The 72,089-nt window shown below is 39.0% G+C and overlaps 1 long non-coding RNA gene across 2 annotated transcripts; it reads right to left on the bottom strand.

The window, feature by feature from the left end:
* Window positions 1-14,074: 14,074 nt before the first annotated feature.
* On the bottom strand, window positions 14,075-54,835 carry LOC143661407 (uncharacterized). Of its 2 annotated transcripts, none has more exons than XR_013164561.1 (3): window positions 54,510-54,835; window positions 42,151-42,233; window positions 14,075-14,131 (listed from the first exon to the last, which is right to left on the bottom strand). It is a non-coding gene; the product is annotated as an uncharacterized LOC143661407 (long non-coding RNA). The 2 variants fall into 2 exon arrangements; XR_013164565.1 differs by lacking the exon at window positions 14,075-14,131 and adding an exon at window positions 34,405-34,464.
* Window positions 54,836-72,089: the final 17,254 nt, after the last annotated feature.

The raw sequence follows: 72,089 nt of genomic DNA, 5'->3' as shown, positions 1-72,089 counted from the left end.
CTCATTTTCTTCATTGTACATAGTGCTATTTGACCACATGTAAAATAAAAGCAGAGAGAAAAATTAATTTCATTTTTCCATCAATCACTTTACCACTTCTTATGCTGCAGACATGTATGGGTTCCAAGATTCCCTATCTGTCTGGGGGTCTAGAGGCATGCTTCCCTATCATCCTGGAAGAAAAACAAAGGAAATAACCTATCTCTTTAAACACTCATTCAGATGCCTTTCTCGAGGTGATGGGCTTCCTACAACTGCTACATAAAGTACCAATTGAAATCAGGCCTGTCATAGAGACTTCTACAAAATATGAACAGTGCTAAATACCATAAAGTGAATCGATTTCCACTGAAAGTGTTTTAACCTCCATTTAGGTCAAGAAATAGCAATTTTCCCAGCTTCACTGTAACCTGAGAATTAATCCTAAGAGGCGAGTGTACACTGCATACCTCATTTGCTCCATGAAATTTATTGAAAATGCTTTCATACCGGACTTTCTTTGCAACCCTTTTCCCTCCTTTCAGGTATGGCTCTTGAGCGATTGAGTGATTACTTTTCCAAGTTGTGCTTTTGTGTAAAAATTATTAATTGGTCACTTACTTTAAAAAGAAAATTAGGTTAGACTCCAAGGCAACATAAAATTTGAGACTGTCTGAAATTGCTAAGGACAAAATGGGCATTGGGTGAAGTTTACAGAGGAGCCAAACAAGTCTCTGAGAGATGAAGACCTTGAGCGAAGATCCACAGCAGAGATTATGATGGTGCTGGTCCCGGGCACCGAGCCTAATCATCAAATAGAGCAGAGAGTGCTCAGAAAAGCATAAAGCGATACATAAATCTGCTGGACAATGGTGATTACTCCCAACTGCCTTTGCTCTATAGGAACGATATTGGGGGAATGGAGGCATATAAGGTACAGTAATCACAGTGGTGATAACAATTAGTGTGTTCTTATAATACATCAGAAATAACTTCGATTACAGATGCTTTATTAACTTATTCAATCTTTCCAATTTTCCTGTGAATTATTATTAATATCCTCACTTTACTGACAAAGAAACCCAGAGAACATAAGCAAATTACCCAGGATCACACTTGAAGTAACAGAGTTCAACACAAACAGCAGCGGAGCACCAGAGCTTGTATGCTTAAACACTGCACTCTGTTATATCCATATCCTAACTAACCACATATAGACCTTCCTACACATTGTCTTCAATGGAGAGGTATCTATCTCCAAATACAGACAGTATAAAACACTCCTCTCTCCACTTAGCCACTTGGAAGTTTGCTTTCTTGTTCATAGTCAATGGTCTTCCTATGCCTAGTTAAGAGTACATGGTTCACAATTCAATAGGCTGAACCCTCAGTCTTGGAGCTCATGTCTATGAAGCTTATTCCTACAAAGGAGAGGCTGAGCCTACTGATAATTATGCCTAAGAGCTGCCCCAGGAGAGCCTCTTTTGTTGCTCAGATGTGGCCTCTCTCTCTAAGCCATCTCAGCAGGTGAACTTACTGCCCACCCCACCCACCCTCATAGATGGGACATGACTCTCAAGGGTGTAAATCTCCCTGGCAACATTAAGGACAACATCTGGCTGAATCTTGGCACTAACAGAAAGATGCATACTAGGCAATGGCAATATTTGATGGAACATACTGAATTCCCCACCCTGAGTTCTTAAAGAAAAACAGCACGGCAACTAAGTGTGCAGTCTCAGGTTCAGAATGCTTAGGTTCAACTTTTGGTCCCACATTGCTTTAGTCTAACCTTGGAAAAATTTGTTTTACCATATTGTTCCTGAGTTTCTCATCTCTAAAATGGTATAACAACAGCTGTTTCACAGGGTTACTGTGATACATGAAAAACTCTTAGAATAGCTAGAACTTACTAAATAATCACATAACAAATGCTAGCAATTTATATAATTATTAGGTAATATTGAGTATTGGTGATTTGGAGAATTTCTAAAAACATATGGTTCAGATGCTGTTGGAAATAGAGCATATTAGGTAATCTTATTAAATTAAGGAAAGGATCTTCAAATTTAAGGTCCCTCACCCCACCCCCATCCTGAGAATAGATTATAATACTTTGACCAGACCATCTGAAACCTGGAATGGAACATCCAGTGGAGTTTCAGAAGAGTAACTGAGTCCAGATATTATAACAAAGTCATTCCCCTCAATGCAATCTGTCCAGATCTAAAATTTACTTTGTAATACCTATCATATTTAATTAACAACCATGTTTTATATTGTGGATTTATTTCTCCAACAAATAAAAGATGAATAACATTGCAGAGGCCTCCTTCAAAATTGCCCTTATGTTATCCTAGAAGGAGAGCCTTCAAAGAAAAGAAAGTTGCTTTAACTTTAGGAAGACTTACTTAATCCAGTTAGTCTTTGAAAGAAAAACAACACATAACAATTGCTCAAGATGGCTTGTGCTTTCTAGTAAATATAAAGTCACATCAATTAGACAGATAACTAACTCTACCTCTATTTCATGGCTGTTTATGTTTAATAACTTCATTTTGTTGAATATAAGCAGTCCCTAGAAAATTCACATATAGGGCTTTAACCTGACACTTGGAAATTGAAGTCTGGAGCAGAATACTTTTCACTCCACCCTTTTGAACATTGTTTCCATCCAAATAACAAAAAGCAATGGCAATCATTTTATCTGTGTTTTATGCTCAGTTGGTGCACACTATAACATATCCATCTGCATATATTGCCCTATAAAGATGTCCTACAGTTCCATGTGCATGGTTCAAAGACAAGGACTTAATCTTCTTTTTCTATTTTCTGTTGGAAATATGGAAGTGGTACACAATGGATCAAAGTTGAAATATCTTAAATCACCAAAGAAACAGTATGTTTCCCAGACTGGAGCCAGTCTTGATTTTAGGTTACTAAAGAACGTGTCATTCAGCATGGGAACGAGTCAGCATTGAGAGGTCCATAAAAGAAGACATAATTAGGTTCTGTGGTTGGAGGTCTCATCAAGGGCCTTGGAGTCTTGACAAACGAACTTTAAGAATTATCATCCTGGGGGCAAGACCACACACAAGAAGAAGTAGCTTCAGATATAGCGTTATAATAGGACACTTTGCAGAATCATGTACAGTCCCTTGTTCTAATTCCAAACTCAGCCAACATATATAGAGTAGGTTAGTCCATGAGAAAGTCAGACTGGTGAATTACACAAATGAAAGCAACTTAGACACCTGCCAACTGGTTGCCTTTAGCAACATCCCACCCTCTCTGAGCACCTCTCCTCTGAGCAGGTCCGACATACCCTGTCTCACCCTAAAAGTCCTTCAGCACAGAGTACAGTAGTCTGCTCTCAGGTATTCAATAAACACAGTTGTCTTCCAGAAGGACCTTACAACCCATGAAAAGTAGAATGCTCAGGGAACTTAGTCATGTCAGTGATGTCAATTCAGGATCAGTTGGCTTTAGACTGTTCAGTGCTCAGTAGGGAAAGAACTGGGACTGTGTTCATTTTTAGTACTCAAACCAGTAGGGCAGGGGAATTCTGCGACTGAAAATGATTGATTCTGTTCTAAACAAAGTTAAGCATGTTCATGGACTCCACAAAATGACTGAGCATCAGATGTGATGCTCCAAGGAAAGGCTACCATATACCAGAGTTATCATTCCTAATTCATCAGGAACTCCTCCTTTTTTCTCTCCTACTCAAGCGCCTCCTGAGTTTAAAGAACCACTGAGGAAGGACCACAAATGCTTCATTCCATTTCTACACTTCCAAGGATCAAGGTAGAAGTATGAACTAAATGGGACATCTGTTTGATGTTCATGTAATTCCACAAGCTGCGAGTAATTTGAACTAACAACAAACACAACACAGAGGATTAAAAAGCCATAGGCCATTCATGACTTAGAGTGGAAATATCAGCTCCATTTTCCTTTTTTATATCTAAGAGAAGATCCTGAATCTGTGGGAAGAGGAATTATAATGGGTTAACAAGAAACTTTAGAAGTTGAGAATAAGGAAGAAAAATTGGAACTTCTGAAAACTTCATGTGTTATTTTTGTTCTAATTGTTGTGCCTGTTTACGGCTTCAAAGCTGGATGGGGACTGACAAGGAACTATCATGAATTCTCCCTGATTCTTGCATACTTGTGATAGGGTAGAGAATGACGTTTGATGAGATAAGTAGGAGAGTACATTTAAGTTCAAGGTACTTGGGGAAGATGCAGGGTCAGGGGGTCGGGCATGAAGTGAGTAATCTGAGGAGTTGATGGCAATATGAGGCTCTGCACTCCAGGAGGTAAGCAGAGGCATAACACTGAAACTGGAATTCAGTTCCTGTCAGCCTTGAAACTCTCACCTCACATGCTCACTTCAGAGCTGCAGAGAATCTTATTGTTCAGAGAAGATTAAAGACAAAGATGGACCAGACATTTACTTGTGGGGAACTTTATTTTAAGCCTTGAACTACAACAATTTAGCAAGAAATTCAGAAGAGATCCTGACAACTCCAATCTATTTCTTCATCAACTTTGATATTGGCTTGTGTCCCTTAGGCATTAAGGGATGCTGTCTTTGTTCTCTGCTAGCATTTGCTTTGCCAAAAGCCAAGAGGAGAGATGAAAGACAGACTTCAGCAGAAACAGTGAGTCCTGAAGCAATGTTTGTGCTTTCAATCACTCTTGCCCTGATTTCTGGCATCAAGCCTGGCTTTCCTGGCCCATCACAGGTCTTTCTTCACCACAGTCAAGTTGTGGATGACAAGTCGGGAGGTGAAGATGAGTTGCAGCTCTGAAAATAAGAATCTGTTGCTTCAAATTCATTTTCCCCTGCTCTTCAGGGAAGATGTCAGTTCTTGTCCTCACCATCCCCAGTGCAAGCATCCTTACAATGCCTCCAGCCCTTTCACCGTCTGTCATTCTACACCTGTGCCCCCTCCAAGACCCAGGTAAACTCGGGTCTCTTTTCTACGTTGGAGGCTGTACCCAGTAACTGCTCCAAAGCTGGATGGGGGCTGGCTTTTCAGATTTTGTGTTCAGATTTTGGCTTCATATCTTCGTAGCTGTGAAGCTTTGGGCAACTTACTCAATCTGTTTGAGACCATTGTAAGATGAGACCAATTGTAAGCAGACCATTAGGCTGCTGTAAAGGTCCAGTGAGAACATGTGTGTATTGTGTCTTGGAGGTACCCACTCAACCTTTACTTCATCCTAATGTGTGTGATTCCCTGATTATCCCAGGTAAGTGGTCATCCATTGTTAAAGATGAAACCTACAGTTCAGCAAGGATTTTAGATCTCCAAATTATTTAAGAGGTGGCAGCTTTGTATAAAGCTAGAATATGTTTCTTTTCATTAGTAGTACGTAATTATTAAAATAAGAACATGATGCGGTAGACCCGGGTTGAATTCCCGGACCATGCACTGCCCCCCCCCCAAAAAAGAACATAAACTGCTATTTAATGGACACATATTATCCCACTTAATATTTTCAGCAGTTTTGTGGTAGGTGTTTTGCTTATTTGTTGAAATTACCCCCAAATTTAGTAGTTTAAAATAGCAATCAATATAACGTACCTTAGGATTTTGCGGGCAAGGAATTCAAACAGGGCTCAGCATGGCAATTCTGCTCCATGTGGCATTGGGACTGATGTTACCTGGCATATTTGGCTGGTGGGTAGGCTTATTTGGAGGGTCCAAGATGACTGTGTTCACATCACTGGGGTCTTGTCAGGGTTCACCAGAAGACTGAGCTTTAGTGGGAGGGTCAATTGAATGCCTACACATGGCCTTTTTAGCTTGGTAGTTTTAGCATAGTCAGACTCCTTACATAGCATCTCAGGATTCTTAGTAAGACAGGGAGTAGAAGCTGCTAGTCCCTTATGGGCTGCACTCAGAAATTTATTTTATTGCTCAAAACACTCACAGAGTCTCCTTAGATTAGGGGATGTAAACTCCATAGGAGGAGTTTTAATGAATTTGCAGCCATCTTTAATCCACCAAGCAGGTATTATTACTATTATTATCATCCTTTTACAGGTAAACTCCAAGTTTCATAGTAGCTGAATGACTTGCCCAAGATCACACAACTACTGGTGAAAGAGTGATTAAGAAATGTCTAGCCCTCCATTCCTCCTCTCGAGGTTTAGCCAGTCACTCTCTCTCGTTCACTTGCCCTCTTTCTGTCTCACCCGCATATACATACACCTGCATGCTTGTGCAAGCACGTCTGTATGCATGCACACAAACACTCAACCACATACACACCCAAGCAGAGCAGGAAATGAGCGCTCATTCCAGCAGCTCTATTGTCTTCATGGAGAAGTGCCATGGGAATTGTAATGGCCATCAGTTCTCCCACTGCAACTGGGAAGTTGGTTCATGTATTGGCACTAACACAGCACCTCTTCCCATCACAGAAGAATTGGCTGTTACTGTTCTAGTTGGATTACGGCCACCTCTCCCTCCTTTGCAAAATTTAAGTTTGTGATGTTCTCATCAAGGGAAACGATGATGGAATTATGGCAGGCTGGTGATTAAATTTGCTCTGCAACAACCCATAAATAACATGCACATTCCATTTGTTGACTTTGATTTGGTCCCTGACTTTTACAAAGTCTGACTTCTAGGTATTGCAATGGAAAACGAGATGGGATGTGGGCAGGGGCCATGGTGGCAGGGGGAGGTGAGGGAAACCCTATATGGGAGCTGGACTGGTCTCTGGAACTTCAAATGAGAAGTGATAAGCAGAAAGGCGTCTTAGGAGATTTCAGTGGGGGAAACATTAACCACTTGGCCTCTTTCTTGCCCTTTTCAACTGTCCACTGCAAATATGTTCCATCTTCTGCCCATGTACCACCCGTGGCTGGTCACCTGGGACAGTTCCCCTCTGTTTTGTTGGAGTCTGATTGTGGAATCCTGCCTCAGCTGTCCCTCATTGCTGATGATTTCAGTGGAGATGGGAGAAGATGGGAGCCACTGCTATTTCTGGATAATAAGGTTCCATGAAACTTATAAAAGTTCTTCTTAATTCTTGTTCTATGCACAGGGGCCCCAAACCCTATTCAAACTTATATACAAAAATACATTTGCATGTTTATACCAAGGAAGCAGGCCTCTCCCAATGCATTTTAGATAGTACAAATTCTCTTTTCTTAGCCTAGCTCTCTTTTTAGTGTTCTCTTTCTTTCTCTCTCTCTCTCTCTCTCACACACACACACATATCACCAGAGAACCCTAATGAATGAAAAGCGGTGGGCAATCATTGGGAAATTGACTGGAAAAAGCAGATAAAGCCAATCAGCAATAATGGAGATAGGAAGAGTTCATTTTTGAGCAGACTATTGGAAAGACATTTCAAATTTCATCAGCTGGATTCGCTTTCATAGGATAGAAACAAAAGCTCAATTTTAGTGAAAGTGCCACAAGAAAACTACTGGTTGACTCATCAGTTTTGTTACCAGAAATTCTTATCTACGTAAAAAATATTTCTGATGTTTACTGTCAACTTAGGGTGACTATCTCTCTGGTTACCTGGAGCTGAGAGGTTGCTTCGAAATGTGGGACTTTCAGTGCTAAAACCAGGACAGACCCAGGCAACCTGGAGTGGTTTAGCCTCCCTATTTGTCGCTAAACATAGAGCTGTTTAAGAAAGCATATAAAAATTTTGGTAGAAAAGTCTATTTCTGGGAGTCAGGATAATTGAGGGTGAGTTTCTTTTTTCACTCTCCTAGAAATTGGCTCTAATTTAAGGAGTGGCTTGGCTTTTCTGACCTTAGTTTCCTAAGGAATATAGAATAGAAACTCTCAAAGATCTTTTCCAGCTCTGATATTCTATAATTCCTCAGATAGGTATGCTTTTTTTTTTCTGATCCATGATCCAAACCTAGTAGAGGAAAACAAAAGATTATTACCTAGAGGAATATGGCATTTAAATTGATAAAATTTGCCACTATTGGCATCTTAAAGACATTAATTAATAAATTGTGCATTCCACTTCAGGATTATTTCTACCGCTCATAACTCTGTAAGAGTCAATAACACTGTATTATTAAAATATCAAATACAAACCTTTTCCTGATTCTGGAATTTCTTGAAGAACCCAAATTCTAATGATAAGAGGCTGAAGTTTTTTCATGGATTCAAAAGAGACTGTGGCTCTAATTTCAGAACTTAGCAGAGTACTTTATCCAAGTACCTAGCACACTGTAGGAGCCTAACAAATATTAGTTGAATTCCAATGAATAAAAGAATCTTTGATTTTTTTAAAGTAAATATGCTGTGAATAACTGGAAAGTTTTCTTCTCTGTTTTCCCACATCCTCATTTCTAAAATGTATTATTCGTAGAGTAATAACTGACATTGGCTCGGTAAGCATTAAATAGGAGAATGTATGCAAAATATTTTACAAATGGTAATGCACCACACAAATGTTCCATCATTAATGATCCTACTAGAAAAGGGAAAGACACTGAGTTTATAGACACTGGACTATGGTCATTGTAAACTCAGTAACTTATAAGGACACTCCATGGAACTCTGAGTTTCCATTCTGAGAACAGTATCAGTTTTTAGAGCTCAAATAAAACTCTGATTGTTTGAATTTATGTATGTGTAAAACTAAGATTAGAAACATAAAATATTGATGTGGCTTAATTATATTTAAACTCAGAAGTAGAAGGTATGAAAAGCAATTAATTCAAAACAAAGGCAACCCTAGCTAAAAACAATAAGCAAACACAAACACTGCACATCTACCACCCTCCACACCCACCCAACCAAATAACTGGTTAGAGAGGAATTGCACCCAACATTTAAAAAAATGACCGATATGATTGGTTCCCTACATTTTAAGGCAAATGGCACTTACTATCTAACCCAGGGTTTCTCAATCTCTGCACTGTTGACATATGGGGCCAGATAGTTCTCTGTGGTAGGGGTCTGTACTGTGCATTTAGGGGTGTCTAGTAGCATCTCTGGTCTGTACCCACTAGATACCAGTAACACTCCTTCCTCAGTTGTGACATCTAGAAACATCTCCAAATATTGGCAAAATCACCCTCATTGGGCACCACCGATCTAACCCAAGGGCATATACACTAGCTGGAAGAAATAGATCAAATAGTACATTGAAGTACTTACTTAAAAATTTCATCACCACTGTTCATAATAGTTTACATGCCTATCTACAATTATTACCTATCATAAAATAATGTCATTTTTGTTCTTGAACAAAATTGAGGCTTTTTTCCCACTCTTCCCTAATATCTAGAAACAATTTTGTATCATTGACCCTTGCTCTTTCTTGTTCAAATGCAGCTTTGTTTACCAGAGCCACATTGGAAGAGGCATCCATCTGTAACAAACAGTCAGGTCTTTTGGTAATGCTTGCTGTTTCAAAAGGGTTATCTTGTCAAATCTTAAAAACTCCCAACTTCTCCATTATTGGAATTTCTCATTATTGTGTATTAGTTTCATTAACTCCAATGAGGCTTCCAATGCACCACTTGTTCCTTCCAATAAATGAATATAGATATTCATTTATATATGTATGTTTCAGTGTATAATACTTCATAAGAAACTGAGGCAAGGCAGTTTCATCAAGATCATCTCCAAAGGAATGAGAATTAATGGAAGCAAATCTTTCCTGAAACACCATATAGGCTTGTGACTAGTTCTCCTTTCTGCGCACAACTGATTGACTGCCACTTGTCAGAGGGGCACTATGGAATTACCAATCAAAAATTATTAAATATGTACAATAAGTATTATATAGGTTCATGTTCACAGGGCCAGCTACCTCCTAAGACAGCTTTTCTTGAAAATCTGTCTCTAAAACTCAACCTAGCCAAAGCTGCCCTGATTATCTGTCCAACCCCCAAACTTGTCTCTTTTCTAAATTACTCATCTCCGTGAAACACACCCCTTATTTATTCTCACCCAAGCTGGAAATTTCAGAATTACACAAACTCAATGTATTTCTCATATATCCATCTTCTTTCCATCATTGCCATGACCTTTGTCCAGGCCATCTATTTACTTCCTATAATATTGGAAAAAATTAATAGTTTCCTAACTGCTTTCTTTGGCTCTAGCTTGCATCCCTCTAGTTTACTTCCCACACCACAGTAATAGTGGGGTTTTGTTTTCTGAGTATCCTCACCTAGTTAGGATACTCTCAAGCTTAAAACCCTGAAAAGACTCCAGAGTTTCTGGAACCAGAATGTCAAATAAGTTTCATCTGGATGCCAATTTCAATATATTGGTGGTTGTGCCAAAAGCTCCATGTTCAGTAGGATTCAGGGACCACAGTTGGAGTTGACAAGAGAGAATGCAATAGTAATTGATATGCGGGCAATGGACATGGATGGAGGATGTGATTGTATGTATGCCTCAACTGCCATCTCAGATAAGAGGGTAAAATACCCCTGTAGTTTGGCACACCAATAACTCCACCATCTGGGCTTGCCCAACCTCTAACACTCTTCTCAAGTTATCAGCTCTTGTATATCACATTCTAACCATCTTCATGGGACTCTGGAGATGTTACCTGATTCTATGACTCATGCTTGTGCTTTTGCTTCATTTACTGCTGAGAATACCCTCTCCATATTGTTCACCTTTTGGATATCTACTTCTATTTCAAGTCCAACTCATGTCATTTATTTTATACAAAATTTTAACCTCCCCCAATATAGAAAACCATTTTCATTTTGTGCCTCATTGTAATTCATTTATCTCAGCACTGAAGGCATTCTAGATGGTGAGCCCCTTAAAAGCAGAGGTCATGTTTTATTCAGCTCTATGCTTGCTTGTGCTCTCTTCAGATGTTTGATATAAATAGAATGAGTGAAAGAATGCATTAGTAAAGAAACTTACAGATTTTGGCTGACAGATAGGAGTATTACTGGTAATCACCTATAGAAAATTATTGTGATGCCAAATGAGGTTTTTTGCCTTGTAAAGTACATTAAGTAAGTTTACTTCATTGTTAGGATAAGGGAAATCTCAAAATTAGGAATGCCATCCCTTGGGCCAGATACACTCAGACATATGTTCATTCATAGTGTTAATTTCAGAACTTCAAGAGAAAGTGATCAAGCAAAATGTTTTTTACTTGCCCTTCACTATAGCTTTCAATCTATGGAGTATTCCTTCTAACATCCATAACAACCAGGAAACTCAGGCTGACTCTGCTTACTCGGCTTTGGATGTGAACAAGGAAGGGGTTTGTTTCAAGACAAGATTGCTAGGAATAAGAGGAAGGCTGTTTCACAGGTAATAGGGTATTCTAAACCTTTTTATTACCTCCCCTTGGGCAGGAACTGTAATATCTCTCCATGATATTATTACTCATTTGGGACTCTGGCAAAAAAAAAATTTGCAAAATAGGAATTTTCATAGAAATTTCATAAATATGATGTTCTTTTCTCTTGTTGCATTATGTATAATTTATCTTCTTGGAAAGAGGCCCACAGATTTTAGTGAACTTGCTTAATAATTGTTTATTTTCATCTTCTTCAGAAAAATGAAAAGAGAGATTAATACACAATGATATTACAAGATCTCCTAGAAAAGCAAATCCTCTAGCTTCTTAAATTCCACCTCTTATATACACACTGCATGCAGCTACATATGATAGCAGGCACAACTCTTTGATATTAAACTGTGTAGTAGCAATGGTAGCTTTGCATTGACATTGTCCTCTGAGGAAGAACAAATAACCCCCAGCACCGAAGTCAGTTAAATTTCTGAACATATTTCTTAAAACCTAGCAGAAAAGTCAGAATAGTACATAGTTTAGATAGGCAAGAGCTGGGCTTTACTGAAATAAATGGAGGCGGGGGTGTGGTCAAGGAGGGTAGTGGTGGCTTCTCAGAATTTTCAAAGTTGGTTTTAAATATCAATAACGAAGCTTAGAAGACTGAGCAGAGTTAACATTAAAAGCCATAGAGTTGAGAGGAATGCACAGTGAATCACTCTCTCCCTCCACCCCTAAAGGAGATGAGCGATCAACCAGCAGGTGGGAAAGATGAACCAGATATGGGGAGACTGAAATAAAGAGATCGGGGCTTGTCTGAAGAGACATCAAGCAACAACATGGCCCAACTCTTCTTGGAGAAACAAAGGATGGCGGAGTGAGAGAGACATGCGGTGCAGGGCTGAGGACTTCCAAGAGTTTATCCCAAGAAGGCTTCTTGCCTCTTAGAAAACCCCTGAGATGTGAACAGGCTGGGCAGGATCTCCTGCTCAGGTAGTGATTTGGTGACAATGGAGGGGAAGTGTTTCAGTAGATTATCTTGAAGGGAAGTCCCACAATGTTCCTCACACCCAGAATGGCACAGGACAGCAGCCTAGAATCCCCAGGCCTCCAAATGGTTGACCAGGGACTATGAGGACCATAAAACTATGAAGGTCCTCTATTTGGAGAAAAAGATACAGAGTCCATGGTAGAAACTATGGCCAGAGATTAGCCTTGAAAGCTATTGGCGTCAGAAGGCAGTTCAAGAACCGACCAGACACTATTTCAATGTCTTGGGAGAGGGGACGCTGCAGTGGAGGGGAAAATTTTCAATTTAACAGAATATTTACATAGAAGAGACAGGACTTTAAACTTGAAAGGTCTGTGTTTTCTTGAAGGGGACAGAGGGCTTTCCAACATGGTGGACACGATGACTTGAGAGCAAATATAGAACAGTAAAGAAAATGATCTTTTGCACAACTGGCTGTACCTATAAAATGAAACTATAAAATTATTCCGCAATTAAAAACTATTCTATTCTAATGCAAAAATCTGTTTACCTGTGGACGAAGAGGGGAAGATTTGACCGTCTAAAACAATTTTTGCCAGACATGTCTTAACAGACAGGCAGTCTCTGAGTTTTGCGTGTATCCCCAACAAAGTCCACTGAAGGGACGCACAGTAGTTAGCCATAGTGTTTCTTTCTCTCAGGATCGGACTTCCTGACTCAATTTATGTTAAGGACTAACTGCATTCTACCAGATACCACATTTTTTGTTTCCATTATCCCTCTGATGGTAAATCCAGCTATTATTAGGGCTGAATTAATCTAAGAACCTAATGGGATGCCTTCTTTGTGCTCAGTTCTCTGAATGCTGAGATAAACAAGAAAACAATGCCATCCTCAAGGAGCTCCGAAATTATTAACAGCCACCCACCCAGGTGAATGACTAAAATAACAGAGAAGGAAAAACCAAGGGTGATGAGAATGTAAAGCAACTGGAGCCCTCATTCACTGCCTGTAGGGTTGAAAACAGGTGCAACCACTCTGGATATCTCTTTGGCAATACTTAGTCAAGATGAACTTATACACACCCTAAGACCCAGCAATTCCACTCGTAAGTATATACCCAGGTGTAGGTATAAATGTTTCTTCAAAAGATCTGCACGAGAATGCTCATAATAGCGCTATTCCTAATGGCCCCAAACAGCCTAAGCACCCATCAAGATTAGATATACTGCATAATCACATAATTCAAAAATATACCACCATGAGGTGAATGAATTAAAATGAAATGCAGTAATTACGGATGCATTTTACAAGCCTAACATTGGGTAAAGGATGCCAGGCGTAAGAGAGTACAACACAGTGTCATTTCATTTTACCAAGTACAAGGAAAGCAAAATCTATGCTCTTGGAAGTCAGGAGAGTGGTTAACTTTGGTGGAGAGTAGAAGCTGGAAAGGGACATGAGGCAAGCTGATTTCTGGGCTATTTTTTTTTTATTTTAAGGCATTTACACAGGAGCATGTTCAGTTTCTGAAAATTCAATGAGTTTTTCAATTGCACACAACTTATGACATGCATACTTTTCTGTTTATATTATAACACACTGCACTATATTAATGCTTTATTAATATTCATATTATTAATACATATAGCAATGTATTAACATCATTTCTATAGTACATGAACAGACAGTAAGTGATTTTAATAAGTTAATGAAAATAAAATTACAACAACGAAATATAAATTAGTGGGAGACCCCAAATCTAGTTCCATCATTTATTAATGCAGAATCAGTTTGCTTTTTCCTGGGATTTCCGCAGCTTCCAACGAAAACTGTCAAAGTCCTCTATAGCCAACGACAGACATGAATATACAAAGGTTCCTGGAAGCAAAAATAGGTAGGAAATGTCAGAATCCTATTGCACTTCTTGCCTTCCCTTTTAAAGAACCTTGAGGACCCCAAACTGAAATTTCTCCCTTTCTATCTTACATGCTCTAAAATCACAGTCTCAAAATGCATCGTTTCAGAGAGAGATGAGGAGCACCAGCAGGGGCCATTTCTAATTCCTCACGGCGACTGTCTGTGCAGGATGCCAAGGGATAAAAGCAGTGATGAGAGCATTCTTTCCACAATTTCATATTCATGGAATTTGTTGTTACTTAACTTTTCACAAATCATTAGGCTGAAGTACCTCTCCATTCCCTGCCCCCCCCCCCCCCAAACAGTGTCATTTGACCTGGTATCCAGCTTAATATACAGCCTCTGCTTTTGAATAGATTTCCTCACAAGTGGCAAGCTCTAATAGGGTCGTGTCGAGAGGCAACCCTACTGCATGCTACCTATTGCACGTTAACGCGATGAGGGTAATTTCAGATGGCAGTCAATCAAAAAATCTTCAAGTTTTATTGGTGAGGTTGGGAGCTTTCTCATGTTCTGATGAGGTTTACTGCCGCTCGACTTAGAGACTTTAAACTACGATTTCAGAGGATGGAATGTTTTTTAAACTGTGCACGTACTCAATGGCTCAGGTTGCCTTACAGATGAGATAGCTCCTTGTGTTTTTAGAATATTGAATTCAAATTCATGTTCTTCATCCCAACAAGGAGAATAGACCACTTGCTATTTAATCACCAACGTGCGTGATCTCTAAATGTTTGAGAGAATTTAATGTTAAATCACGAAGATCAAAATATGCCTCTTGGTGGTAAACAGCAGACTCCTGGATTGTTGTTTAAGATATGCTCCCTTGATTAGTTGCTGCATACTCTCATTTTTCAAGGTAGAGCTGCTTCGGTAAGAAATGAGTCCCAGAATTTTGGGGGCTGGGATGAAATTGCTTGCTATTTCCAATCTATCGGAAGTTAGTTCAAAAGGATTCTGGGTAAAGCCCAGGGATAATGGGAAAAGATGCTGAAATAAAGTAAACCATGATGCCACGGTTAAGAGAGGGGGGATAATGGCACATATTTGCCCTCTCTGAGATAATTATAAAGCCCAACCAAGCACCAGTTATTGTGTTTCAAGAAATTCATGACCCTGAGTGGTATAGAAAAAAGCAAAAAGTTAAACAGCTGGGACGAGGTCATTATTATGTTACCATGCATTTTAGAGATTGGAACCCTCTGAGAACTATGTGTCCTTTGGATCAAAGTAGAGTGAGACAATTAGGGTATTAGATTTAGTCTCATCATATCTTTATCTCTTGAGTGTATCCAACACTGAGCCAGGATGAGAATCACTGTTAAAATCCAGATTTCCAATGGTCTTGCTTCTACAATGTCAATCTCTCTTGAGAAAGAAAGAAAAAAAAAGTGGTGGCATCACACAACCCCCAGAACCATTTCAATCTCTATTGGATTCCTAGTAGAGTTTTTATGTTTCCTGAATATTCTGCCAGCTTTACATTCCCTGCCTGTCAGCAAATCCATAAATAGTTAAGACGTGGCTCATCTTTACTTTCAACATTATTCTTCAGACATCCTAAAAATATTTATTTTTCTGATTTTTTATTGTAAAATATTTCTAATTCAATTGTTAAAAGCTGAGTATACAGGGAGAGGAGGTTTGGCATTTCCCTTATTTCCAACAAACAACATACTTATCATTTTGGTACTTGCCTTTCCAGTCTTCTTTTGTATGCACATATAATTTTATATGACAATAATTACATAAATTACATAAAATTGTATCCAATATTCAGAAATATATTTAAGGACATTTTTAGACTGTGCAATAATCTGGAAGCTTAAAAATACTGAAATCCCAAAAATGCTCTCTCAATGTTTAGGCTTGGTATTATAATATACAGAAATGCTTGGTCGTCACTGAGCCTGTGGTCACTGGCTAACATGTCTTGGCACAAAACAACTCCATGGACCTTTCCCTGTCTTTGAAATTCAGGAGGCACTTGGATACTAGAACTAAGAAGTTCTAAAAAGCAAAGTCAAATAAATGCAAGACAGCCTTGCCCTCTATTCATCTGACTCACTTCCCTCTTTTCTACAACAGGAAAAATAACACCAGACCAGTAATATCCCATTTTTCTTTCATGGGGATTTTATTCATTCCTGAGTTCTGATCATATACTGTTCTGGAATGTCCAATTTGCCTTTCCTCTGACCTTGATCTACTCCAGTTCCTTTCTTTTTTCTAACTTGCCTATACTTCCCCCAGAAAGCCCTAAATCACCCAGAATAAAAGATGGCAAGAGCACAAGAAAGGAGAGATAAAGGAAAAACAAGGCAGGAGAAATTATCAGTATTGAGAGATTCCAACCCAGAATTTTTTGAATCCTGGGAAAACCTTTATGTTCAAGAATAAAAATACACCCATTTATTTAATGAAGTCTGGTGTAAATGGAAAGGGAATCTATATCCTCAAAAAACTGGACTGAGCCAGCAGCTCATTTTCTCACTTGTGCTTTTTAATTGAAAATTATTATTAGTGTCACTTGATTTACTTTTACTGTTCATCACCAACATCATGAAAAAGCTCAGATTTGAGCAGTTAATGGACATAATTGGAGAATAGTTTCAGTCTTCTTTTAATGTTGCTTGTACTCTATTAAGCAAGTAGTGGTATTGTGAAATATTGGAGTCATTCACCGCTGTTTGTTTAATAGACCATGCCTCCATTTTGTTTAACTGTTTATGCAGAACATTTTGACTCTCAGAGAGAAGAGATTTTCACAAATGCTATTAAAAATGCTTTATGAGGAGCGGTTATGTGGAGCTGTCAAACCAAAGTTTGGCTTGGAGAGGCAGTTAAGGATTCCTTGAAGAGACTGAAATACATTGTTGCCATCACCCAAAACATGGTAATAGTCTCTGGATGGAAATCCCTTAATGAGATGAATTTTTACATAATTAAGCCTATTTGTCTAATGGAAATAAAGAAAATTTGCTCAAGGTGAAGAAAATAGGAGTTTTTCAAAAGGATACGTGATGAGTTAAATAAAGCCCAAACCTTAATTGAACATATTCCTCAGGCTAAGAATGTTTCCCCAGAAGAAAGGGACTCAAGTTCTGAGACCTGTGATGTTCAATGCTTTGTAAAATATCCTGGCCCTGGGATGAACAGAGAGCATGTAATATGTACAGTATCACTGAGAAGGAAAGATTATGATGCACTCTGGGTAAAGGTCATCAATCTATCCTTGGACATTAAGCACCCATTACTGTGATACTCAAACACATGGCATAACAAAGTTCAAATACATTCTTCCTCAGATTGCTTCTCTTCAAAGCACAATTCACATTTATAATTACCCATTCATTATTTGCAGGTATTTTACACACTGTATGTTTCAGTGTAAAAACTACATGAAAGCTCAAAGTACCTAGAAGCTTCCTCAATCTGAGTCTCCACATCTTCTTCTGCAAAGCCAGGAAGTAGATATCATGACCAACATGATGAACTCTTGAGGTCAGTGGATTAGTCCCAGATCTCATAGTGAGCCCGTGACAGAATGGAGTTTGCCTCAAATGTCACTTTTCTCCTGTCAAACTTTGTACAAGTAGGAACCTGCAGTGATAGCTTTGGTGAAATGGTGGATTGCATTTCTCTTGGCATGGATCTCCTACATACTGCAAGACAGTGATTCCCCTCCCTCCTTTCCCCATTGTGCATATGATAAAAGAGAACTGTATTATCTTATTATCTTCCTATAATGCATTACATATTTTCTCATATTTTTACCTCACTTAATCTTCTAAACATCCCTATGAGGTAGAAACTATGATCTCCATTGTGATGGTCAATTTTATGTATCAAGGTAGCTAGGTTATATTGTCTACTTGCTTAATAAAATATTCTCTTAGTTGTTGCTGTGGAGATATTTTGTAGACACAATCAGCATCCTCAATCAACTGACCTTAAGTAAAGGAGGTCCTCCATAATGTGGGTGGGCCTCACCCAATCAGTTGTAGTCTTTTATCAGTGAGAACTGAGGGTTCCAAAGGTGAAGAGAATTTCTGCCATCAACACCTACCAGAATTCCCAGCCTGCCAACTTCCCCTAAGGAATTTAGACTCAAGACTTCAACATCGTCTATATTGGAATTTCTAGCCTACAACCTGTCCTGTGGAATTCAGACTTACCAGGCCCCACAATTATGTAAGCCACTTATTTATAGTAAATCTCTTAATAGACATATTATATATGTACATGCACATATATCCTATTGGTTGTGTTTCTCTGGAAAAGCCTGACTGATATACCTACCTGATAAGTGAACTAACTGAGGCTAAAGTTTAGAACCATCTAATTCGATAAAAATTACTGGGTAAGAATTGAAATACAGATTTGCCTAATGCCAAAACCTGTGCTTTTTCACCAGACTATGGAAAGATATTTGATATCTTCCCTTTCCCAAAGAAGATATTATAATACTCTCAGAATTACTCATGGTGGATATCACACTGTATGGAAAGTTCCTAGGAGGTGGTTTGCACACTAGATGTTAAGCCTTAGGACACATTCATTCTTCCTAGGATGAAAACTTCTCTGTTAGTTTGTGTCAGGATTTGAGGGTTCTACTTATAAAAATCATATTCCCCCTCTTCTAAATGTTCTAACCAATGACTGAAGATTAAAATATAGCATCAGCTTTATTATCCTGTTGTGGACTTTGCAGGTTGCCTATCCATCATCCATTCTTCTCTTCCTTCTTTCTAACAGAACTCCAGTCTGTCCTGTTTGTACTGCCTCCGAGGGAGAACTGGACCCACTCCACTCGAGGGGTGGGTCTAAGTGGTCTGTTTTTCCATCCCTTGCCCATGATCGGTTAAGGAATGTTCATGTAATATGATGAAGGTCATTGAGATCCCACTATTAAAAGGATTATTTTCTACTTTATAAGCAAAGGCAGGAGAACAGGTCAGACACACTTGATCTCCCTGCTCCATGCTTCATCAGGACATTGACAGTAAATACTGGGCACTGGGCACACTCAATCTATATAGCTAACTATAAGCACATGATGGGGGTGGGGGGAGAGAAAGAGTTTAGATTTATCAACAAGACTCAGTCACTCTCTAAGTGCTTTTCTTCCAAAGACAATGCCTTTGAATTGGTGACTATTGCCTCCATGATATGCTCTGAATAGGAATTAGACCCCCCTGAAAAATTTAAATCCCTTTCCTTCACAAACGATGGGCCTTTTACTGAGATCCATAGTCTCCACATCAACTGGTCTTATGGTCCTCCATTAAGCCTTCCATAGTATGCAATTATTGAAACTGAAACCAGTTTCCCACCTTGTGGTTCTGGAATAGATGCTATTGGTGCCCTACTCAAGTTCACCCTATCTGGCCAGTACACACATTGTATTAGCTAGGGTTCTCTAGAGAAGCAGAATCAGCAGAAGATATCTGTAAATATAAAATTTATGAAAGTGTCTCAGGTAACCATGGGGATGTAGAGTCCAAGATCTTTAGGGCAGGCCACAAGCTGGCAGCTTCAATGAAGATCCTCACTGAATTCTCAGGAGAGCCTGGTTGGGCAACTGTGGGGATGTAAGAATCCAAGATCTGTAGGGAGGGCTATGAGCTGGCAACTGCAATGAAGGTCCTCAAGAGTGATTGTTTCTTCTGAATCTTCCTTAAAAGCCTTCCAATGATTAGATTAAGTGTCATTCGTTACAGAAGACACTTCCTTAACTGATTGCAAATGCAATCAGCTATGGATGCCGCCCACATGATCATGATTTAAGTCCATGAAACATCCTCATAGCAACATACATGCCAGTTTTTGCCCAACCAGACAACCAAGCATGACCACCTGGCCAAGTTGACACATGAACCTGACCATGACACCCATTCTCCCTGCTGTTGTGAATGTTAGCTGAAACAACTCACAAACTTGGTCTTAGAATTGGCCTCCACCAAAAGGAGCTACTCCCCACCAGAACATGCCTGATATGTTTCACCCTCTCCAAGGAAAGACTGTCTCTGGGGTACATATAACTGCCCCATTCTTCAAGAAGAGATCACTCTGGTTTTGTAGTCCTCAGCTCCCTGTGGGAGACTGAGGCAAGACATCAACTCAAACCACTTCTCTGCCATGATTCTTCCCTTTCCTTGCTGCTTGGCTCACTCCTTTACAGGTTTCTCCCGAGAACAGGCCCTCATAAGCCATTTGCAAAGGTAATTCTGTCTCAGGCTCTGCTTCAAGGAAACCTAACCTAAAGTGAGAATGGGCTCTGCCTTCCAGATAGCTGGGGTTATTATATCCCACTATTTATTAACTGTGGGACTTCGGGAAAATTAACTGCTCTAAACTTCAATTTCCCCATTTTTAAATACAGGTAATACTGGGAACTACCTTATAGAATTACTGAAAGGCTAGTAATAACTTTGGTACTATTTTGAACTGTGGTACCCAATGGAAAGAGCTTCTGTCAGTGCCTGACAAATAGTAAGGACTTTATATATTTGCTGGTACTTGTTTTATTACCATCATCATTATAATAATTCCAACAGGATAAAAAGCATGCACTAGTCTTCTGGAGATACAATTTTGTCAGCCCTACTCAGCCAGGCTGCTGGTTGTAGAGAGAAAACACATTTAGGAGAGCAGGCTATACAGTGATGGCAGCTGAGGGACTGCAATAAAATGGGAATAAACAGAATTACGTATCTTGAGAAACTTCTAGAAATCCTAATTCCACTCATTCAAATCAATTTAACAGACATTTATGAAATGCTATGTGCTAGGAATTGTGGTAGCTTCTGGACATCCAAGAAGCATTACCAACATCTCTCTTTGTCAAGTGGACATTAAAGGGTAGGGGCAGAGTTTTCATTTTGATGAAACAATAAAGCAATTCCCTCAAGTGTTGGATGCATACACGTAGAAATGCTGGTTGTTAAGTCATTGTACATTTAAAAGTCTCAGATAATTGTCTAGGAGGTGAAGTAAACAGGCTTGAAGGTAAATCTACTTGTAATATAATTGTTAGTTATATAAGCTTTTAATGGATTTCTATAAGCACTAATACTTATAAAAATTTTGCTTTTAGCAAATTAGGTATCATTTGAACACACTGGCTGATGATGCTTAATAAGGATTAGAATTACATTTTGCTTGTTATATAAGTAAATATCTTGTTACATGCCTGTTTAATGTTTGCAAAAACCATTCCAAACAATCTCTTTAGAAAAAGACTCTAATTACGCATTTATCATTAAAATTACAGTGAGCTAATTGCCTTGGAGATATCTTTATCTCTCTTACAGCTTGCTTAATCCTAATGCATGTTTTCAATAATCATTTGTTATTTAATTAGCTAATTAACAAACAATACCTGTCCAATGGAAAACCGTAAATTAAACACTTGAGGCTGTTTAATTGAATGCTCGATAACCCAATATAGTCCTTAATACTAGAACTTTTAAATGTCGCAGATATTCTATTGAATTGCATATTAGTTTGCTCCTGTTATCTTTGGGGTTTAATTGGTAGGAAAAGGGCAGCTGATAATATACAAGGAGTAGCCAGCACAGCAGGCCCTGATGGAACAAAATATATATTAATAGCTGCTAAGCAACAGCCAAATTTGTCCACCCATACTGGCCAGCAACAAAGGCAGGGCTATTCATTTAGAATACAAATGCCCTCCACCCATGAAATAAAAAAACACAGTTTGGAAGATAAGCCCAAATAGGTCAGAAAATCAATAGTCTCTGATGCACAGCTGTAAAGTAGATGCTTTGATATTCTATGTCCCTCATGCAAGGTGTTGCACTGAATGCCTGCCTGGAAGGAAGAGTTTTCTTCTATGGGTGTTATATTTGGAAATTTTGGAGAATATTCCTCTGTGCCATTTTGCCTCATATTAGTTTCCAATTTTCCGATCTGGCCCACTATTTAACTAACGCTTACTAGAAAGAACTTTCTAAAATGCAGATCTAACTATTGACTTCCCTTTAATGGTTTCCTATCATGGTCTCAGGTTCACTGCTTTCTAACTTTTGCATTTGCAATCCAAATTCTAATCCTTGCTTTCCCACTGATTTTTCGACATCTCCAGCCAGCTCTTCCTGCACTTTATGCTCCATTAATACTTAACTACATTTCATTACCTGAGGTTTTCATGCTTATCTACTTCGTACATGATTCACCCCTCTCTCTGGATGTCCTATTCCTCCTTTGAGGTTACATCCTTCAAAGAATTACCTTACTGTAGTCAGACTTAAACCATATTTTTCCATGCTTCTTAATATTGACTTTATTACATAGTGCCTATCGAATTGTATTGTAACTGTTTGCATGTCTGTCTCCCAAGTTAGACCACAGACATTAGAATTGAATGGCTAAAAACACAGACCACAGGGTTTAGCAAATATAGGTTCAAATTCCTGCTTCACCACTAACAGGCACGTAAACTTAGAGGCAAAATATTTAATTTCTCCTTAGCTTCAGCTTTTGCATCTATAAAATGGGAAGAATAATTGTACTTCCCTCATAGTGTGAGAATTATATGGCATAATGAATGAAAAGTATCAAGAACAATGCCTGACATATGATAAATGCTAAATCATTGAGTCCATTTTAATGTTGGTGTGTACATTTAATATTGTATTTCTTGTGCCTAATAAGATTTATGGCACATCGCATGCACTCAATAAATATTGCTAAATAACTGATATGTGAGTAACTGCATGAATTAATAAATGGATTGATACTTGGAGCTCAGAAATACTTAGGAATAGTATAGAAGTTTATATATACATATATGTGTTGTGAAGGGATCAGAATTTTTCCATGTGAACACATAACAAGATCCAAGTCTAACATAAAGTAAATCAATAGAGAGGGAGAGGTGGACTCAACATTTTAAAATAGTATATGTTTAAAATCAAACGTTCTTCCCAAGTTTATTTTTAATTCACGTGTTTAAGTAGATACTGAACAATAAAATTGTTTGGGTTCTATGGGGTTTTAGGGCTGAATTTAATGACACCAAGTGTCCCTTACAGTCTTATGTTTTTATGAATTGTGAGTCCATTTTAAGTTCCATGTCTCACAATACTGCATGTGGTACTCTTCCATTGGATGTGATATCATTCATTCATCCCCCTACTATTCAGTGTCCAAATGTCTTAAAACTTTACTAAAGTTCCAAGAAAATTCTTTTTTAAGTTTCCTTAGTGCCTCATTTCAATGAGTAGCAATCACAGTGACATGAAAGTTATACTTCCCTTGCATTGTCCACAGATAAAAAACCCTTGGGGTGAATTTAGCTTTCTCGACTTAATAGAAACAATCACCAAAAATGGTGCATACCAAGATATTTACTTTGGATTCACCTCTTTGCTGCAAAATATTTTCAATGTCTGTTTTCACATTTTTATATTGTTGGTTTGTTTTTGTTTTTGTTTTGCATTATTGGGCTTTTTCCACCCCTCACCTCACAATAAATGAAATTCATCATCTCCCAAGTTTGAAACAACAATAATTCGATGTAGCTGCTCCTGGTTATGCAGAAGCATTGACCAGTGGCTCAGAAAAATGTATCTTTTGAAAATGTTGCAGTTGTACAGTGCTATACAAAGTAAGTGAAGATCATCCACCCATCTAGTAAGTTTTAGGGCAGATGGGACTCTGAGAACCATAAAGGATTCCTTTAGGAAGGGATCCTGCCAAGAAACACTTCCCTAATCTGACCCTCACTACTCTTTAGTTAACTATAACCACGTATAAGATAAATGCTAAAGTCATCAACTTTCAAGAAGGAAGAAGTTGTAGTTTCTCTCCCTCCCTATAGCTCAACACTCCTGTATAAAAGTAAAAGCCGCATAGTCTGACCTTATTTCAAATTAACATTAAAGCTCCAAAGTTTTGCTACAAATATTTGTAATTTACCTGCCAGAAATTGTGAAAGACATCATTATGATTCCAATCAAAGAATTTTCTTTTGCTTGTGTTTAGAATGGTTTTTCCAAGTTTCAGTAATGCTTTTGTTAAATCACATGGGGTGAGAAATAATAATAGGATATCGTTTAACTGCATGTGTCATAGTGACAGGAGTTACAATACTCCATTTAAAACACAACAGTTTCTCACCGGCTACCAAGTTGGGTTGATTGCCCTCATTATGTCCACAGTCTGCATTCCCCCTTGCCTGCCCCACCCTCTCCAGTACCCCAGCTCCACTAAGTGTTGCAATCCTCTACTTCAATTAGCTGAGAACTTTTCATTCTTAAGCATCGCTGCACCCTGAAATTGTTGGTATTATTTCAAACGCCAAGAGGCTGGACAGTATTCAGAAAACTTACATTGAAAGCTATTTTTTTAAAATAATTTAGCATAAGGATCACAGCCTTTTCACCAAGGTAGCAATTAAGTCATCACTGCTTCTGGCCGTATAAAAATTGATCAGGCCTGTTTTGATCACCCAAACCTACCAAACGGCTTTCCTGTACAGTCTGACACCAAAGTCAAAAATCACACAGGGAAAACTAATATCAGGAAAAAAGAAAAGGTCATTAAATTAAACTCTTATTCTTTAATATGTGCCGCTGATATTAAATCTGCAGAAAATGGCCAGGCAGTTAAAGTTTCAGGTCCCTGTGTAATTATCATTGCTAAAGAAATCTGTCCAATCAGACATATTTTTTCCATTCAACCAGGATGAAAACACACTAATGTGTACTTCAGAGACGTTTCATTTTTCAGGACAGCTCAGATGGCAAGACCTTTCTTCGCCTTGTTTGAAAAATCCTTAATTTGCTTATGAACAATATTTTCACACGCCAGATTTTTTGACATGTCACATCTTCCATCCCCAGCCCTTTGCCCCTCCTCCTGCTCTCCTGCTCTCCCATGGATGTCTCTGTCCTATTATATAACAAACTTTCCCTGGAAAACCCGCTTATTATCCCAGCAGGTATTTTGCTTGTTTTATTCCATGGTTGTAGCTCTCTGTTTTTAAAATTCTTGTGGCTTGTAAGCAGCAAAGAATGTCAGCTGTGGCAGGCCTGGAACCTGGCTCTCATGCTCGGGTAAGTTCCAGAGATAGCTCCAACTCTGCTTTGACATTTACAAATACTCAATTCTCCTGCAGTGTTAGTGTGGTCAAGGGGGGCCCTGGGCACTGGCTGCAGTGGGTTTAGAGCAGTTAAGGCCTCACATTGTAACACTGAGAAAGTTGAGTGGGCCTACCTTGCTTGAGAACATTGAAAAGAATAGCAGCTACCTGTTGGTTGAATGCCATCCATTTGCCTGGAATTGTGGCTGTTTTACCTTTATATTATCTTTTGATCGCTTTTGCAACTCTGCAAAGTACATAATATCGTCCTCATTTTTCACATGGGAAACATGCTCAGAGGTGAAAAGTCACTTCTCCAACTACACCAAAGCAGGGCAAAGTGACTTCTACAATAGGGCAAACCAGTGCTTCTCAAATTCTGATGAGCCTACGAGTCACCCGTTGTGAAAGGCAGATTCCGAAGATTTGGAGTGGGGTCTGAGCTTTTACTTTTCTAACAAGCTCCATAATAATGCCTGGCTGCCAGTCTCTGGACACCACTTTGAGTAGCAAGCATAAAGGTATTGTAAGAAAGGGAAGTGTTTAGTGGTAAATGCAAGGAGACCCATTGAGGGACGTGGCTCAGTGGTCCTAAAGGCATGTAAAATCTCAAATCTATGATGCCTAACAGGGTATGGGCAGTTTGTCCTGGAACTCAAGCCAGCATCCATGCCCAGAAGGCATCTCACTCTGCTAGCAAGTTCCTTGCGGAAATGGCAAATGCACATTTTTCTAGCCAGAATTTGAGATTTTCTTCCTCCTATTTTTTTGTCCCAGAGAATGCCTTACAAATGCCTTTTCTCTTTACAAATAATTGACTTTTTTTTAAAGTAGTTGTTATATGAAGAAGTTATTAGAGAGAGCACTACCCTTGAATTCAAAAGACCTGGATCTCAGTCTTATTTAGGACATGAGCTAGTGTAATTATGTAAAAGCACTAGGTCTCTCTAAAACTCAGTTTCTTTATTTGTAAAGAACTACACTGATTTCATTCAGTGATGGATTTGTGGACACTTTTTAAATTATCCAAAATAACTAACCAAATAACTAAAACTAGACCATGCTGGTACAACCACCTTGTGAAAAATAATTCAGTAATATCTATTAATGTTAAACTGATACTTATACTATGCCCCAAGAATTCCTCCCCTCCATATATTCCCAAGAGGAATGAGTGCATATGTCCACCAAAAAAATTATTCAAGAATCTCCATAGATGCTTCCGTCATAGTAAGCAAAAGATGGAAACAACCCAATGTTGTATTTGAACGGGTAAAAAAAATGCCACATAGTCATATCAATTCAACACAACAGTAAAATAGAACACACTACTGTGAAATGCAGCAACTTGGATGAATTTCAGCCACATAAAATTAAGCCAAAAAAAAGAACTGACTCAAAATAATTCCTATTATGGTTTTGTGTATAGGACATTTAAGACTAATCTATGTTAAAAGAAGTCAGACTGTGTGATTGCTGAAACCTTATGACTGATACTCCCTTATCCAGTGTATGGGTAGATGAGTAATAAAAGAAAGATGATAATAATAATAATAATAATAATAAGGGTTGATAGAGGTATGGGATGTTTTGGGTTTTCTTTTTTTTCTTTCTTTTTTTTTTGGAGTACTGAAAATGTTCTAAAATTGATTGTGGTGATGAATGCATGATTGTAGGATACTGTGAGCCACTGATTGCATACTTTGGGTGGATTAAATGGTATGTGAATCTACCTGAATAAAATGGCACTGAAAGATCAAAAGAAAAAATAGAAGTCAGAATGGCACTGACCTCTAAATTGGGGGGGGGGGGGTGGTGTATGGATGGGCAAGGACACAAAGGAGACTTTTAATGTGTCAGAAATAATGTTATACTTCTTGATTCACATGGTAATTATAAAGGTTTGTACATGGGTTAAATTAAATGAGTACATATGTGACATTTATACATATTAGTGGCGTACCAAGGACAGGGCCCACACGCAGGCATTGAGGGGGATACACTGCTTGTTGAGAATTTAAAAACAATAATATCAAGAAAAGAGAGATCTTTTTACCATCACCATGTCCTGGCACTCCTAACAATGCCCAGTGATAAAATATTCCTTCTTGTTGGGGCCACACAGCTCCCCAGTGACTTACTTTTGATCTGTTATGGGGTGCTTAACTATAGGCATGTTACTTTAATAAAAAGATAAAATGAAATAAATGTGAAAAGAGAAGTCAACCATGTTTGAACTAATGATGATAGGGTGTCATGAAAGAAGAAGTATGATTTTCTCTAATTCTGTGCACCTGAAGTACAACAGAGAAAGAAAATAAATAAAATAACCCTAGCTTATAGAATGTCATGATCATTGGATGATATAATGCATGTTTTTTGTTGTTTGTTTTTGCATGGGCAGGCACTGGGTCTCCAGCATGGCAAGTGAGAACTCTGCCTGCTGAGCCACTGTGGCCCGCCCAATGCATGTTTTTGTAAATGGTAAGGCATTCATAGATGTTCAGAAAACCAGAAGGCCAGTACTGCACTGGCATTTTTCAAATATGTCATACACCAGAGTTTTCTGTTTGCTGTTGTTTATAATTATAGGTGCAATGAGCATAATTGAGAAGGAATGTGTTAGCTGCAAGATTCCAATCTGTGATTATGGCACCCTGTGCCGGTAGTTACCCTTCAGACCAGTCACTCATCACTTCCTGACTTGGCTTTTACCCACAAAGGACACATCAGGGAGAGTCTGTTTCTTCCCTCCGTCAGGTTCCTTGGCTTGTGGTCACATCACTCCAATCTTGGCCTCCGTCACCCCATGGCCCTCTCTGTGCCTGTGGTCTCTCTTCTTATAAGGACACTTGCCATTGGATTTAGGATCTGCCCAGGATGATCTCATTTCAAGATCTTTAACTTAATTACAAAGACCCTTTTCCCAAATGAGTTTACATTCACAGATTTCTGGGCCGTGGGGGGGGGGACCCCACTCAACTCAGAAGAAGTACCTTCCTCATGGAAATATTAGATGGGAATTAATATCTGTAAAAAGTGCTTAGAGGAAAGGCACAAGATGAGCAAAGTTATTTTTAAATAAATAAGTGCTATAATATATGTACCATTTTCCTTGGTATCAGCTTGTTGTGATGCTGTTCTTTCTATTCCATCCAATAAATTAATACCACTCCACATACACCACATAATTCAAGACACAGTCCTTTCTATGCAACATTTGCACTGGCCAGAGTGGACATCATGGTAACACAATTAAAACTCAGGGGGAAATAATTTATATATATATTTATTAAAGCTTTACAGAATACAGTGAAATTTGAGATGTTCAGCTGAGATGAATGCAGACCCACAAGACCATGGACAGAATTTAGGGGAGACACTGATGATAAGCCTTATGTCGCTCCCCCCACCTCCCTTCCCCACAGGTGGTTGTCTGATTGGACTGTATAAGTGCTCATTCCTATTTAACTTTAACTCTTTCTAAAACCCATCTACAAACCAAAGAATAGTTATTCCATCCTATTTCCACTTTGTCCAAACCACATACCTTAGAAGCATTCTCAGTTCCTCTCTCTCAAACTATCCTCCACATCCAACCGAGCAACAGGACCTTTCAAGTCACCCCAGAAATGCCTTGAGTCTCTGCTCTCCTTTGCCTTCTATGGGAACTTTCTTGCTTCAGTCCTTACCATTTCCCTTTTCCTAGTCTCTTCCAATTGGACCCTTCATATTTTATACCAGTGACATTCCTTGTTTGAAAAAGATCCGATTATATGATTACCCACTATAGTTCAGCTTCTTCACTCATTTGTTTATCCACTCATTCATTAAGTGAACATTTATCGAGAGCCTACTGTGTGCCAGGTATTGCACAGCTTTAGCAGTAAAAAGGCCATAGACATCGCCTCCATATCATCCTAGATCTCTCATAATCTGATTGCATTCTTCCTTTAGGTGCCCAAGCTATGGCTAAGCGTTCACTAGGCACATGGTGCCCTTGCACAACTTAGAATATTCTCTTTCCTCTGCCTAGATCTCCTTTCTATTCTGTCTTCACTGGCAACTTCCTAGTCATGCAAAGCATTCCCCAGTGACTGGGGCAGAAATCAGACTCCTGCTCTGCTCCCACTGCATCCTTGAGCAGACCTGCTAGCATGTATTATACTGCCATGATCTCGGGAGGTGGGCTGTGGGCGGCAAAAGGCCAGAGGTTGTCACCTTTTGTTGGGAGGGAGGGAAGGAAGAAGGATGGGCTGTGCTGTGCTGTCGCCATGAGCAGTGGCAGTAGTGTGATGAAAATGACTGGTGCCAGCCCCCACAGCGGATCTGGTTACAGGTGGCCATTACCCTTCCAGCCTCCTGAGGAAATTTCAGGCCAGGTAACAGGACAGTGTTCCCTAGTTTTCACTTACAGCAGGGAGTTCCTGAGGAGAAAGAGATTGGGGAAGAGGACCCCATAAGCTAGAACAGATGCAACATTCTGTAATATCAAGCAGATGTGTTCAGGGCAAAGGGAGCAATTTGAGGCCATGTCATTTCCACCAAGCAGGTGGCCATGGGTGGTACAAGCCACAGCGGCTTTCATTGGCCAAACCACACAGTGTCAATAAAGGGAACTTGTATGTTCAAAGTGTGCGATTGGGTCCCCTGAGGAACATCCAGGACTCCTTTCCATGTGGAGAAAAATGCCATAATAAAAAAACAAATCAAGTAAATCAGGAAAGAGAAGGGAAGGGAAGGGAGGGGAGGGAAGGGCAGTGGAGGGGAGGGGAGGGGAGCAGACATGCTAGCTTTGCTGAGGTCATAAGTTGTCATCACAAACCTAAATCACTTCAGGAATCCTGGCCTGGGGCACAATTCTAGACTCAGGTGACTGAAAAGTTTGAAAAGGAGAAACTAATAAGCTCCAAGCCAATAAGAAGTGCAACCCCAACCACGATGCTGAGAAACATTAATTCACCGTCTGTACACAAATCTCTCCATGCTTCCCACCCCACACCTGCAATCTTGGTCCCTTCCGGCTATCCCCCTTTCCCCAAAACCAATATAATAAAGGGGGAAAGGCACATCTTAGTTGCTTAATGCAGTTTTAGGAAAAGAAATTATTATTCCCTTAAACACAAGTTGAAGTCAGAAAACACCGTGCTAGCAATACATTCCTACAGGGTTACGGTAACAAGATGGAATGAGGGCAGGTGTTCTCTGATGTGGAAAGGGAGGGTCAAATGGACTGCCTCTGAGCCCCACCCCCCACCTCCCAAACACTCAAGGAGGAAGGTGGAAATCCGTGATACCTGCACATGCCTTGCCTAGAATGCCTGTGGCAGGAAAATGCAGGCAACTGAAGAGAACCATTTCCCGGAGGGGCAAATCCACTAGGGGTTTTGCCTCTGCCCCTATCCACCCCCTCTTTCCTCCCTACTTCTCATGCATCAATCACATTTCACACCCCGGTGTCCCCCATGCCCCCAGATGAACAGGCAAACTGCTCTGACACTGCATCTGTGCACAAGATGTCCCGGGAATGCATCTAAGTGTGAGTGGGCTGTGGAGGAATGGGGGGCAAGACAGGGTGACCAGGTTCAAAAGTGAAGTCATCAGAATTAATGAGGCCGTGCCGCCCAGCTTGCAGCCAGCGGGGGGAGCAGAGTGCCCTTTCCAATGGGGTGTCCCAGCCCAGCAGCTGAAATAGCTGGTCACGGAGAGCTGCCAGCAAATTGCTTTGAGGAGGCTGCTCCTGTTGTAAGGGTTGAAGGGTGTGGGCCAGTAGGTCAGCGGCTGCCAGTCAAGCGGACAGAAAAAGCCACTCATTGAGCCTGTGATTTCTACCTAGGCCGCAATTATCACCGACTATTCCTGCACCTCAGCAGCTCCCCTGATTAAACCTGCCTCCCTTTTACATCTCTTTCAGCGTGCGCTTCACACACTAATTAGTTGCCTGCTCTCCACTGAGATGTCAGACCCTCCGTCAATTTATCTCTATTTCAGCCTGCTCAGAGTGACTTCCCCAGTTATCAAAATTTAATCATGCCTTCAAAAATGTTGAAAAGTGGTCATTAGAGGCAAAAGGCCACAGGATACAATATTCATTTTTCTCTATCTTCCAGCCATCCAGCTGGCATCTATAATGGATATCCTGGGGGCTGTGAGAACACGTTGATTTATGCAACCTCGGTCCGACTCTCACTGTGCTGCACCAGGCTGCTTGAAAGAACAGGTTTTAACAAGGTCTGAGGTGGGAGGATATTAATCACGGCAGCATTGTATGTGGAAAAGGGTGCTGTGTAGTCAAAGAACCCCCTACAGTAGGGCAGTTAGATTTCTTTTTTTTTTTAACCACCTTCTCAGTGATAAAGGAGAGTTTGACAATTGATTAGACCTTTCTGTAACCTTGCAGCCTTGCGAAACGATGAGAGAGAGAAAAGAGGGAGAGAACGATTCTCATACAGACGGTCTTTAAATGTGCAATAACTTTATGATTCTTGACTGAAACTGGCTATCAAAATCAGCCCCAACTCAATGCCGGCTAAAGATCCTTCACAGAATAAGAGTGCTTGTAGCCAGATGTGGCAGAACCAATCACAGGCACTGAAGGTCCCGCAGACACTACTGGCTACCACCTACGGTGGGATCCTGATAAAAATCACATCTGATAAATTCACCTCTGCCTGCCTGCGTGGCTAGAAAGAAGATTTCAGCCCAAAATCAACAATGATGAACTGAAATCTATCGGCAGCCCGGAATTGCTTTTAACCCTTCCCTTCCACTTGCCTTCAGAGCTGCCTACATCTCCTTGCCTCACCGTGTACTTGAAGGGAAGGGCTGGCTCCCTTCCCTCTAGCTGCAGAATGTGCACTTGCCTGCTGCGTCCTCTCCGCTGACCCTTTCTGACCTTGACTTACCTGCATCCCCTCTCCAGTCTTTTCCAACCCTGCTATTGGAAGCAAAGCCTCCTGTGACCATAGAACATGCAAGGGGATTTTTCTGCCTTTTGATTAATGGCAGAAATGCCTTATATTGACACTTTGGGGGATCCTCATTCCTGTCTTTCTTTGATGCATTGGGTGGAAGCGAAACAGTCAAATAAAAGCTTTCAGAGAAACTGAAGAGGGACTTGTCTGGCATAAGGCATGAGGTTGGGACATAAGGATGACTTGACTGTCAGCCTTTCTTACCTACTCCCGCAATCTCTTCTTTCCTAGCCTGAGGCTCAAATTAACAAGAATGTTCCTAACTTTCTTTCCTTCTTCCCTAGGGATCCAGCCTAGACCTGGAACTGGAGTGGACTTCCACATAGAGTAAAATTCTGAGATGTGACCTCCACCCTGAACCCAGAGAGTGGAGGGAACTTCATCAGTTGATGTTTGAGAGGGTCATCTGAAGTGATTCCGAACTGTAGGGTTCATGAGATGCCCCAGCCAGGTTTCCCCCAAGCTCATTCTCAATTTAGAGAATGATCAGGCTTATGATTAAACTCAGAAACAGATCAGACAACTAAAGAGAAAGGCAAATGGGAGGAAGCCAGATGATTTTTCACTCATCTTGTTGATTTCCCCAACCAACATCAGCTGCCCATTAAGGAGTACATTCCAGGACAAGGACCTCCTAACAATGGTTTAGAATATAAGAAATGATTGTACACATCTCCCTTGAAATGGTACCTCTATTATGGAGGACCTAGCACCATGTCTTCAGGAAACAAAAGCAAAGAGCCCTGTACCATTCCAGCCACACTGGTTTCAGCTTGGAGCCTGCATAAGACTTCACTTTCCAACCGATACCTGCATCCTTGCCTAACATTTTTAAACCACATTCAACTTACAGATATGGAGTATGGGATGGGTCTGCTGGCTGAGACCACAGGCCCTCCTTCTTTAGTAACATGAAGTTTCCATCCTTGCTACTTTGGTTCTTCCGGACCTAGGAAAGCATATGCCAGCTCTGAGTAGTATAGTTAATACTTACTCTGGGTATAACCTTGACCCTGTGAAAGGAAAGTATACACTAAGGCTAAAATACACAAAAGGTTACCAACAGCATCTGTGAACCACTGATCCAATAAGTTAACAGAATCCCATACTGAATGATGTAATCTGTTTTTCCATGAATGTAGAGTCTCAAGCTTTTGAATTCCATGGGACCTGGATGCAGAGAGTGGTATTGTGGCGTAAAATCAGAAATGGATGGATTTGGAGGGAGCTGTCATAATCCTGTATAAAAATTGAATACATTTTGCATAATGGGCAATGTATGCAAATAGAAAAGCATAAATCTGTAAATAGAATGCACATAAAGGGAAAAAATTTTAATACCAGTATCTAAGTTTATTTACTTCAGTAGCGTGTTTCTCCTTTATCAGGGCTATTTTACTGACCAATATTTAAAAGGTGTGAAAGATAATCTACCTTCCTCAAATTTAGTTAATATTATTTAAGTTCAGTGGTACTTAACCTGAGGTCCATAGACTCCCTAAGAGGACCCTTGATATAATTTAGGGGGTCTATGAATTCGTGTAGGAAAGCATGACATTTTCATTTTCACTATGCTTTTGACTGTAATTTAGCATTTCATTCAATTACCTATGGTATATCAAAAAGTACACTGAAAATGTCACAAATAAAAATCACTGGTATTCTTACACTTTCAAGTTCTTGCAGATATCTTAAACCATTTATGTTTGTTGCTTTTTTGAAATGATAGTTATTATTAGACCTGCTGCTAGATTTGTTATTTAAAGTAATGATAATGGGCATGTATTACTAAATCACATTTTAATGTTCATAATCACATCTCATTATAATTGACCTTATAGAGTCTATTTTATGTATTTCATACACTGTTAGCAAAAGTGTTCCATGGGCATCCCAGATGGTCATAGGGTTCCATGACACCAAAAAAGAAAAAGGTTAAGAATACTTGTTACAAATATGTTCTGCTATTTTTTAGTGTCCCATTTCATTTGGGTGGTGGGAGGTTTAGGTTCTGGGGATTATTCTGATATAAATCTGTTCTAATAAGCTCTACTTCCTCATTCCTCACCTTATCTGAGCAAAGTGTTGTTGTTATTGTGGATTATTCTGATATAAATCTGTTCTAATAAGCTCTACTTCCTCATTCCTCACCTTATCTGAGCAAAGTGTTGTTGTTATTGTTTTTCTCCATCTCTTGGTGCACATTGGTGCTAAAAAAGAGGTGTGGTAGGGGAAGGAGGGAGAGGGGGAAGAAGAGAGAGAGAGAAAGGGGTGGAGGGGGAAGGGAGGAAGGAAAAAAGGAAAACAAATCATAATAACCAGGGTGACCATATAATTTATTGTCTAAACCAGGACGCTTTGAGAGTGAAATGGGCTCTATTAATAATTATGCCAAGACAACAGTTGTAAATTGGAACTGCCCCCACCAAACCATGAAATATGGTCAATCTAACAATAATTTAATTTTATGTAATACTAATACCATTTTTGCTTATTTCCATCTTTGAGCCATTCATACAAGCCTACCCATCATGAAATACACTATGAGGAGTGGGAAAAGTCTACTGATTAGCCTCATGGAGACTTCATATTGATAAGCCTTAATTTCAGGATTCTAGATCTGAGTTTTGTGGAGTTGAAATGATATAGTATATTTTATAAGTCATGGGCTTTAGTAGCTACATTTTAATCTAGGACAGCTGAGCATGTTCACACATTTACCTCAATCCAGAGGAAGGTAGATGAGTATTTTTTCATAACTGGGAACAAAGATTGCTTACAGTGGCTCATGTAAACAAACCAGACGATTTAATATGGTTTTATTATTACGTTAAAATACTTAGTTCTTCTATCAGCTCACTCTTGGCAAGAATTCACCTAATAAGTCACAATTAACCATATAGCAAGCCAGCTGTTTATATGTAATAAATTTGATGTTCCATTGCTCTCAATTATGGGTATTGCAAAATATGAAGAAGGTGGGCAACACTGGGGAATAGAATTACAATATACTCTACTCACCAGCCAAGAAATCATTTTACAACATACAAGTAATTTAATAGAAAATGGTCAAGGGCACACTAAGCACTATAAATCATATCTACAGCTATTAGTTTTAAACCCCTATGATCCTTTTGTGGATTATCACTGCCTATTCTTTATTCCAGTCCAGTTTGCCTCCATCCCTGCTCTACCATTTCTGGCCTACATGCTTCCCTGAATGCCCCTTGACTATTCTATATGCCTTCTTAAGGAATCACTGGAAGTGCTTTAGCAGTACATGAATCTTTCCCTGTGAAGTATGGGTAAGAGAAAGGAAATCCAGGCAGATGGATATTTAGGTTCTTTGAAACTTTAAGATTCCATGATTCTGAGACTATTACAAAAATATGCTGATGAAAGTATCTTAGAATACATTTCAAGATCTAATTCTAAATTGTTAGATTATCCATAATATTTGTTTAAGAACAGTCATGCCTCCATCCAATAGTAGTTTTAATCAAGGGGTATTGCTTTTAAGGAATCTGCAATTTGAAGCTGGTAGACCAGAAGACTTAAATACCATTCCAAGCATCTGCTATCTAAGAACAATGAGCTTTCAAGATAAAAAAGGGAAGGGTATTGAGAAAGTCTGCTCTCTCTAATTAAAGTAACACTAAAGGGGCATCCTACCAAGGCAAAAATATTAGACAATAACCAGCTAAACAACACAGAAAAAAAACTGTAGCTCCATCTTCACACACATCTAGACTTCAATCCTTCGGGTGCATAGGTGGTTCAGTGGTAGAATGCTCACCTGCCATGCAAGAGACCTGGTTTGATTCCCACCCATGCACCACCTCCTCCAAAACAAAAAGTAAAAACTAGCTTTAGACTTCAACTCTTATAAGGCTATAAGAAAGTGCTGCAACATCTCTACTGGTTAAATCCAGAGAAGGTCAAGGCGGGAGTCCAGACTTTCATCCCTGCCACCTGGTACCAAGAATCCCTCCCAGTGTGGTAAAAGTGGAGACCACCTGGGTGCCTTGGACATCCACCCCCATCTGTGTATAACAAGGTCCCACTCCCTTTCCCACTGGTATAGTGTCAGAGGAGGCCCAATGGAGAGCCATGGCATTGTCCAAAGCCCGGTGGTAATGACCACCCTCCCCCAATGTAGTATTAGTGGAGACCATGCAGAAACATGAAACACCCACCCCTGCTGTTCTAGGTTTTTAGCTGCCGAAATGTGATATACCAGAAATGCAACAGCTTTGAAAAAGGGGAATTTATTAAGTTGCAAGTTTACATGCTCTAAGGCTGTGAAAATGCCCGAATTAAGGCAAGGCTATAGAAATGTCCAATCTAAGATATCTAGGGAAAGATACCTTGGTTCAAGAAGGCTGATGATGTTCAGGGTTTCTCTCTCAACTGGAAAGGCACATGACAAACACAGAGACATGTGCTAGCTAGCCTTGTCTTCAGGCTTCTTGTTTCATGAAGCTCCTCCAGGGGCATTTTCCTTCTTCATCTCCAAAGGTCTCTGGCTGTGTGAGCTCTAGAGTTTTTCCCAAAATGGTTCCCTCTTAAAGGGCTCCAGTCAGCAACCCCAACTTGAATTGGTGAAAACATTTTCCTATGGAAACTATCTCATCAAAAGTTGCCACCCACAATTGGGTGGGTCACATCTCCATGGAAACAATCAAAGATTCCACCCAGCAATACTGAATGAAGATTAAAGGACATGGCTTTTCTGGGATATACAACTGATTCAAACTAGCACACCTGCCTAGTAGTATTAATGGAGGCCAAGCCTAGAACCTTTATAAAAGCCATTCCATTTCTGGTAAATTCTATTCCAGTAGCATTAGCAAATTAAAACACTTTACTTCTTCTATTGAGTTATCTATGCTATTTTGACAAGTGAAGCAAAAATTATAACACTGTCTGATGTGGTTTTAAATATGTGTGAAGGAAATATTTAAGACAATTACACTATAAACTGAGGAGGGTAAATGTATATAAAGGGAGTTATGTTTTCTATACTTAATTATACTGATAATATGACAATATCAGTAGACTGGGATAAGTTGTGTATATATAATGTGCCACCTAGAATAATCACTAAAAAAAAAAACCCACAAAAAGATAAACTCAAAGACATTATAAATAAGTCAAAATTGAATTCTAAAGCATAGGGAACTACTGGAAAGAAGGAAAAAGTAAACAGAGAAACAAAAAGCATGAAGAACAAACAGGAAGAAAATAAAATGGCACATTTAATTCTTCACATACCAATAATTATATTAAATGCAAATGGTCTAAATATAGTGATTAAAAGACAGAGAATGGCACAGTGGATTTACAAACCTGGCCCAACTATATGCTGTCTACCAAAAACTCACTTCAAATATGACAATATAGCCAGGTTAAATTTTTTTTACTGGAAAAATACACCATACAAACGTGGAAATAAGGAGTGACTATATTAATACCAGATAAAGAAGACTTAATAGGGGCAGAAGTTCCCAAAGGAGTGCTAACATTATATAATAATGAAAGAGTCAATCCATCAAGATGGCACAGCAATGCTAACTGTGTGGGCATAAAGCAACAGAGTTTTGATATATGTGAAACAAAAATTGATAGAACTAGGGCAGGCCATGGTGGCTCAGTGGCAGAGTTCTTGCCTGCCATGCTGGAGACCCAGGTTTGATTCTTGGTGCCTGCCCATGAAAAGGAAAAAAAAAATGATAGAACTAAAAGGATAGACAACTTCATAATTATAGTTAGAGCCTTCAATGTGACCCTCTCAGCAGTTGATAGAGCTCCAAGAGAGAAATTCAGCAAGGATATAAGAGAAAGTCAACAACACCATCTAATAAACCACCTAACCAACTGCAGGATCTAATCAACATTTACAGAACACTTCATTCAGAAACAACAGAATATACTTTTTTTCAAGAGAACATGGAACATAATAATATTAAGATAGAACATATCATGGGTCATAAAACAAACCTCAACAAATTTAAAATAATTGAAATAATACAAAGTGTGTTCTCTGATGACAATGTAATCAAACCAGAAATCAATAGCAAAAACCTAATAAGAAACTCTCCAAGCACATGGAATCTAAACAACATAATTCTAAATAATTATGGGCCAAAGAGGAAATCTCAAGGGAAGTTAAAAGATACATTGTATTGAATGACAATGAAAACATAACATTTCAAAATTTATAGTACATAGCTAAAGCACTGCTGAGAGGAAAGTTATAGCACTAATATATACTTTAAGAAATTGGAAACTCTCAAATTAATAATCTAAGCTTCACACCTCAATAACCTAGACGAAGAACAAAATAAACCCAAATTGAGCAGAAGAAAATAACAAAGAAGAAACCAGTAGAATTGAAAACAGAAAAACGATTGACAAAATTAATTAAACAACGAGCTGTTCCTTTAAAAATATCAATAAAATTGAAAGACCACTTAGTAAGACTGGCGAAGAAAAAATAAGAGAAGATACAAATGAACAATATCAAGAATGAAGCAGGGGATATCACTACAGAATCTGCAGATATCAAAAAGATAAAGAAATACTATGAACTACAAAGATAAATTTCACAACTTAAATGAAATGGACCAATCCCTCACAAAAACACAATCCACCCACAACTCACCCAAAATGAAATAGACATATTTGAATAGCCCTATAACTATTAAGAAATTCCTAATTTAAAACTCAATAAAAAAGGAATTATCCAAGCCCCGAAGGTTTCACTTGAGAATTCTACCACACATTTAAAGAAAAAATAATATCAATTCTACACAATGTCTTCCAGAAATCAGAAGAGGAGAAATTACTTTCCAATTCATTTTATGAAGCAAATACTCTTCTGATATGAAAACTAGAAAAAGACAGTACAGAAAAGGAAAACAAAAGTCCCTCATGAATATAGATGCAAAATTCCTTAATAAAATATTGGCAAATAAAATTGAGCAAACATGAAAAGAATTATATATATCATTTACCCCATTGAATGGTATGTTTAAGAGGGGTTGGCATGGGAAGATGTACATTTTATATATGTTTCCAAAATTAAAAATATAAGAAAGGCAAACTACAGAATAATGACACTAAATGCAATACATGATGCTGGATGGACTCTAAGAATGGAGGGGGAAAGACTCATAAAGGACATTACTGCTACATTTGACAAATTGTAATAAAGAATATAAACTTTTTATCAATGTTAAATTTCTTGAACTTGTGAACGGCATTTCAGATTATTATGTAAGTGAATATCCTTGTTCATAGGAAAGGAATATGATATGTGCAACCTGCTTTCAGACTTTCAGAAAACAGATAAATAGATGACAGGTAGGTAGGTAGATAAGTGGGTAGGTAGGAAGGATGATACAGCAAAGGTGGGAAAATGTTAAAATTGGTGCATCTGAGTATTTTCAGGATTGGAGTCTAGTGGAATCTGTTGGGTTTTGTCTTATTTTTGTAATTGTCTTGTGAAGTTTAAACTATTTTAAAATAGTTACCTAAATATGTAAGTACCATAAGAACCAGAGTTACATTCTTGGGCATGTATCCCAGAGAAATGAAGACTTACATTGATACAAAAATTTGTGCATAAATTGTCATACCAATTTTATTTGCAACGAAAGCAACTCATTAAGGAAAGCAAAACTTTCCGCATGCCACTTTGTTTCTAAAACTTCATTTTGGAGTGTCCACCAATTCTTGAGGCAGTCAAGATGCTAAGAAGCCAGCTGAGCTTTTTGCAATCTCATATAGCAGAGAGGCAAAAAAAAAAAAAAAAATGGAGTTCGTGGTTGCCAAGACAGGTGGGACTTGAAGAGCCAAGAAGCTGAAAAGAAATTAGATTCAGAAATGTGAGCTGCACGTTCAGTTTGCCCCTCAAAACATTTACCTGACAAGATGCACAAAGCAAGAAGCCAAGTAGAAAACAGCTGAAAAACAGTATAGAGTATTGGGCAGTCTTATAGTTCTGAAAAAACAAAAACAGTAGTTCAAGATCTAATAAAGAAGAGAGAGCACAGTCTCAGTTGGAATGACATACCACAGGGGTGATGGCAAACCAGGGATAGACTTAAATCCTGCTCAGACAACATGGTCTGTCCTTCTGTAGCCTACCAGAAATAGAATAATCCCTGCCCGAAAAAGGTACATCATCCAGAGCTTTGATAGCTTTCAGGTACAAGCCCAAGGATCCAATTTAAAACTACCTGGCACAGCCAGAAACAGAAAAAAAAAAAAAAATAGAGGAAAAGGTAGAAACAGGCCTACGCATAACTCTTACATTGGAGTTAGCAGACATGACCTTTATAATAGTTGTGATCAATCTGTTAAAAAAAAAATAGATGCAAGACGGAAAATGCTACCAGAAAACCAAAATCCATAAGAAAGAAAAAAACGGAAATTTCACAATTTCAAAATTAAATAACTGAAATTAAAAGGAGCACAAAGGACAGTTTGAAGAGCAAATTGGACTCAGCTGGACAGAGAAATAGTTAACTGGAACGTTAGAATAGAAAATAAATATCCAGATTGAAGCACTGAGAGTGAAAAGTATGGAAAGTACGAAAAGGAACATGTTCATGACATCATGTAAGAGATCTAACGTATGTACAATTACAGTCCCAAAAAATGAAGGAAAGAGTGACTAGGACAGAAAAAAATTTTGAAGAGATAACAACTGAATATTTTCCAATACTAATGAAGTACACCAAATCATATGTTTAAAAAAATAGTAGTTGCGTAAATACAAAGAGCACCATATACAGACATATTCAAATAGCTAAAAATTAAAGACCAGCAAAATAAAAAAGCAATCAGAGAGAGAAAAAAAAAGACATATATCATAAAAAGAACAAGAATCTTGAGAGCTGACTTAATTATTTTAAATGGAAGCCAGAAAACAATAGAATGGTATCTTTAAAGTGCCAGCCTACAATTCTAAACCCAGGAAAAAAACGTTCTTCAAAGATGGAGGAAAAAGACATTTCCAAACAAATAGATGGCAGCAGACTCATACTAGAGGAAATACTAAAGAGTATTGCTCTGGCTGAAAGAAAAAGATTTCAGACAGAAATAGATAAGGGCAGAAAGAAGTAAAGAGCAACAGGGAGAGTATATCTAAATAAATAATAGAATTAATTTAGGATGAATTGAAATTAATATTTACTTTTTAAAACAATAATAAAATTCTCTTATAGGATTTAAAATTTTAAAGTACAACAACAATAATGCCAAAATCAGGAGGGAGTTTACTGGGGTTCATTGTTTTTAAAGCATGGCTAGAAATTATTTAATGTTCCTCCCATCAAGAAGCGTGGACTATTTCCATACCCTTGAGTGTGAGTGAACTTGAGATTGCTTAAATCAATAAAGTGCAGTGGAAGTTAAAATACCCACCTTTATCTCACACTTATAAGAATGGCCGCTATTGGGTGGGCCACGGTGGCTCAGCAGGCAAGAATGCTTGCCTGCCATGCTAGAGGGCCCCGGTTCGATTCCCGGTGCCTGCCCATGTAAAAAAATTAAAAAAAGAAAAAAAAAATAATGGCTGCTATTAAACAGTCAGGAAACCACAAATGTTGGAGAGGATGTGGAAGAAATGGAACACACATCCACTGCTTCTGGGGATGCAAAATGGTACAGCTGCTGTGGAAGAAAGTTTGGCAATTTCTCAGAAAACTAAATATTGAGTTGCCCCCATGACCCAGCAAGACCACTACTCGGGATTGATCTGAAATCAGTGACATGAACAGACATTTCTACACTGACGTTCATAGCAATATTAATCACAATTGCCAAAAGATGGAAACAAATCAAGTATCCATCGATAGGTGAATGGATCAACAAAATGTGGTACATACATATGATGGAATACTATGCTGCAGCAAGAAGGAATGAGGTCCTGAAGCCTGTGACAACATGGATAAACTTCGAAGACACGATGCTGAGTGAAATAAGCCAGACAGAAAAAGGTTAGATACTACATATTTTCACCATACGAACCACTTATAAATGTAAACTCATAATCTTAAAATGTAAAATATAGGGGACCTAGAAATAGACAATAGCTAGAGAAGCGGGAGTGGCTGCCTAATATATACAGATTTGTTAACAAAGATGATCTTAAATGTTTGGGAATGGCTAGAAGTAATGGTAGTTCATTGTTGGGATTATAAGTAATAATCCATATTGAAAGTGCATATGATTAAACGGGGTTGTCTAAAATCATGCAACTTACCGATTAAAACTACAAATATAAATAAGTTCTTGTATGAACTACTTCAAATGTAGGACACTTATGAAAAGAGTTAATAATAGAGTGGTATATGCAGAAAATTACTTATTACTTGCTATGGTCTATATTTAGCAGCAATGCCTTATTAGTACCACACCAATAATAGGGGTAAATAATTGGGTGATAAGGAATATGGGGTGTTTGGATTTTTCTCTTTTGTTTGGCTTTTGTATATGTGTTATTTTTCACTCTGGAGAAATGAAAATTGTCTAAACATGAGAGTGGAGCTTAGAATAGGAATGGTATCTGGCGATTCAGTATACCTTAATGTAACACACATACACTGGAAACTAAGAAAAATAGCTATATAATGATTCAGTAATGAATATACTTAAACACTTAAAATAATTAATGTAATACCATAAAAAAGTATTTTCAAAGTCCCTTGAGGAACTAGAAAAAATATGGAACTATTATTAACTTCTCCACTGGAGAAATTCCTGATATTCTCTCAAGCAGTGGAGACTCTCAATTTAATAAGCCAAGCCTTTGATCTTGAGGCTGGCCTTTATGAAACTTATTTCTGAAATGGTGAAGCTAAGCCTACTTATAAACATGCCTAAGAGTCTCCCCCAGAGACCCTCTTTTGTTGCTCATGTGTGGCCCTTCTCTCTAAGTCTAACTCTGCAGATAAACTCATTACCCTCTCTCCTATGTGGCCTCTCTCCTATGTGGCTTGACTTTCAGGGTTATAAGTCTCCCTGGCAACATGGGACAGGACTCTCAGAGATGAGCCTGGCCCTGGCATCACGGGACTGAAAATGCCTTATTGACTATAAGGGGGAAAAGAAATGTAGCAAAATAAGGTTTCAATGGCTAAGAGGTTTCAAGATAATCAAGAGGTCATCCTGGAGGTTACTCTTATGCAAGCTTCAGCCAGATATTACAAATTGCCATGGTATGCCAGGCTCCAACCAAAGGTGCTCCTAAAAGCCCTAAAGAATACCCAAAGCTCTCTATAAAACTCTATAAAATTTTACCTAAGTTTATTTTTCAAGATCTTAAAATCTCCAGATTATTCCTAAGCAAGATAAGCCCTGAAATTTAGAGGTACCAGTCTCTTCCAGAACATCAACCAGTTGCATTCCTTTACTCTATAATGCTGACACCTCTTTTCAACCTGAAGAAGTTAAAACAGTCATTGTCAAAATAACCCTGAAGATCGAGAGAACGATCAAATGAGGGGTGTGGTAGCAGAGAAGCTAGGATTTACCAAATGATTATCACTACTAAATCATTATATAGATATTTCTTTTTAGTTTCTAGTATATTATAGCAGCTAAAAGGAAATTCCTGAAATAGTGAACTGTAGCCCATATTATACTTTGAAATTTTCCCTATTACTACTCATTAAACTGAACTTTGAAATTTATCACTTTTTTGTATATATATATGTTATATTTCACAATAAAATTGTTAAAAAATAAATACCCACTTTTCAAGGTTAGGTCATGCAGCTTCTTTCTTGCTCACTTGTTCCTGGAACTCTGAGCCACATTATAAATAGCCTGACTACTCTTAGGCCATCATGCTTGAAAGACCTCAGATAGGGCCTCTGTGCCAGTTTGAAATTGTTACGTCCCCCAGAAAAGCCATGTTCCTCTAATCCTGGCTCAATATTACAGGGTAGCACCTTTGATTGGATTGTCTTCATGGAGATTGACCCGCTCAATTGTGAGTGTAACCTTTTGATTAGATTACTTCCACTGGGATGTAATGCACCCAGTTTTGGTTGTGGCCTTTTTGATTAGATGGAGATGTGACTCTGCCCATTCAAGGTGGGCCTTGATTACTTTACTGGAGTCCTTTAAAAGGGGAGACATTTTGGAGAAAACACAGTTGCTTCAGAACCAAGAGAGATGAAGACGTTTGGAGATGCTAGTTGGTCTAGTTTGCTAGCTGCTGGAATTCAATATACCAGAAACAGAATGGCTTTTAAAAAGGGGAATTTAATAAGTTGCTAGTTTATAGTTCTAAGGCCGAGAAAATGTCCAATTAAAACAAGTCTATAGAAATGTCCAATCTAAGGCATCTAGGGAAAGATACCTTGATTCAAGAAGGCCAATGAAGTTCAGGGTTTCTCTCTCAGCTGAGAAGGCACATGGCGAACATGGCATCATCTGCTGGCTTTCTCTCCTGGCTTCTGGTTCCACAAAGCTCCCTGGGAGACATTTTCCTTTTTCATCTCCAAAGGCTGCTGGCTGGTGGACTCTGTTTCTTGTGGCTATGTCATTCTGCTGTGCTCTCTCTGAATCTCCCATTCTCCAAAATGTTTCCTCTTTTATAGGACTCCAATAAACCAATCAAGACCCACCCAAATAGGTGGAGACATGTTGTCACCTAATCCAACTTAACAAACACTCTTGACTAAATCACATCATCCAAGGAGATGATCTGATTACAGTTTCAAACATACAATACTGAATAAGGATTATTCTACCTTTATGAAATGGGATTTTGATTAAAACATGGCTTTTCTAGGGGGCATACTTCTTTTCAAACCAGCACACTTGTAGTGCAGACAGAGAGCAGATATCTAGACACGGATGTTTGGAGACGCAGAGCCTAGCACACATTGCCATGTGCTTTTCCATGAGATACTAAGCAAGCCAGGACCCAGAGGAGCTAAGTGAAGGCCCACAGATGATTAGAGAGGAAACCAGACATCAAAAGCTGGAAGCAATGGAACCAGAAACAAGGACCAGCAGATGCCAGCTGTGCCTTTCCATGTGACAGACATCAGCCTTTCCTGGGTCAAAGTGTCTTTCCTTGGATGCCCTACTTTGGGCATTTTTAAGGCCTTAGAACTGCAAGCTTGTAACTTAATAAATTCCCTTTTCAAGAGCCATCCCATTTCTGGTATATTGTATTCCTGCAGCCGTAAAGAAACTAAAACAGCCTCTAATCACCAATCACAGATGAGCCCATGCTTCACCCAAGCCAGCCCAGTTTCCATACTTTTTGAAGAAATAATCTGTTTGGGCCACTCCCAGCCATTTAAATTATCCCAGCTTAGACTCTAGACATCCCACGGCAGAGATAAGCCATTCCCACTCTGCCCCTTCTAAATTCTTGACTCACAGGATCCATGAGCATAACAAGTTGGTTATTTTTTGGTTACCTGTGCAGCATAACAAATCAACCTAAAATTTAGCAATAAAAAAAAAATAGATGGTTTTTTATACAGCACGATAACCAAAACAGGGAGTGAAAGTTTTCTAAGGTCCTAGAACTGTGTGGAAGTGGAATTAGGAAAAGAACTAACTTATTCTACAATCTGATAAATCAAGGACACATCTCATAGTTTTCAAGGTAACTGCTAAAATATATGGGGAGAACAGATACAATGAAGTATGCAAACATTTCTCATCCATCTTTTCATAAATTGAATTTGCTACTTAAGATTTTTGTTTTGTTTTGGAGGTTGCTCCTTGAGAAACTTCTCACTAGAAATCAGCACAATGTTTTAGAGAAAGTTTATGATCTTTGGAAATTGCCAGTGTCAGCTACCTGTACTAACTCCAGACACGTCACCATCACCCACACTGCTCACGTGCTCTCTCATGTAAAGCTGTAAAGAGGGTGGATGACATGAATGGCACAGAAGTTACCTAACGGTCAATGCATTTTTGTCCAGGCCCTATGGAAATGTAAGATCCTGAAATGGCTATTAGAAAACCTCTTTCCAGTTTTAGCTCCAACAAAGGAGAAAGGTTGACACGATTGAGCTGATTTCCACTTTCACATCTGCCACTATTTAGCTATGTGGTTTCTATGTGTCCTGGGAACAATAGTCTATGACTCAGTTTTATAAAACTGATGTATTTCCAAACAAATACATGATACTCTGAGACTCTTACAACTAGGAAAGGTGAACTTTCCTAACCCATTATGCGATGCAAACCATACAGTGAAGGGGTTTAGTCAGATATCATCTCTAAACCAAGGTTTGAAAATTCTTCAGGAAAATGTTTGCTTTTGCAAAGAGTGTAGGGCTAGTCCCTAGATACATATGTTGAGTGTTGTGGTTAGGAACTTAAATAAAAAAGTATTTTTCCTTCAACCGATTACTCTCTCTCTCTCTTACTTCTCCCTCTACATTCTATCTCTCCTACTCCACAACTACAACTATGTATGAAAGCTATAATTTTCACTAAAAGACTCATGCAGATTCATAGCAAAAGTTAGAGATTCCTAAATAGGAGTGAAAACAGATAATTAACCCACAATATTTGTTTCTTGTTTCCAGTTATATGTTAGGAAATGAAAATGTGGCAATGCTTGGTTAAATTCATTTGAAAAAAATTTAGTACAAGCAAGAAAAGCACTAATTCTGACATCTCATTCCTTTCACCTAAAGGCACAGCAGGTGTACAGATTTGGAATTAACAATATAATATACTAGTGAGGGAAATAATAGAAAAACATACAAGGAGCATGACTATTTGAATAAAGTAAGTTCTTTGAAAATTTGCAACTGATTGTAACAGAGCATTGAGGAATCTTCCTGCCTGTTCCAGCAAAGGTGTGAAAATAATAGCAGATGCCAGCATGAGTTGTGAGGCCCTGGAGGATATGCATAGAGAAGATGTGACTGAGATCTATGGATGATTCTTCATCTACTCAACCATAATAATGGTATCAAAAACCCAGGGCCATGCAAGGAGCTTGATTGGTACATTTTACGATTAAGAGGACACAGTAAACTCAGATAAAGGATGAGGGATGGCTGGTTGCCTCTGGCAGGTGAAGTCAAGAACTGATTATTGAAGTAAAGAGCAACGTGACTTTTAGAGTTTACTAGGGGCAAACATGAGACTTGCTTACTGACCAATTGTGGGCCATATGTGAAATAAAGTTGCATTGGGTTGTTTTAGATTCAATCCAGGGAGTTACCTAAAATGAATCTCAGGAAATAGAAACTAAAGGATTTCTGAGAGCTATAGAAGGAGCAAGCAACTAGATAGAATTGAGACAGAACAATGGAATAGTGATAACCTGCCCCAGCAATTGGCAGAAGCTTGTTCCTAAAGTAGTCATGGAAGTGCCCATGAGAACAAGCCTTTCATAACTGTTTGAGAATGAAAAGAAATATCCCAAGAGCATGAAGTCAAATATGAAATTTCTGTCATTCCTAAGTCTCTTCCCTCCTTGTACTTCAAATCCAGACTCAGAAACCACATGAGGAAAACTGGAGTTAGAAGTACCGGGAAAAATAGGAGGAGCCCTAGCTGAGGTTGTGGAGAAAGTAATTTTCAACCAATGTTGGAGTTTTAATTATTATAAAGACTGGAATTTAAGTAACCTAAGAGTAATAAGAAGAGTCATGGGCCTACTGAGTTTTCATCCAGGACAAGAAATGAATTTTCTCCATTGAATATGTTTTCAAAGGACAGCAAGAGTCAAAAGTAAGTTGCCTTATAATTGTACCCTGTGAATCCAGCTTGTTCAACCTACTAATACCATGTACTATTTTCATATTCTAAGCCTCTTCGCCTTAATTATCCAAAAATTTTTCTCAATTCCTCCTTGCTCTACCAATACAAGTGTTAACTCAATATTTTGCTATTACAATTTTTAGTTCTAGATAATTCTTATTACAAATAGCAGGCATAATAAGTTGGATACAAAAATAGTGCAGAAGAACGGGAAAAATAGCCTTGAAAAATGTGTCTTATCTTTAAGGATTGCTGATTTCCTATTTAATAATTTCCGTGAACATATGTCTATAAATCAATTGACAGTGTGTATCCACTACATGCTGGGTTATGTCATGCTTTGAAGAAAATGTAAAAGAACTATGAACAGTCGTTGTGCTCAAGTAGCTGATCATCTAATTAATAATTATGCTGGGTTCACCACATGAGGACAATGTGCTGACCACCTGGTGTTGTTTCTCTACTTGCTGTAATAGCTTTGTGCTGAGACATCCTCTGTGGAATCATCTGGTCAACCTAAGAATGAGCAGGATGCACTACATAAAGGCAGGCTGGAATTGGCCAACCTCCATAGACAGCATTAGAACAGGAAAGAAGCTGTTCATCCACACTGGGGTGATAAGCTAGAAAGATCAGGATCCATGAAAGTCTAACCTGATCTCTCTGTGGAATTTGCTTAAATTCTTTGATGTTTTCTCTTTAAATAAATGTAATTCTTCCTGAGAAGGAATGAGCCCCTGTATGGACACATTCTTGTGGGCAAACAGAATTTGTTTTGACTGCATGTATGTTGTATTGAAAGACTAAACTACAGAATTATAAGTCTATTGGGGGGCTAAATATCTAGAACTCCTTAATGCTAGTTTGTAGAATTTCCCAGTCTATGGCTTCTATCTTTATTGTCTCCAAATAACACATGTTGTATCAGAATGTTAGAATTCACTGGTCAAGTGAAAATGATACCTAGTTATGATTACTGCACTTTACATCCCTATAATGGAAAATGCATCTCATTATCTTTATATTTGTCCCGTAGCTTATGTACCTGGTATCCACTGTATGGATTGTTTTTACTCTCCTATTTACCACAGAAATGCATTTCCAATGGGCAGATCTGCATAAAATACCATTGTAGAATATAAATAGTAAGCATTCAAGTAATGCTTACTGAACTGGAGAGCACTGTATCAGTACACAGACTCAATCAAAATAGTAAGAAATGATTTGCACACTACACATAGCATTGAACAAAATCATTTTTGATTATTCATATGCTTGGAGTAAGCAAGTGATTCCACATGTATTTTTATCAAGACGATGGCTTCCTGATGTATTTTCTCCTGATGGAGGGTCTCAGTTTCCTAGAGTGCTATAAAAAAGTACCACAGGCTGTGTGGCTTAAAACAACAGAAATTAATTGTCTCACAATTCTAGAAGCTAAAAGTCTGAAATTGAGGTGCCAGCAGAGCCCAGCTTCCTAACAAGTCAGTTGGGAAAACTGTGCCATGCCTCTCTCTCGGCTTCGGGTGCTGGTTAGCTGGCAAGCTCTGGTGTTCTCTGTCTCAGTCATTCCATGTCACGTTCCCTTACCTCTGTTTGGGTCCAAATTTCCTTTTCTTCTAAGGATGCCAGTCATATTGGACTAAGGGCCTAACACAGTCCACTTTGACCTCATTTTAACATGCTAAATTCCATCTATAACTACACTCTTTCCAAATATGGTTACAGTCTGAGGTACTGGAATTGGGGCTTCAACACATCTTTTGGGGGATACAATTCAATCCAGAATGTGGCAGTGAAAAAGAACATCCTGCGCTACATCAGCTAGCCATTTACTGAGGGCATATTCACTCTGTGGATGAACAAATACACGGTCACCTCTATTTCAAATTCCTGCACACCAATGAATTAAAGCCGGTTTGTGTTTGTTGAAGGCCTATTGCAAAATGTCCCACTAAGCCATACATTCTGTAGCACTGTGAATCAAATTGTGTTCTTCACATACATAGAAAGGTGTTACAACAGAAAACTTGTAACCTGGTCTTAACCAGTACAACATTTCTACATTTGGGTTTGGGCTGAGATTGGGATTTGAACAATGGCTCAGCGAACTGAAATAACCAGGTGCACATTTGAGACACTCCTTTCTTGTGCCCTCCTCTGCCAGGTTAGAAACTGGCTTGCTTCCTTCTGGGTAAACAGAAATAGGAGGATGTGACTTTCACTTGGGGATTGTGCCTACCCAATCCCCAAGTGAAATAAAAGGACACTCATGTCATGTCAAGAGAGAAAGGATAACAACATCATCTGCCACAAAGGGAACTCACCCAAGAAAGGCAGGTAAAATAAGCCACATATTCTAAAGTAATCCACGTACAGCAAAATTATGACCCTGCTATATTTATACACATGGGTACAGTTTTCATACACCGTTATGGTCTCATATTATATATCTTTAAATCATCTGGCAAAAGTTTCTGCCTCCACCTAATGCTGGCTCTAATTTAGGATGAACAACTACTCTCATAAAGAAAAACTGCTGCTGCTGCTGTTTATTAGGCTGCAGAAAGGTCTCACTGACTAATGTCCCAGGATTAAATGAATGTGGAATAATAAGAGCTGATTTATTTGTGCTCTGCTAGGATAAAGCTGCCACTGATTTTACAAGAAACTATTCATCTGAGGCCCACTATAGCTAGTAAATTGTGGCTGTTGCTGAAATTAGTCTCCAGGCCTTCGCGTAATCTACAGTGTGAAGTAGCAGTGTGGTAATAAAACCATTGTGGGCACTTGGTTTATTTAAAAGGTCCCCCTTTTATCCCCATCTTCAGGGATTCTAAAAGTCAACCTTCGGAGATCTCTTTTGGAAATTCACCTGTCCCTGCCCACAAACCACATTTCTAGCTGTGGAATTTAAAGCCAGAATTAAAAGTATATTATCCCCAATAAATAAACACCAGAGCAGTCACTTCTTTCACCCTCAATTTTTTTCTCCTTGGCCCAGCAAATAAGAAAAGAATTTCTCAGTTTCTTAGCATGTACAGCAGAGGTCCATGGCAATCAAAATAAGGCAGCCCCAGGACAAAGAAAAAAAAAAAAAGGGAGAGAGAGAAAATGGTTATTGCACTCTTAAACAGATTTGGATCATCTGTACTCTATCTCTCCCAAATTTACTGATAAACATTTTATACAGGGGTTGGTCTAGGCATCTCTGTTAAATCAACTAGCCAAACCAGAGGGAAAGTCTAGCTAAAAGAAACCTACAAAAAAGAGGAGCATTTCCTGAACCATGATACTATGAATGCTACAGAGAACTTTGGACACCTTAGAAACCTTATGTCCTCCAAGATAAATGCTTTTCAGGAGCAAGAATCACATTTTAGACACTGCTAACATATGCTGGCTTACCATAGTTATTCAATTGTTGAACTGAAAAAACAAACAGTATATTCACTTTAGAGCCCTTCAGAATAACAGTTCCTTCTCTGGGGACTGGATTCCTCCACGTTATAATTACCAGTATAACAGAAATCGCTTTCAAGTTGCTCTTCATTTGATGTGGCTTTGGCTTTCAGATGGTTTATGTTAAGCGTGATGCCCTGCACACTTTAGAATGAAGAAGATGACAATAATAAAAACGATAATAGCTAACCCAAATAGTGCCAACCCTGTGTCCATACTGTTTTAAGCTCTGTACACATCTCAAAACTCCTTGACCCTTCATAACAGTCCTACTAGGACCAGGCCACTACTATCTCCACAAGAATTAGGAAATACCTCTAGGGAGTCCCAGCTTGTAAGTGGTAGAAACAGGATTTCAACCCAGGAAGCCCAGCTCCAGAGTTAGTGCTTTTAAGTAGTAGACTACCAAAAAAAAAAAAAAAAAAAAAAAATGGTGTGGAAAACAGAAGCATGTGCAACGAAGGACTTATTTATTCTAGGGAGGACCAGGAAATTTGGTCATCTTTATTCAATGTCAACCATAAGGTGGAACAGAATTTATTTTAGCACTTGCCCTACCAAAGCCTGTGCCATCATACCTAATTCCGATTCCTCTACTTCTACTTTCTCCTGTTGCAAAATTGTCATCTGGATTTCCTCCCATACTTCCTTTCATCAAGATACTCCTCAATGAGAAATAGATTTCTTACCACCCATGTTTCCTAACACCTTTCTCATTTACTGCAATTGATCATGGGGCTATATGATCCTGGACTTGTTTGAAGTCATTTGGAACTAGTAACAGGTGCTAACAAAATCATACACTGAATGACCTCCCTGGGGGAAAAAGAGGAGGTTGGAAAAATCTAGCACCCTGGTTCCGGTTTGTGGCTACATCCCCTCACCTTTTCTGATATCTCGATTGAAGCCACCATGTTCCAGGAAAGGAAGATAATCTGGAATCCACTTAGCTACTGAGTTTTCACTTCTTAGCAAGACTAGAATGGTCAGGCACTTCAATGTGCTCCTCTCCAAGGCAGTACAATACATTTATCCTTATCCTTCATGGGTGAGCTAATCTATTTATTTTATGGTGGCTTATTCTGCTTTGCATTAAATGCTACGATTTCATTATCAGCTTTGGAAGGATGGGGTCAGGGGAGCGTGTGGAATCCATTTAGCAGTTGCTAGGAAGTTGAGCCTGGGAGTCACTTGTAACTCTCACAGGTGCAAAGTGTGTGTTTTGCTTCCTGACATCCTTCCCCTCTAACACCAGTTCAGCCTTCTCACCCATCGTGCAATGTGTGTCTTGGCTTGGCTTCTGCAACAAAGCTCTCATAAAATAAATAGCTATAAGTTGGCAAGAGTTTTCTATCTATTGCTTTCCTTGCTGTCATCAATTCTGTCTTTAGCAATTCATAAACACAGGCTGTCTTGAAGACTCAGTTCTCTTGTACCCTCTCCTTAATATCAGAATCTCAACATAAACATTTTGTCCTCAAAATGTGGTCCTCAGATCAGTGGTACTGACATCATCTGGGAGCTCATTAGAACTGTGCAATCTAAGGCCCCATCTCACACCACAGCTTCAGAGAATGCATTTTAACAAGATCTCCAGGTGATGCATATGCACATGGAGGTTTGAGAAGCACAAGTGGAAGTAATAGAACATTTCAAAGCTCTAATAAGAGACAGAGAGGGTCAGAGCTTCAAAGAAGCAGTAACATCAGTTCCGCTGTAAAACTGCTCATTTGCTTGGAAATAACCAGGCTTGCAAACATTGTGGTAGAACAGAAAGAACAGGTCACTTTCAGCAGTGTTATCATCTAATTTTCAGGAGCCCCGGGGTACCAAAAAAAGGGATAGATGCAAAGAAAGGGAATTTTGTATTGCTTATAATCTCTCCTAAGGAAACCAACTCATACATCAGTTATTTTCTTAATTAATATACTTTATATTTTAGAACAGTTTCAGATTTTCAGAAAAACTGAGGAGACAATACAGAGTTCCCATTTATCGTGCCCACCACACAGACACACACACACACACACACACACACACATTATTAACATCTTGCATTAGGGTGGTATATTTGCTACAATTAATGAAACAATACTGATTCATTATTAAATACAGTCCATAGATTATATCAAGGCTCACTCTTTGTGTTGTACAGTTTAACGGGTTTTGACAAAGGCTTAATGTCACGTAACCACCACTATAGTGTCATACAGAATAACTTCTCCACCCTAAAAATGCCTTGTGCTCCCATAAACTCTCTTGAAAACTAACCAACTTCCACATTTCAGTCCCTTCAGTTAAGACATAATGCTGGTACAATTGATACTCTATTTCTTTTACAAAATTTTATGACATACTATACATATGAATGGTATTAGTACTAAATTTGTTCTTAAAAATAAATCTGAGTGTTTACAAAGGCACTCTTTACAGTAAGACAGATCTGCTCCTTAACCTCAACTCTACCAATTTACTATCTCCCTAGTTCCAGGCCAGATGCATAAGCCTGTTCAGTCAACAAAGATTGGGACCAAGGGTTGGTCAGTTAAGTAATAAGATCATTTTGGTTAAAGCAGGAAATATAACTTTAAATTAAATCTTAAGTGTTTTCTTTCATTTTACTTTAAATAAACAAATGTAAATTCAGTTTCCAATCCATTGTGGTAGAGTACCACCTTTTCTGAATATAGGATTCCCCTGGTTTTAGTTCCCTGCTGACTTTCTTGCCTAGATTATATTCACAACATATTATCTATAGTTTTCAATTTCAGGATTTGATAAAGACCTTGACATTTGGTAATCAAAGTGAGCGTAGGAAATGTTCATATTTTTATTACTCTTACAAAATCTTAACAGATTTTTTTTTGTCTGCATCTGATATAACAATGTTTTGCTACTTACATGGATTTAGAGCCTCCAAATTTTCCAAAATGGGTTTTCATAGAAGTAATAACCAGTTTTTTCATTCTAACTATTCATCGTTTTGCACAGTGCTTAATTGAATGGCAATCACTATCCATCTTACCTCTAGCCTCGGGACAAGGGGCCAAGCTTGCTCCCGTGGTGCCAAAGTGACGTGCCCATCCAGAGCTTGCATCTTCCTCTCTAAACCTTGGTTCAGGTAAAAGGCCTTGAAATTCTCTGGCCAAGTAGCACTGGGTGTGTACAAGCTCGGCAGCATGGGCTAAGCTATTCACATACTACATGAGCTCCCTTGTGGGATAAGACTGAGTTGGAAGTTGGAAGAGATGGAAGTAGACTCTGCAGTGAAAGGACTGTGGGGAAGGCAGGACGAGGGTAGGGAGTGTGGGGAGGCAGGAGGTTGGAGGGTCCTCTCCCTGCACTACCATATTTTGTATAGAATACCAAAGATTCTGAGAACTGGAATTCTGAACTTGGCCTTCTATTATGGGCTAAAGTGTATTCCTCCACCCCCCACCCCCATCCTCCCCAAAAGAGACATTTTGAAGCCCTAGCCACTAGTACCTGTGAAGGCAACCTTATTTGGAAATAGAGTCAGTACAAATGGAATTATTTGAGTTAAAACAAGGTCATACTGGAGTAGAGTGGGACCCTATTCTGACTGGTGTCCTTAAATGAAAGGATGAGAAGACAGCAGCTAGACAGAGAAGACAGCTGTGTGACAATGGAGCAGAAATTGAGTTATGCCACAAGTAAAGGAACACCATGGACTGCTGGTAATTCCTGGACAGCAGGAGAGAATCATGGAAGGATACTTCTCTGCAGACTTCAGAGGAAATATGTCCTTCCCAATACCTGGACTTCAGACTTCCAGCCTCAGTCCTGTATGACCATACATTTCTGTTGTTGTAAGTCATCCAGTCTGTGGTACTTTGTTACGGCATCACTAGGAAATTAAGACGCCTTCCAAATCGTTAATAGATGCATTCAACAAATTAGAAGGATAGAACATATTGTATTTAACAGTTAAAAGGTCTGAACGCATCTTTACTTAGATACAATGGATATGTAGCTCCATTTGTACTCTTGTCCATGGCCCCGTCAATGTGAGGGTCAGGTCTGATGACAGGAGATAGTGGTGTAGGAGCACAACTGACTGGGGCAGGTACTAGGTCATCTAACTAGCCACAGATTTCCAGAGGCCAAGGGCACCAGTGTGCGCTCTATAGATGGAATGGACACTGTAGATTAATCTCAAAAGGTAGCTAAGCAGAAGCTGATTTAAAGAGTTTCTACTGTACTTAACCTCACTAAGCTTTAGTCTTAGATCTGTAAAATGAGGATAATCATGTTAAACCATTGGCCCATTGTGAAGAAGCAAATCAATATACAGAATGCTTAAAATGAAAGCCAAGCACATAATACATAGTCATGGTTACAATGTTTTCCTCCTTTTTGCCTTCACTAAATTGTCCTAGTTATAATGTTAGTAATAATAAGGTCAAATAATTATATAGCACTCACTATGTGCCCTTGAGGACACTTTTATCACCCTAGTCAAATGAACTGGGCAATTTAAGCACAGAGAGAGTAAGTAACTTGTCCAAAGCATACAGAGCTCTTAAATGGTGGAGCCAGAATTTCCAACCCTGAACTCACATGCTCTTTTGTGAGTCCTTCCTCATTTCTTTTCTCTCTTACTGGGCAGGGACTCTATTTTTTTTTACACCTCCAAGTGGTATTGTACCTTAACTGAGCCAATTAGAATGACATGCTGGCTACATCAAATGGAGTAGTTACATAATACAAGTGCTTCATAAACTTTGAAGTATTAACAGCATATACAGTAGAGAGAAAGACCATTTCTGACCTCTTCCTATACTCTAAACTTCCCTGGGTCATACAATGTATAAAAGATGACATTTAACTTCTAAGTCATTTTGACTTTGAGGATATTTGTGGCTATTGTCTTTACATACATCAGTTATTTTACATTATAGTTGTATATTTCTTTTCTGATTACTTAGCAAGCAATTCTTCCATCACTGAAATTTGTTCATTCCAGCTAACTTTTCACATTTATTATGACAATCTCTGAGCTCCTACTATACTCACTTAAGTCAAGGTCATCAAGAAATTCACAGGGTACCATGCTATCCCAAATATTTTACCTGTGAGAATTGTAAATAACTATATCAAATACACTGGTCATATATGTACTCCAAATTAGGCCTTTGGAGGGAAAATCATGACAATATTTTAATCAAAAGAAGCATAAAGAAAATAGCAGCATGATTAAACGAATTTCTCACTATAAATATCTACTTTGGAGATTTCAAATTTGTGGCCCCTGGATTAAAACCAGTATAGACAATTGGTTAGCCCTACAATGTTTCAAGCCTCTTGCATAAGTTGCCAATACTTCAAAATCAGGAAATATTGCACTAAAATTACAGGTTTCAAATTTCTCTTGAAAAACTGGAAGATCTGTTCACACAGCTCAGGTTTCCATATGGCAGTCATTGGCTCCAATAGATCAGTTCCATGAATCCTCCATTTTCTCACAGTTACCACTATTCCCTGTAGTCTTATGCCTTCTGGTATGAACTCACCAGTTCTCTCGAAGTCACCACCATTTCCTTTAGTCTTCTGGTACGAACTCTACATTCCACCAAAGTCACCATCATTTCATATACTATTCTCGAATGAAGACTTTCGTTTGCCAAAGTCATCATGACCACTCCCTATAGACCTAGACCTTCTGGTACAATGATTTAATTATCTACCTGAATCCAGCAGGCATTTGAGTATGAAGTGCCCAACTCAGTTAGTTTCATATAGAATATATAAAACTAAAGTTCGATGGTCCAAGAAACTCTTTATCACCTATAGATATACAGGTTAGCCAAGATTTACTGATGATCAAATTATATGAGCTAAAACCAAAAGTTTTACCGAAGTTATGTTAAATTATAGCAACTTCACTCCCCTTTATCCACTTTAAGTCACAGGACTTTCTAGTAGAACACAGCTAGAAATTATATAAACCTAACAAGATTTATTCTTTACATTGATGATTGCAATATGACTCAGTCCTGTGGCGTTTTGCAGTCCATTACTCTTTTTTCCACTTTAATAAGTAGAGATGATACGTGATGACTGTTGGAGGTGCTCAGAGCTGCCAGAGTGCATAGTCCCTTCCTTTACATGACCCTGATTATAAATGAGTTATTTCCTTCATTATTTCAGTGTTCGTAACAGATTTTACACCAATGAACAAAACGAGCAGGTTTGCCATGAAGGTAGCATGTCAAGACCAAGCTGTATTTGCATTGTAAATTATTTAAGTGACTACAAAATTTGAACAAATAGGAGTTGTGGCTTTATGGTCGTTATACAGACTAAAGGACTAAAACATGGCATTTTATTCCGTGATCGTTCATAGGAGTAAAAAAACAATCAATAATGTATATCCTTAGAGCCACTGGGTTTTAGCAGCAGCTCTAACATTAATTTTAAGCCACTTAAATAGAACAATATCTTTGATGAGGATTATCTGACAGGAATTTTAGCCTTTGGAATGGACCCCTTCAATACATATATGCTAAGTGATCTACAATGGACAATAACTTGCTTGGGAAGAAAAGTAAAAAGAATAGACGAGAGTGAGACAATTCTACAAGAAAACATTTTAAGATTCTAATGCTTCAAACAGCCGTCTTTTTGGTCAAGAAACAATTTAAAAACTGCACTTTCTGATTTTCACTATATTGTATAGTGGACCACTTATTAGTGTCACTGATTCTCTTTGTAGCTTGCTGAAATGCTGAGCAAAACCTACTACCAATATATGCTTTTATTCTCCAAGATGCCGAAAGAACTAATCCATTCAGCAACCCCAACAGCTGCCAACAGATCCCAGCCTGACCTTCTGTGGAAAGAGAAAGGTGACTGGTTGAATTTTCCATCATTCACCAAGGAAATGAATGCTGCATGTGAGTCCAGGCAAGAGGGTCCAGGAATGGGTGTGTTTCTCAATGAGAGAGTAAATTTGGCAAGGAAAGTAGAAAACTAGCCCACTAATTTTTATTCCATTTTCGAGACGTTAATGAACAGGGAAGATAGGTCAAAAGCCCTGTCTCTCCTAAAGCATACCCGTGGTCTCTCCACATTTTCCCAGTTACTTTCATTTTCTCTCTCCACTGTGGAAACCCACTTACCCTAGAAGACATCAATCAGCTCCTTCAAATAGGTCCTACTGCCTTAAGAATAAGCCAGAGTCACATTTTCTAAAAACACAGACCTTTACTCCAGATATATCTTCAACTATGAAGTGGAACCAAATGAAGAAAACAGGAGTGTGCAAAAACCAATTGGGCTTATTTTCTTACCTAAATATGCCTCCAGAATTCATTTCCTAATACAGAAGGCTGTTAAGACCTGGGAATATTTCACTGCATTTTAAAATGTTGCTCATATAGAGTTTGGTTTGTATTAAGTAAAATAACTTGCCCAGGTGGATAAAATAAGCCTGATAAGATAAGGTACAATACGAAGTCCTGGGTACAGTCTTGTGTTCACTGTTGCCTGATGAATTTAAGAAGGTAAAAATGCAAAGAAGTGTGAACCAGTATAGCTCTGGATCCTACAATCAGGAAAGCAAGAGCCTCCACTATGCCTTCCAACGTAAGAGACTATAAAATTGCACAGTAAAGAGATGACACCAATTAAAACTTGAGGCTGAAACTAAAACTAAGCCTGGAAGGAAGACATCTAACACCAAAAGTTGTTAGGTAGGTTTCAGGCTAAGCTGCTATAAAAGAGAGAGAGAGAGAGACCCCAAAATACAATGACTTAAGCAATGTAGGAGACTTTTATCTTTCTCATATGGCAATTCAGAGGAATACACACAGTCCAAGGCAGTGGGGGAGGGTCATCATTGGGTTTAAAGTGACAGCTCCAGAAAGTTGTCACCTTTTCCCAGCCAGCAAGGTACAAAAGGGAAGCAGAGTGAAAGCAGCTTCCTTATAAGCAACATGACTTAGAAGTTGCATCCATCAGAATTGCTCAGATTTTATTGACTAAATCTTAATGCACAGCCACACCTAGGCTGTCAGAGAGATTGGGAACATAATCTCCAGCTAAACCAAGATGGGGTGTGGTGGGAAAATTATTATTAAAAGTGAGGAGCGGAAATGGATATTAGGAGATAATTAACAGTGTCTGCTACACCAATAAAAGTTCAGACTCCTTCAAATTCCTAAAGGCACACCCCTGTGTTAGCATATGATCAATAGCCAAGTAAAATAGAGTCCCAGAAGGAAATGAATATCAAGTATACAAATGTTTAACCTTTCTATATTCCTTATGTATATTTTCTAAGTATGTGATAGATATTGTAAAGCAGCTCTTTCCTATTTAGCACAGCTTTATAACAGGCCTAAATTCTACAATTATTCCAGAATGATTAAGTCCAAGCAGATCCTTCTGTGCCACTTAAAATACATGTCCTTCCATAACACTCTCAGCAGTTTGCTCCTCCCTCATCTTCTCATGTTTTATCCTCCTCCACGACTGCCCAGGACATGAAGGAAAGGTAAAATCAAACAAATAAGAATAAAACAAAAAAAAGCATCATTTTCTTGCATATCACCGTTCAGAGTAAGTAAGAATAAGTCCCTATTGTTCCACCCTATTTAAACATAATATTCTTCTATTCCATTTACCAAAAAGCAAGGAAAAAATAAGTAAGCAATATTAAAAGTTCGATAAAAGAGAGGAAGTGATCTTATATTATAATGAAGGGACAAGAAAATTTGCTGTTGCACTTTGATACATATAGAACAGACATGCTAACAGTGTCTGCTCTATAAACTTTGGGGAAGACGTTAACAGCTATTTGCCAAATGTTCTGGGTCCCACTATTTTGGAAAAAAGCAGGATTTACCTCTTGGCTCATTAGTGATGGGGTAGAGCCATCTGACAAGTTCTAGCCAGTGAGTTCTAAGCAGAAAGGATGCCTGTCATTTCTTGGCCAGATCATTTCATTGCAGCTACAAATCCTTCCAGGGCTTCTGCCTGCCTTGATTACCGGATGGTGGTTACCCAGAAACCCAGGACCGTGTGGGGCCTGACCATACAGACATGAAACCCAACCTCAATGGACATAAAGCACGGCAGATCTATAATCCCTTCCTGCTTAAGCCACTGTTACCACAGGAAAACCTTACCTATCCTAACTGATGCAGGCAACCCTTATAGAGTTAGGTTTTGGATTTAATCAGCATTTAATGCGTACCATCTATATGCCAGGCACTCTGCTCATTTCACGTTCACACAACCCCTCTATCGTAGCAGTGCAGAAACCGATGCTCAGAGGGATGATGCATCTGGTACAAGGTTGCACAGCAAGGGGATGGTGAATTTAAGATCTGAACTCTGACGCCACATCCAGCTCTCATTTCCTGACACCCACAATCCCATTTATTCAGCCATCAAATCCTTTTTCATCAATCTCAGACCACCACATTTAGTCTCCAGAAAGATCTCCGCTTCCAGCGTTTCTGTGCATTAGAGACATTTCCTTCTCCAAATTGGCACACACTGGCAAAATCTAATCTTTTAAATCCGCCGTCCTCAGAGAGCACAGAAAGAGTTCAAAAGTAGGAGTTAAAAGAACAATTTCCCTTTTAGTAATGTCTCTCCTCTCTGACGAGAGTAACAAAGGCAGAAATCTGAATGCTCGGCTCTCCTGGACTCCTTATTAGCTGTCAGCAGCTCTCCGGGGTGCAGGTTGGCTCCAGGCTGCCTGTCACTAGAGGAGCCCTCGTTTCCCCATTATGTGGCTGAGCAGGTGCCGGATGCAAAGCTGGACGGCGACCCAATTTACTGTGCTGCGACAACAGAACAGCACCCCAGCTGGAGAGAAGACATTTCAGCTTTGCTCTTTTCAAAGCTATTTGTATAGATAAATGGAAGTTTATGTGGGCACAGAAAGCATATATTGTCCTCCCGGTGCACATGTATAACTTCGATTCTGTCAGCAGTCATCTTCATAATAAGTGACGTTTCTAGAAGTTTCTTTATCCAGAAGCATCCCAAAGAGCTGCACAAAAAACTTCACAAATTACAAGCAAAAAGCCTTCTTTCAGATCCACATGGAGAAGCCCCATCACCAATATTCTGCTATCCCGGCATAACGCCTGCCGATGTCAAAGAGAAATTACCCACAAGTCAGGAGAACGGAGCGTTAGAGTCAAAACCTACCATGGGGCCAGGAAGAGGGGGGATTTTGGCCCAAATACATGTAATGAGTGTGTCTCAGTCCACCTTAGAGATTGAAATGACAGCTGCTTAACAGCCACCCACAGCAGGACACACATTGCTCAAGGTTAAGAGTCAAGAACAGCATTGCTTCACTCGCAGGAAAATGTCACAGGGGGTAGGCACAGAGAATTGGAATTTGGCCTTTTTCCCCTTGCCAGATGGGCCACGAGCATGCTCACTCCGGCTTTAACAACATGTGCAGATTGAGTTGGGATAGAAACTAACGAACTCAATGGTAAAACAATTCCTAAAACAAAACAGCTCTAGTCTTGTCTGAATTTGAGGCATCTACTTATCGGGCTATGTTTTGGCTTTTGGTGTCCTACCGTTCCAAAAACCGTGATTTCAGTTGGGAAGGGATTTAAATTCAATCTTGAAGCTCAGTCTACAGCATTAAGTCACCTCCTGCTGCTGTACTTGGGGAAAATCTTGCTTGAACTGGATCACGTCTTAATCTGACTTCATGAGGAAGAGGTAATAGATCATCCCCATTTCCAGATGGAGGAAACGAGAGTCATGTCCACACAACTGATTAGTAGCAGAGTTGAGGTTCAACTTGAATTCCTCTGACTCCAGAGTATAGGATATTACCTACTTTAAGGTGATGCCAAATAGCATATGGATATACATCACTGCTTATGAAAGACAGATATATTTGAAGGATTTAACCTGTATTTACTTTTTGTTGTTGTTGTTGCATGGGCAGCCACTGGGAATCGAACCTGGATCTCTGGCATGGCAGGCAGGAACTCCACCTGCTGAGCCACCATGACCCACCCTAGTCTATATTTAAACAAAACAATCCCTTGAGATCCAACTATATTTCCGTAGGTACATGGTAGGAGTTGTCACAGATTTTATTTCATACAGGTGATTAACCAACTGAACAGCAGGAATTTCTAAGGACTAATATGATCAGAGCTCTGAATAAATTCTGTCAGGAAGAATCACAATCTTGGGAAGAAAATTAAATACATTTTCGCTGTACATGAGACAGTGTACAGACTTGAGAGAATAAAAACTATATGTTAGACAAAACTAAAGAAACAAAATTTTGAAAAAAAAAACTACATATATTAGAGTTTATACGAAACGAATTAAATCAGATTGATAGTAATGAAAATATTAACATCCTCCGCTATTTGAAGGATGAAGCAATCAGCATGGAACAGAAAAGTTGGGATATAAAATTTGAGCTGGACTTCGAAGAACGAATAAAAGAGAGAGAGTCATGGTGAGTTATCTAGAGATATCTAGCACTGATGGCTGCCTGGGCTGCACTGGCTCCTGTATCTCTGTCTGGCTGCTGCCAGCCGCCTTCTCCCATCTCACCAAGCCCAGCTCTTGTCTGTACCTGAGGCCAACAAGCTTTGATATGAGCAGGGAACAATCCTGGACAGCATGAATGTAACCTAAACACCTTTACCTAGTCATGTCTAATTACATTTGATAATTAGGTCAGGTTTCATATTGATCTGGAATAGAAAGATCCAAACACTTAAAATGCTTTATAGAAAATCCTGAACTGACTTCTATTTCGAAATGACCATACTTATTGAAATCCTTACCTACTTCCTCACAAATTATCACTAAGATGATCAAAGACACACAGATAATAGAAGACAATCTGCCCCTATTTTGAATTCATTTGCTGGAAATTTGAAATAGAGGAAGCCTTTCTAAGAACAGCACTAAAAGCAAATATATATAAGCAATAATATTAGTAGGTATGATTTCTACACATAAAATCTGAAAACCTCTACACACAAGTACATTAAAACTAACTAAATGATAAACAAGACTGAAGAGAAAGAACTAATGGCAAATTTTTATCAGAGGTGATGGAACAAAGCCAATATACATAGAGCTTTTACAAATCAGTAAGAAAATATAAATGTCCAATTTATAAAAAAATGAATATGTAAACAAATGTATTTTAAAATGTTAAACTTCACGTGGTGACTTGGAGTTATGCAGCCCAGAAAAGCAAGTCCTTAAATTTAATCCATGTCTGTACATATGGGCCCACTGTAAATAAGATCTCTTCAAGATGTTACCTCAGCTAAGGTGTGGTTCAGATGAATCAAGTTGGGCTTTAAACTGGATTATTGGAGTCCTTTATAGACAGAATGTAATTCAGACAGAAAAAAAAAAAGGCCATAGGGAGCAGCCAGAAGTTGAAGGTCAACAGAAGCAGCAAGAAAGAAGCCAGGAGAGAATGCTGTGTGCAGTGTCATGTGACAGAAAAGCAAAGGTCCAAGGACCACTGGCAGCCAGCCCCACCACTCCAGGTTTTAAGAAGAAAGCATAGCTTTGATGACACCTTTAATTGGAATGCTCCTAGCCTCAAACCTGTGAGCCAACAAATTCCCATTGTTTAAGACAACCCATTTGCAACAGTGTGAATCTGTGGTGGATCCCAGAAAAGCCATGTCCTTGAATCCTCATTCAATATTCTGGGAGCTGGGGGCTTTTGGATTGCTCTCATGGAGATGTGACCCACCGAATTGTGGGTGGAAACTTCTGATTAGATGGTTTCCATAGAGTTGTGACTTCACCCATTCCAGGTAGGTCTTGCTTAGTTTACTGCAATCCTTTAAAAGAGAAAACATTTCTTAGAAAGAACAGCAGAGCCACGAGAGAGCCACAAGAACCACGAGAGCCCACACAGCCAGAGACCTTTGGAGATGAAGAAGGAATATGCCCCTCGGAGAGCTTCATGAAACAAGAAGCCTAGAGAGAAAGCTAGCAGATATCACTATATTCACTATGGGCCTTCCCACATGAGAGAGAAACCCTGAAGTTCATTGGCTTTTCTTAAATGAAGGTAACCTCTTGTTGGTGCCTTAATTTGGACATTTTTATAGACTTGCTTTAATTGGAACATTTTCAAGGCCACAGAACTGTAAAGTTGTAACTTATTAAATTCCCCTTCTTAAAAAGCTATTCTGTTTCTGGTATATTGCATTGTGGCAGCTAGCAAACTAGAACACCATTACATGGAATTTGCTTGTGGCAGCAAGGGAACTAAAATAACTTATTAATAATCAAAGAAATGATTACCAAAACAGTGATATACTATTTTTTCACTGATAAAACTGGAATTAAAAAACTAATACTCAGAGAGGACAAGAATGCTATATTGCTGTTGGAAGTGTAAACTATTTCAATCTTTCTGCAGGGAAATTTGGAAATAATAAACATTTTTCAATGTCGTATGACCAGAAACTTTATTTCTATGAGTCTATTATAAGTAAATAACAAATAATGTGCACAAAAATACACTATAAGAATGTTCATCAAACCACTTTTTGTAGCAATATAAAATTGGAAACAAATGTTCAAAAATAGGGGACTGATTAAGTAAATCATAGTAAATCTATTCAAAACAATACTGTTTTCTCCTTTGCTGTAGTATTAAATTTTAAAAAATAGAAAAATATTTATGGTGTTCAGTTTGTACGCATAGCATGACCCCATCTTCTTCTTTAAAAAATTATATACACAGAAGAAAACAGACCAAGGAAAATATCAGTATCTTGGATGGTGAGGTTACAAGTAATTTTCTACAATGAGCATACATGATTTTTATTATAAGGACAAAAAGGTATTTAGAAAAAAAATGGCACTGACCTATACAACTCTCTTAGCAGAAATGTTCAGCTATAATCTTGCTGCAATCAGAAGCCCTAGAAACAGAATTACTCTTACATAGCACCAGGACTGAGCCCACAAAGGAAATAGTCACTGATGGAAAACTCACATCATCATGGGGAACTAGTTTCCAAGAGCAATACTATTTCTACATCTAAATCTGTTAGTGAAACCAAGCCCAAAAGATTACGTCATTCATTCACTATTGTCCTGAATGTTATACCTTAAGACCCTCAGCCTCATCTACTCCTTTGAGACAGTCACCAATGAGACTTGATATGGACAGCTGCTAGACTCTGGAATTAGTCTTGCTGCTTTAACAACTAATGTTCTCCTTGCCTGGGAGTTGAAAGGTATCCTGGCATACCTGGGTCACTACAGAACGCCAACCCTCTTCCCAGTGCCCACCTAGTCGCCCAGTGTCTGTTCTGTTGCCAGATTTATCTCCTACAGAAATAGTAGTTCTTCCTTGAATTTCTTGAATGGACTTCTTTTGGCTCTAACTCTTGTTAGGTTGCCCCAGGTTCTAATCATTATCCCCTGAGCTCCCAGCTATGTAGTTATTGCAAATTTTCCGAACCCACTGGAACTATAACATTTCTTTATGCCTATCTTGTACTGTCACTACTTAAAAACATATGTGAACCTGAGCACCCCTCTAAACTGTGCCAACTACCCTATTTTCATTCCTCTCCTATTCTAGTTTTCAAGCTGCCGGAAAGCGATATACCAGAAACAGAATGGCTTTTGAAAGGGGAATTTATGAAGTTGTTAGTTTACAGTTCTAAGGCTGAAAGAATTTCCAAATTAATACAAGTCTATGAAAATGTCCAATCTAAGGCATCCAGGGAAAGATACCTTAGTTCAAGAAGGCCAATAATGCTCAGGGTTTCTCTCTCAGCTGGAAAGGCACATGGTGATGTCAATTAACTTTCTCTTCAGGAATCTTCAACAGCTTTTCCCGGGCTCTAACTGTTCTGTTGTCTATGTCATTTCTAGTAGTTCTTTTTTTTTACATGGGCAGGCACCAGGAATCGAACCCGGGTCCTTGGGCATGGCAGGCAAGCACTCTTACCTGCTGAGCCACCATGGCCTGCCCCATTTCTGATAGCTCTTGTGGCTCTAAAGCTTTTTCCAAAATGGATCCCTCTTAAAGGGCTCCAGTAAACAATCCCACCTTGAATGGTGGAGACATGTTTCCATGAACCATCTAATCAAAGGTTACCCACCACAGTTGGGTGGGTCATACCTCCATGGGAACAATCAAAAAGATGTCATCCAACAATACTGAATGAGGATTAAATAACTTGGCTTTTCTGGGGTACATAACAGATTCAAACTGGCACAACCCCCAACTATCTGTTTTGGTTCCAAAGCAACTCTGAATTTTCTATGCCCTCTGAGACTCTGTAATTTGGACCATGTCCTTTCAACCTTAAAAGTTAATCCTACAATTCTGTTAGTTCTTCTAAACTTGAACTCTCAAACATCCATGTTCTCTTGCTTTCTACCTAGCCTGGGGCACTTCAGTCCAGGTATGACTTGCAATCAAACTGTTCCAAGCTTGGAAAATAGTTCCCCTCTCTACCCCTGATGAAAAAGCCAATCTGATTATCAAACTTTATTCTGCTGTTCCATGGATGAGGCTAAGGATTTTATTTTCTTTGGTGGGAGAAAACAAAGGAAGTAGTATGTAGTGGATACTTAGAGGTACCATCAAGATTAGTCCTAATCTATTAGAACTATTTCCTGAGCTCCTGAGAATGCTGACTCTCATGGCTCACAACTAAGTCACCTTTTGAGAACTGTCCTCCACTAAAGAAACCACCTCTCCCAAGGTCATTCCTCTCCCCAGGGCAGGCTACAACCAATGATAGGTAGTTGTGGAGGAACCAAGGCCATTCTCCTTGACTGAGGTGGCATAAATCTGAAGAATCATCTCAACTCCAGACTGCTCATGGAACTGGCTGGGGCCTTTGTTGAGGCTATCTCAGTTCAACTCATCTCTCAGCCCAGTCCTATTTCTTTCATTCACCCGTAAGTACTGACCCTGAAGGTGTTTCCAATAAACCTTCTACAAACAAGTATCTTAGTTTCTAATGAAATTCACCCAAGACAGGGTAGTTGAACAATTAATACATTGCTCATGTTATGAATTTTCATTAAAGATTTTCTAAAGCCAACTTTATAAAATTCTTTCCACCTTTGCCCATGTGGAGACCCAGGACCCAAGCTCCCCTCCATATTGAGAGTAAGTTACTACACGTAGCCACCTGCATGGCCAGGACAAAGAAGCTACAGGTCAAAAGACCTCCTCAAGGAGGAAAGAATATATAGATGGTATCAAAATCACTTATCTTTGAAGCATTAAAACTCCTCTCCCCTGACCACTGTTGATAACAAACCTCCAAACCCTTGTGTCCCAAGACCCTGCTGAAACTCTGTTCTCATACCCTATGGAGTATCTTTGTCCTAAACCCTTATAAGTTGTCCCCCTGTCCCTCTGCCTTTGTGGTATGCTGCTTTTATATTTTCCAGATGGCTGCCACTGGGAAAGATCTTCTCCTGTTTGTAAGCCCTAATAAAAATCATGTGCCAGATGTGTTTTTTTATCTTGGGGCTGCACTGATCTGAGCTCTTCAAGTGCTGGTTTAGAACAGCCAATTAGGCCACCAATCAAGAACCCCATCCCATGCCCCTCTTTAAATACATCACTCAAGTTCATCAGAGCTTCACAGTTCAAAGTTAAACTCCAATTCTTCTATGGTCAGCCACATCAGCCAAATTTAGGGGTGACTCTTAAGTAAGTTGTCTATTGCAAAACACACCACTTGGTGTGCACCAGGAGCTGAGTAAATGTTCCCCAGCATCCTCCCGTGGTCCCTGAAATTATGAGATATGTTTCTTATTCTAGCATCCTTATGATTCATTTATTCATTCAACAACAATATAATATCTGTTATATGTTTCTCATGGACTGTAGAAGTCCCAAAAACTGTCACAAGCTAGAACACTTTTTCCCAAAAGATTCAGTGCCATGCTGAATCAATCAAGAAACATTCAATAAGTGTCAACTTTGGATGACATTCCAGGTTAGAGACTGTGTGAGAGAATAGGGACTATAAAACATAATTGGCTCTCAGATAGGTTAGCATCTGGTCAGGAAGATAAAGTATTCAGAAGGTAATGTAAGCCAAGCACCAGATGAATGGTCAGTCACTATGTGTGTCAGTCTTAAAAAAAGAATAAGAAGATGACAGTTCTGAAAAGTCTGCAGTAGAAAAATGCCCCATCTAGGAAATGGCGTAGGCACAAACTAAACATTTCAGGAAGAACTTTTCACTCAGTTGCCCTATTTTATTTTTCTCAAGAGAAATATTTTTTTACTTCCACACAGAAGTAGCATTTTATATTTTTAACATTAGGAAGATCCTGCACACTTCAGACATTAGGCATTAATGTCATGTATAATGAAACCTCAAGATTGGATCTCTATGAAATTTCTCACATTTCCTGGGCTAGTGAAGAAAATGTTCATTTTCATGACTAGATTGTCAACCTTTTCTGCATTAAACATTTTTTAATCATGATTTTGGTAGACTTGAAAGAAATAAACTTGATTGTTGGATTTAATAGTCTGGTTTTATTACAGAAACAGAAAAATTTATTACAAAAACACAACAATTAATACTAAGAATTCTTTATCTGAAAAGTTGGAATTCAAATGAAGGACAGATGATACATTTTAGACATACATGAAATGGGTTTTGATGGGCTATATTATACAGTGGAAAAATTTTATCTTATTACTAAATGAAGTAGACTTGACTAGAGCCACTTCCAAGGCCAAAGATATTGATAGGAGACACCTACACATGGCTAGTACAAATTACAACTATTGGTACTACACAAAAATCTGTCTATAGGTGGTTGTTGTTTGCTCTTGGTCAGAAAAACATCCAACAAGTAGGATGAACTTTTCATGATGGCAGAGTTTTGACAGATTCTTAAGGTAAAATCTTGTACATTTCTCCAAAAATAGAAGTGTGATGAAACAATTCAATTTCTCCACCATTTGTGTAAAAGAAAAAGTAAAGCAGACATTTAAAATATATTCTAGTCAGGACTCCTATAAAGTTATTCAACAATGATCTCTCTCTTCCTGGAGATCAGCATCTGGGTTAGACTCACCAAAAAAATGGCCTGGAATTGGCTCCAAGAGTATCCTCATTGGAGCTGATATATAAATTCATTTGCCACCTGTGATTCATTAAACATATCTCTTCTCACTACACCTGATTTTCAAGATAGGCTGCACTTCTTCATAGCTTTACCTGCCCTTGGCAACTGTTCATATCATGGCTATTTTCTTCAATGGTAATCTCATTTCCCCCCATGCTGAGTGTTTTACACTTTAGTCTTCTACTAAAACTTTGGATTTATAGAATTTGGAATATTTGAAATCCTGTTCACCATGCCCAATACTATTAAAGAAAACTTGGTATCCATGTGAAACATGTGGTACATTGGTCTAGTTTGCAAGCTGCTGGAATGTGATATATCAAAAACAGAATGGCTTTTAAAAGGGGGGACTTGTTAAGTTGCAACTTCACAGTTGTAAGGCCATGAAAATGTATCAATTAAAGCAAGTCTATAAAAATGTCCAAATCAAGGCAACAACAAAAGGTTACCTTCACTCAAGAAGGGCCGATGAATTTCAGGGTTTTTCTCTCAACTGGAAAGGCACATGGTGAACATGGTGATGTCTGCTGGCTTTCTCTCCAGGTTTCTTGTTTCATGAAGCTCCCCTGCAGGCATTTTCCTTCTTCATCTCCAAAGGTCTCTGGCTGCATGGGTTCTTGTGGCTCTGCTGCTCGTTCCAAAAAATGTTTCCTCCTTTAAAGGATTCCAGTAAACTAATCAAGACCCACCTGGAATGTGGAGCCACATTCCTGTAGAGATAATCTAATCAAGTCCCTAACCTATAGTCCTGAATAGGGATTAAAAGAAATGGCTGTTTCCACAAGATGGATCAGGATTAAAATATGGCTTTTCTGTGGTCCACAAAAGATTCAAACCAGCACAATCCACACTTAGGACCCCAAAAAGGCATGTTCTTTCCAAAAGCAAAATACATTCATTTCATAACCATATCAGAGAAGTCTTAAAGCATTTCAGTAACAATACAAATGCAATGCAAAGTCAGAAATAGGACTAAATTTCATCAAAGTCAGCTACCGGCACGGTCTGTTCTAAGGCAAAATTCTCCTCTAGCTCTGGACCTGTAAAACTCAGAACAAGTTATTTGCTGCCAACATAGAAAGGAGAGACAGCCATAGGATAAATACTCCCATATCCATAGGGAGAAATTGGAAGGAACACAGAGGTCACCAGACCCCAGCAGTTTCAAAAACCTGTAGGGCAAACTCCATTAGATTTCAAAGTCTGAGATTCATGTACCTTCTGGGCTTTAGAGAGCAGCAGTCCCACCCTTTCCAAGGGCCTACACAGAGGTCCACCTCTCTCTGAATGTGAACTTGGGGGACACTGCGGAGACCACCTTTTTCTTGGCTCTATCCTTTCTAAGTATCAGGGCCACACCTGGGCTCTCTGCCATTTCTGGGGCACATGTTCAACTCCTCCATGTGGTGGCAGCCAGGCTCTCTCCAACCCCAAAGAATGTGCGGCACCCTCTCCAAGGCCTGAGGAAGCACAACTCTTCCCACTGCAACAAGGTGGAAGGCCCATCCTCTGCCTTCCAGGCAAACTCACCCCTTCCACATGCTTGGGTGGGTCCACTCTCCTGGACTGAGACTTCTTCACCTCTAGCATTTGGAAGTAAACAGAAGCTTGGCAGTCTATACCCCTTAAGCCTAATTATAGCCACATAAGTACTGTGGAATCAGGACGTAGAGCTAATAGATTCTAATCCCTTACCTCTAGAGGACACCAAAGCTCAGAGGAGAAATGTTGCTTCTCTCAAGATGTTTCTTTAAGTGCCCACCATGTGCTAAGCAGTAGGACAGAAAGGCAGTAAGATACAGTCTCTCTCTTTGAAAAAATCATATTCTAAGGAAGGAGAAAATAATGTTGGTAATTATGACTTGAGGCCATAATCTTTTCCTTGAGATAGGGATATTTGCAAAGTATGGTGTCTAGATAAAAGATAGAAAGCTCTCCAGTGGCAAAGGGGATGTTGTATGTATAATAAATGACTGGCCTTTGGTCTCAGTTCCTGGGAGACAGTTCTAAATGTTTGGAAATTTCTGTGGTAGTAATATTTTTGTTATTCATGCTGGGCCCTCTTTACCACCCCTGATAGTCTATTATAACGAGACAGCAGGTAGGCAGGCCACTCTGGTAGTTTTAGTGGAGGGTGTGGCCATGCCAGAAAGACCAACTATGTGATTAGAGGGTTGGAGCTTTGAGCCTCATCCTATCAATCCAGCAGGAGACTGAGTTCAACCACTTGGGCATTGAATCAATCAAGCAGGTCTAATAACCACCCCATCCCCACCCCCCAAAAAACCTCTAGTCTCTGAAACTCAGGTGAACTTCCTGGATTGGTAATACACCAATGTTCCAGGAAGGTAAGGCATCCTAACTTCACTGGAAGAGGATACAGAAGTTTCACATTTGGGGATCCTATGCAACTCTTCTTCTGCCTCCTTCTTATTCAAATTCTTTTAGCTACAATAATAAC

This window comes from Tamandua tetradactyla, chromosome 2 (assembly GCF_023851605.1).
Source record: "Tamandua tetradactyla isolate mTamTet1 chromosome 2, mTamTet1.pri, whole genome shotgun sequence".
Lineage (NCBI taxonomy): Eukaryota > Metazoa > Chordata > Mammalia > Pilosa > Myrmecophagidae > Tamandua > Tamandua tetradactyla.
The sequence above is the reverse complement of the archived record's forward strand: the minus strand, read 5'-3'. Positions and strand labels throughout refer to the sequence as shown.